Raw genomic sequence first — 70077 nt, 5'->3', positions numbered from 1 at the left:
CCAGGCCATGGAGCCCAAGACAGCCTCTCATCTCATCCTAGGGAGAAAATCAGGAAGGCTTCCTGGAGAAAGAAACCTCAAAGCTGAGATCTGGGATCAATGGCTGTCAGCCAAGGGCAGAGGGTGTTTGCTTTGGGCCAAAGTATGCAGGGAAGGGGTTGGGATGGAGAGGTAGGACCCTGAATCCTCGCCACCCCAGGCCCTAGAAGTCCACGTAGCTTTAAAGGATGGGAATTCCTTCCTGTCCTCTGTTAGGAAAGCAAAGACCCTCCCAGCTTGTATGAATTCATCCTAACCTTGTTAGGTCCAACCTTCTATTAGGGGCGCCAGACAGGCAACCGGAGGGATTGGGGTCTGGAGAGAGGGAGGAGGCAGAGGGCAGGGTGAGGCCTGGCCCTTCTCCTGGTGTGTGGGTGGTGCATATGGGAAGGATTGGAGGGGCCCAAGTCTTGCTGGGGGGAGAGCAGAACAGTCCTCCGTGGCTGGCACAGCATATGCGATTGTGCAATGCCCCAGAGAGCAGCTCAGGGACTGGACGGGACCCCAGCTATGTTTGAGAGCCAGCTGGACCCAGACACAGAGGAACAGCATGCAGGGCCCTGCCCAATCTCTGGGGTTGTGAAAGCCTGGGGAAGCTGTGGAGTGGGGGACTTTGGAAGGGAGGAAAATAAATGCCTCTGAGCTTGAAGCAGCACATAGGAGAGATGGGGACCCTGAGATCACAGGGCGGTGCAGCTTCTGAAACGGTTGGAACTCACGATAATGGACTGCCCACACTTCCCTGCCAGTGCCCAGGCCTGCCTGCACCTGTCTGAAGGGTCTGCCTGGGCTGGGCCACAGGGGTGCCGTGGGAACCCTGGACAGAGTCTTCACACCTTTAGCTGGGCCCGGAAGGAGGTGAGGATACCTTGGGGTGGACAGTCCCAAGCAGGTGGGCTGTGCAGTGTGGAGTCTCCCCCTGAATGAAGCCCCTTGTCAGGAGAAGCCTGGTAAAGTGTACCTTCCCAGCCAGGAGCCCCCACCTCATATTTGCTAGAGAAGGGAAGAGGCAGGGGTCAAAGTCCCGTCCCTTCCCTCAATCTCAGCATCTCCAGGAGGCTTCCCTAAACCGGTTATTAAGTGAATCCATCAGGCTTATCAAAACGGACGTGGGCTGCAGGCTCAACGCAAACACATCAAGACATGTCATTCCCTTCCCAGACCGCCCTGGGAACCTGTGGCTCAGAGACGCCGCCAGTTTCTGGGCTGGAGGGGTGGGGGTGGGGCACACCCCTGAGAAGTCATGCATGAGAAGGAGGCCCCGAAGCCGCCCAGCCACCGCGCAGACAGCAGCGCGGCTGCCAAGGAGGGGGAAAGAAAAGGGGGTGCCTCAGCCTGTGCCCCCATCCACGGACCCGACACTCACCGGTTTTTCTTGCTGAATCTCGGGAGGGCGGGTGGCAGATACCCCCCACCCGCCTCACCGTCTCGCCACTCACCACCCCCCCCTCCCCACCCCCCCCCCCAGCCAGGAGCACCTGCACAATCCCTAAGAAGCGCTAGTGACGCCCCCTCCCCACCCCATCCAGCTCAACTTCCCTTCTCCTGTGAGCCTCTAGACGAAGCCTCCTGGGCCCCCCGTGGCACCCCTGCCTTGGGTGTAGGGCCCTCCCGACACACCATTACCCACCCCCGCGTTGCTTCCCAGTCGCAGGAGAACCTCCAGCCAAGGCGACCCTGCGACACGGAGGTCCCCGGCGCTTCAGTTCCCCGCCCTCTAGGCGCCCAAGCCTGCGCTCCTCGGCTCCTGAAACTTCCCTTCGGTCGCCCCCAGCCCATCGCCATCCCCGCCCTGACAGTGCGGGCCAGCTCTGGGTGTCCCTCCGGAGCCGCGTCCCCGCGCGTCGCGCACTCCCGGCTCAGCCCCCCGGCCCCTGGGCCACGCTGGCGGGCCCCCTGCAGCTTCCCAGGCCAGGCCGTCCCCCCGGCGCCGCGGGAAGTGCTTCCCCGCCCAGGGCTCCCCCCGGCGGCGCCTCCTCACCTCCGGGTCTGCACGGTGGGGCTGTATTTGCCTTTGTTTCTCTTCCTGAAGAGCGAGTTCATGGTGGCGCTCGGGGTGCGCGGGCGCGGGCGGCGGGTCGCGGCGCCGGGCTGGCAGTGGGCGGCGGGCGGGCCCCGCGCGCACGAGGGGCAGGCAACGGACGCAGGTGAGCGCGCGCCGGTGCGGGAGCCCCTAGTGCGGCGCGGCGCGGGCGCGCGGTCACTACTCCCGGGGGGCGGGGCGCCCGCTGGCCTCCGGCTCTCCTGGCCTCACCCCGAGAAGGTGGCGCTTACCTTCCCGGGGGAGGGGCCACCGGGCGGGCGGGGCTTCCAGCCCCCTCCGGCGCGCGCCCTAGGCCTGGTGCGAGCGAGAGGGGCGCCAGGCCAGGGATGCGGGTGGGACACCGCCCACCCTCCCCGGCCCCCGCACTCTTGTGGCTGGCAGGTGGGCAGGGGCGCACAGGCAGCTCTCCCGGGCACACCCAGCCCCACCCTCGCACCCCCTCCCCGGGGCCTGGCGCGCCCCCTGGCTGAGGGCCTCACCTGACTTCCCCGCTGCCCCTTGGCGCAGCGCTCCCTTTTCCTTGGCTCACACCCAGGTGGGCCCCCCTAGACAGGTGTGGCAAAGACCTGCCGGCTCGTGAATGACACTCAGGTGGAGTCAGTGTCGATGACAACTGAGAAAAACACGCACCTGCCTTGCATCAAATCCCCCATGACTTCCGCCACAAATTGTCAGCCGACACCTGGCAAGGCTTCTGACGGCTCCCAGCCTCAGTTTCCTTATTTGTCAAACAGTGACTGCCCTTATTTGTCAAACTGCCCTCAGCCTCAAAGGTTAGTAGGAGAGTCCTGTTGAGAATTCACACAGAGAACTTAACACAATGCCTAGCCCAATTGTGCAGGAAGTGTGTCGGTCATTATCAAGCCATCTAGGGTGGACAAAAAATCCTTTGAAACTTTAATAACTCCAGGCACTGGCATGATGGAACTACTTCACGGCTGGTCATAAAAGCGGCTGGATTCTGGTTCAAAATAGCCATGCTATACAATTCAGCGTGTACCCAGGTTAAATTGTGTGCCACTGTGTGCCTGGGTTAGACACTGGGTGACTGTGCCCCCAGGTTAGGCATGTGCCAGTTGAGAAGGCTGCAGTTGGACAGTGAACGGTCTGGCAGTGAGCCCAAATGGGGCCCAGACAGCTGGGGAGTTTCATTGCCACTTTAGAGGGTGCTGGGGGTGGGGTCTGAGCCCAGCTGGAAAGGAGAAGCAATGAGGTCTGCAGGGGAGGGAGCAGGATCCCCACTGGGCACCTGAGTCCTCAGGCTAGTATCTTCCCCAGATGTTTTTATTTATAAAATAAGGCTGATGGTGGGGAAGATGGTCCCCAAAGGCTTTTACTGCCCCAGACCCCAGAGCATCTGCGAAAGACAGCTTCCTTGAGGACATCACTTGTCCCTGCCATCTAAGGGCTTCAGTTTTGAAGTGTTACAGAGACTCTAGGAAAAACTTATCTTTTTTTGTTGTTGTGAATGTTTATTTATTGGGGGGGAGGGGCAGACAGAGAGGACAGAGGACCTGAAGAGGGCTCTGTGCTGACAGCAGAGAGCCTGACGTTTGGCTCGAACCCATGAACCGTGAGATCATGACCTGAGCCGAAGTTGGATGCTTAACCGCCAGGTGCCCTCAAAAACCTTATTCTTAATGAGGCATCTGTGGATGCACTTAAGGGGGTCAGTGCATCCTCACAGCTTCTTTTTTTTTTAATTTTTTTTTTTAGCATTTATTCAGTTTTGAGAGAGAATGAGTGGGGAAGGGTCAGGAAGAGAGGGAGACACAGAATCTGAAACAGGCTCTGAGCCATCAGCACAGAGCCCGATGTGGGGTTCAAACTCACAAACTGTGAGATCATGACCTGAGCTGAAGTCGGATGCTTAACCAACTGAGCCACCTAGGCGCCCCACACAGCTGCTTTTAAAATGTGTCCATTTGTGCATTTTTCTTGGGGAGGGCTGACTGCTTTCAGTGAGTTCCTTCCTTCACTTGTTCAGCAGATACTCATTAACATGCTTCCAGCTGTGGCTGCCTGGTTCCACTAAGAAGATAAGAAAAGCGAAAAGACAAAATACGGCAAGAGGGCCTTTCTCTTCAGGGATGGGGCCACCAGGCACTAAGGAACTCAGGTCCAGCCAGCTAACATTGGGAACAGGTGTCGGCGAGGAGCCAAGGCTTCAGAAGTACAGATATGTGTGGCGGGGGGTGGGGGGGTGGACCTGGGGCCTGCAGAGCCCTAACTCAGCACAGAGCTTACCCACCCACAGACCCTTCCCTGTGGCCCAAGTGGGCCATAGCCAGGGACTCTGCCTTTGCCCATGTGGCAACTCTGCCTAGAAACCCTTTCCTTACTTTTCTCTCTTGCCTGCCTCTGCAGGGCGGCTCTCACATGGGAGCTCAGCATGCCTTAGGGGGTGTTCATGGCATCATTGCTGCTATGGAGAAAGCTCCTGAGATGACTTGATGGCCATGGGGAGAGAGTGGTTAAATAATCCCAGGTGCATCCACACTAGGAAACTATGCAGCTGGAAAATAATGAAGGCCTGATGTGGACAGACGTTGTCAGGCACCAGAAGCACAGTGAGAGGGAGTGAATATACATGTGTATACGGACAGAAGCCTTCTGGAAGGATCCACAAGGAACTGTCTGCTGTGAGTCCCCTTTGGAAGGATGAGAGAGAAAACTTAATTTTCAGTGAATACCTTTTTACGGTATTTGGATTATATTTTTTCTATTTCTATTTTATTTTATTTTTTTAAATTTTAATATTTTATTTATTTCTGAGAGAGAGAGAGACAGCATGAGCAGGGGAGGGTCAGAAGAGGGAGAGACACAGACTCTGAAACAGGCTCCAGGCTCTGAGCTGGCTGTCAGCACAGAGCCTGAACCGTGAGATCGTGACCTGAGCCGAAGTCGGATGCTTAACCGACTGAGCCACCCAGGTGCCCCTCTATTTTTATTTATAAAAGTCTCTTGATTTTAGGGGTGCCTGGGTGGCTTAGTCGGTTAAGTGTCCGACTTTTGCTTAGGTCACGATCTCGCAGTTCGTGGGTTCGAGCCCCGCGTCGGGCTCTGTGCTGACTGCCAGCTCAGAGCCTGGAGCCTGTTTCAGAGTCTGTATCTCCCTCTCTCTCTGACCCTCCCCTGCTCACACTGTCTCTCTCTCTCTCTCCTAGAAATAAATAAAAAACATTAAAAAAATTTTAAAAAAATAAAATAAAAAAAAGTCTCTTGATTTTATTTTTTTATGTGTGCTTGAATTGCCTTTTCAGTTACTTTTTAAAAGTTGTTTAGGGGACCCTGGGTGGCTCAGTCAGTTGAGTGTCGGACTTCAGCTCAGGTCATGATCTCACTGTTCGTGGGTTAGAGCCCCGCGTCGGGCTCTGTGCTGACAGCTCAGAGCCTGGAGCCTGTTTCAGAGTCTGTGTCTCCCTCTCTCTCTGACCCTCCCCTGCTCACGCTGTCTCTCTCTCAGAAATAAATAAAACATTAAAAAGAAAAAAACTTGTTTAAAAATGACTCAAGTCTGGCATTCCCTCTTCCCAAAGCCTTCCCTGATGCTCCTCCTCCCCTCCCTGCCTGGTACCCCTCTGCCAGGACCCACCACCGCACTCTGTGGAAGTAACCTCTTTCCTTGTCAGACTTTCTTACTGGCCCAGGAGATACTGAGGAGTAAAGATCATGAAAGATATGAAACGTGGGGATAAGAGACCATGTGCTGAAGCAGGAAGCTGCTGTTCCCTCAAGTTGCTGATAGTCTAAGAGCTGAGACAAAGCTCACCTGGATGAGTCTGGGAGGAAGAAGAGCCTTATCAGGGCTCCAAAGATGGGGAGGAGCAGCCTGGGAGGCCTGGTTTGGGGTCCTCCCTCGGTCTCTTTCAGCTGTGTGGACGTGGGCAGGTCATCTTGCCTCTTTCCACCTCAGTGGTCCTCATCTGTGAAATGGCCACACAATGATAGAACCAGCCTTAGAGGGTGAGATCCCATGTGTTAAGCACTAAGCGCGCGCACACACACACACACACACACACACACACCCAGAAAGGGAGGTACATCTGTACCTAGAGGCACGATGCTTGTGAGACTGACAGGTACAGCAGTTATAGGAACTCCAGATGGTGTCAAAATTCCAGACTTCTCCCAGTTTCTGAATCTCCTTTCCCCATTCCTCTTAAAAAGGCGAAGGTCGGCTTTGGGGAGGAAACTGGGCTAGGGATTTCCCGGTTAGCCTGCTTGCAGCTCAACTGCTGAGTAACAGTCATGACACTGATTATATTAATGCCATTTCTCACTTACTGAGGATGGACTGTGTGCTGGGCAACGTGGCATGTGCCCAAAATGCCTCAGCTGATTTGTTCTCCCCCCAGAGCCCCCCACTGGGTGAATCCGGCAGCCCTCCCCACCTGGGGCAGAGCTCTCTTATCTCATGTTCCAGGGAAGAGCATTGAGGCCCTGCAAGGCCCAGCGCGCAGCGGGGGCTGGTGGCTGGGTTAGCCCGCCCCAGCCCTGCGCTCCGACCCCCACCCCACCCACCTCCACCCTCCCAGCCTCCCGCTGACTCAGCTGGGCCAGGCCCAGGAGCTTCGGGAGAATTAACAGATTCAGGGAGGAATTTGGGCTGTGCTTCACTGTCCCTCCCCACTCCGTTCTCTAAAAGCTGGACTCCAAGCCCGTGCGGCTCTGTGCGCGCGCACATGTGTACACACGTGTGCACGACACTCGTCTGTGGGCAGGCCGGATGGGGTGGGAGCTGTGTTCTGGCCCCTGTGCATCCTCCTCTGGGCAGATGGGATTTGTTTGGTTCCGCGGAGCCCTCTTATGCCAAGTGACTCATCCCCCTGCCGACCGGGGGTGGGGGCTCGGGGGAGGGTGTTTGCTTTCCTCGGGTTTGCTTGATGGTTATACCCACGGAGAGGGCACCTGTGCGCCATCCAGTTCCCTGGCAACCAGGCCACCCTCAGCCCCTGAAGCCTGTCCCCTCTCTGCAGCTGGGCTAGGCTGCTGACTCCTAGGAGGCCACCACCTTCTGAAGGGTCACCCACACCCGCCTTGTTTGCTGTCACTGTTTCCCCAGCAGCTGGAGAGGTGCTCACTCACTCGCTCACTGGTTTGGGGTGTTCCTGTGAACCAGTTTGAAACAAGAAGGGCAACATTCCCTCAGCCCCAGAAAGAGGGGTGTGCGGAACCAGCCGCCTGTTCCTGACACCGCACCTTCTCATCTCATCCTCCCATGGACAGCCACCTCCTGTCTCCAACTGGATGACCGCCCCTCGACCCGAGGAGCACTTAAAAATGCAGATTCTAGTGTCCCCTGGTTGGGTGGGTGTGGAAGGGCCCCAGAATCTGCATGTTAACAAACACCTACCCCCAGGTTACTGAAGCAGGTGGTTCCCGGGCAGAAAGATGAGAATCACACTGTGAACAGAAAGATGCACCTCATGCTCAGGCCCTGGTCTACACCCACCTGGAAAGAGTCCACAGGCTGCAGCCTGAAGCCAAACTGGGTTTGAATCCTGGCTCTGCCACATTCACCTGTGTGCCCTTTCAGAGGTGGCGTAACCTTCTGGAATCTTGGCTTCCCCATCTGTAAAATGGGGGAAGAGCCAGTGTGCCCTGATGTGTGCAAAGCACAGGGCACGGAAGCCCCTCTCCTCCCCACTCTTCAAGGGGACAAGAGGGGAATGGCCCCACGTCACCCTGTGTTTTGTAACCATGTATTTACTTTTCTTGCAGAACAATGCAAGGGATGGAAAAATCACGCTGGCTCTCCAGCCCAGATGGGCTGACTCACACTCAGTCCTGGGCTGGGGGCCTGGTGAGCTCCCCACAACACGCCTGGGGCCAGAGGGGAGGCTGGACCCGGGCAGCAGGGGCAGGAAAGGGTCCATGGTGAGTCACCCACTCTGCCTGCCTCTTGAGTCATCCCCCAAGAATGTGCCCCAGGTCCCTACCCGTTGGGGGGCCCCTGGCAGGCTGCCCATCCTGGCCACCTCCCCACTGCCTGCCTGGCAGCCCCACCCTGTTACCCTAGCAGAGAGAGACAACCATCCTGCCTGCCCTCTCTGGATGCAGGAGTGTACCTGTAACAGCCATGGCTGTTGTCCAACTATTGAAACAGCTCCTGACAGTGAGTAGTGGCCGCTCTGAGGCCCTGGTGCCCCCTGGCAGCCCTGGCCCTTCCCCCCCAGGACCCAGCCACTGAGGGGTTAACACTTGGCAATGCAGGGGACCCCCCAGCGTCTGCCTCACCCACAGGCTGGCCCCCACTCTGCCCCAGCTGTACTCCCCGCTCAGTCCATCTTGCAGATCCAGGCCCCGTCCAGAACCCTGGATTGCTTTCCAGTACAACCTGCCGCCTCTCTCCAGACACCTCATTCCCGGCCCAGCCCTGGGCCTCTCAGCCAGGCTGGAAGGGCCTCCCAGCGAGGAAGTCACGCCATCAGGGCAGAGAGCGCAGCTGGGTGGGGCCAGACAGGCTCTGCCAGGCCTGGGATCCCCGCGGGACAGGCTACCCAGCCCTACCCCAAACTCCCGTCCCCCCTAAATGCCCAGCCTTCTTCCTTCCAGCCCGCCTTGCCGGGCCCTGCCAGGGCTCACGCTGCCCAGACAGGTAGGGCTGCATTTCTGGGGCCAGTGTCCAGGGTGTGACAGCCCCTGCGAATGGCCAGGTCAGAAGGTCAGAACCCCACTCCCTCCAGAGCCTGAGGCCCCGAGTGATGGATAAGCTAGGCCACGAGGGGCGGGACACAAAATCCAATCAGGTTTTAGCTTGAAGCCAAGCTGGGTTTGAATCCTGACTCTGCCACGTACCCAGCGATTAGACCCTGGGGAAATGTCTTCACTTCTCTGAACCTCAGTTTCTCCACCTGCAAAATGGGAATATTCTGGCACCTGCTCCATAGGGTCTTGAAAAGAATCAGTGAAGAAAAACATGTAATAATAACAACCCCAACTTTTGCTGAACATTAACTGTATGCTAGGCCCTGTGCTAAGTGCTTGGGTTAGGGGGTTCGCCTATGCATTCCAGCTTATTTGAGGTGTGACAGACATACACCAAAGTATATATACTTAAAGTGTACCATCCAGTGGGTTTTGACATCAGCACCCAAGGAGAAAACCACGGCCACAACAAAGATGATGAACTAGCCCTCCTCCTCTCCCCATTTTCAGATGTGGAAACCAAGGCTTGGAGATGTTAAGCGCCTGCTCAAGGTGGCAGGAAGGGACTCAGGATTTAAACCCTGTAATCTGAGGGGCACATGGGTGGCTCAGTCAGTTAAGTGTCTGACTTCCGCTCAGGTCGTGATCTTGAGGTTCATGAGTTCGAGCTCTGAGTCAGGCTCTGTGCTGACAGCTGGGAGCCTGGACCTGCTTCGGATTCTGTCTCCTCTCTCTGTCCCTCCACCACTCGCACTCAGCCTCTCTCTCTCTCTCTCTCTCTCAAAAATGAACATCAGAAAGTAAATAAATAAACCCTGCGGTCTGAGCCAGCACCTTTGTCCCCCACCTTTACCACCATTCAGCAGGGTGCCTGGCACAGTGTAGGTGCTCAATGTCATTGTTGAATGAAGGAATGAATGAATGAGACAGTCAATGCATGGTAGTGTTCACAGAGAAGGTCCACAGAGGAGGATCAACCAAAGGTGAGTAGTTCCTGAGTCAGAACTATGGTAAAGAGGTGTTTGGATGAACAGAAAGTGTTCATTCATCCAATATTTATTGGGCACCTACTATGTGATAAGGCCTGTTTTAGGCACTCAGGATATGAGGTCAAGTACAACATGTGCAGGTTCCTGTCCTCACAGAGCTCGCTGCAGAGGGGTGGGGATGGGGGATGGCGTAAGTTTAACCTTACCTGTGTGTGGATGGTGTCACCTATCCTGTGTCCCCAGTGATGGGGCACCTCAGACAGACAAAGTAGTGGAGCAGGGGCCTGGAGACACAGTGAGAAAAGCAGTCAGACCCGAAACTGAGGGTGGTCAGAGCCCCCGGCAAGGAAGGGGAGGGACGCTCTTGGTTGCAGGGACCCCGTTCCTTCATCACACTGCCTCCCAAGCATCAATGACATTTCCAGAAATATCAGGCTCCCCCTGACCCCTCAGGGGAGGATCTTGACTTCTTACCTCCACAGTACCTCCTGCACATTCACCTATCCATTTATTCAGCACCTATTGTATACCCAGCCCTGGGGATACAGCAGCTAACAAGATATAATACATACGTTCCTAGCCTGAGAAGGGAAAAAGATAGAGGGTGTGGCTGATAACAGCTGAGATGGACAGGACATTGGGTGGAAGAGGAGAGACACCGGGGTGGGGGGACGTCTGTAAGCCCCACAGGGAGGGAAACGTAAGGTGCATTAAGTGAAAAAAGGAACTGCCCCGCTGTGTGTTCCGTGTTTCCCATTTGTGATGTAAAGTAGAGCGGGCCCCTGTGTCCCTCCTGACTGCCTGCCTAGCCCGAGTCTGCCTGGGCCCTTTGTTTACTCTCTCTTGCTGAGGGCTAACACTCCTGCCCAGAGCTGGGTGGCCTGGCCCCATATGCTGCCCTCCCTGGCCATTCTCTGGTCACTGGCTCAGGCTTAATCCCTTGCCCCGGCCCAGGCCTTGGGGACTGATGAGTCAACACCAGTTGGCTCTGGACAAACACCCCCTCCCTTTACCCCCCCCCTTCTCAGTCCATCCTGTTCTCCGGAAAGGGCCCAGCCTCTGCTGGTCCAGGGGCGACTCTGGAGAAGCCGTGACCAATGGAACTTCCTGAGATGACTGAAATGTTCCGTATCCATTGGAGGCACAAGCCACATGTGGCTATTGGGCACTTAAAATGAGGCTAGTGCGAGTGATTTTTTAAATTTTATTGTTCATATTTATTATCGTTTATATAAATCTATGCTATGTTAATATCCACGCGATTAAGTTAAACAGTTGCATTTAGTTGGTGGCTATTGCTCTGAGTGGCTCCAGAGAGTCAGACTGGGCCCAGGTACAGAGGAAGACTGGCTTTCTCCCCCAGGCAGAGGGAGCTTGGGGAGGCACTGGCTGGGCAGCGGGGGCCTCAGAGACTGAACCGGGTATGGGAGTGAGGAGTCCCTCGGGGTCTGCCCTGTTGATGGGGCCAAGCTAGGCTTTGGGTCCTATGGCTGTCCTTCTACCTGTCGAGCTCCTTGGTGTGACCCCAGCCCGGCAGGCAGAACCGTGACCTGAGCCAACCCCCGCTATTGGGGTGCCCAGCTCCAGCACCACGGTCCAGCCTCTCTGAGATCTGACTGACTGCATCACACCCCACCTCTCCCTCTTCCTGTCCCTGCCCCCCACCTGCGCGCTTCCGGAGGAACCTAGCACGAAGGGTTGGTGTTACACCTAACTTGCTGAAAGGCAATGGGAATGCATCCTTCTTCCAAACCAGAGGAGTCGGAGGCCATAGCTGTCTTGGTCCTGGTCCCTCAACCAGAGCGTGGGTGCAGGGACTTTACTTTTGCAGTGACCTCAGGCCACAGAAGCAGGGGCAAGAGGGAGAATGCACCAGGAGGAGGCAAACCAATTGGAAGTGCAGCCACAAAGTGGGCCCTACCATGGGCTTCCTGGTGGCCCCCCAAAAAAGAGAAGCCCAAGTCCCAACCCCCTGCAGCCTAGAAATGTGACCTTATTTGAAAAAGTTCTTAATAGATGTAATTAAGTTAAAGATCTCAAGTTGAGATTGTCCTGGATTAAGGGTGGGCCCTGCATCCAATGACAGGTGTCCTTCTAAGAGAAAGGCGGAGGGAGATCTGTGACAGGAAGGCACATGAGTCGTGAAGGCCACGAAGTGATGGGTGGAGCCAGAGATGGAGAGACGTGCTTTGATGATACAGGCAGGTATCACAAGCCAAGGGAGAGCAGTGGGCTATAGGAGCTAGAAAAGGCATGGAAATGGATTCTCCCTTCAGAGATTCCAGAAGGAGCGAACCCCGGTGACATCCTGACATTAGCCCAGGGAGACTGTTTCACATTTCTGATCTCCAGAATTGTAGGATAATAAGTTCATGGGTTTCTAATTTATTATTTAAAAAAAATTGTTTGTTTATTTTGAGAGAGACAGAGACAGTGCAAGTGGGGGAGGGGCAGAGACAGAGAGGGAGACACAGAGTCCCACGCAGGCTCCGTGCTGCCAGCACAGAGCCTGACGCAGGGCTCAAACTCACAAACCTGTGAGATCATGACCTGAGCTGAAACCAGAGTCAGTTGCTTAACCGACTCAGCCCCCCAGGCTCCCCAATTTGTGGGTTTTTAAGAGCGTGTGGTAATTTGATAGAACAGTGGTGGGATATTGATGCATTAGTTTCCTTCTTCTCTGTCCCACAGGGGGACTTCAAGGTAACTTGGGGCCTGGGGAAGGTCATGGGTGAAGGCACGAGAGTAGGGGCTGCCGGGTGCCCCCTCCTCTCCCAGGCACGTCCACCCTGGACACCCTCCCATCTTACTAACCTAAAGCGCGGGGCAGCAGACAGGTGGCCGCCCACAGGCCAACGAGGCGCTGCAGCCCCAGGGAGAGTGTCTTACATGAGTCTCCCTGACTGCTTTGTGGTGTATCCAGGTAGTTAGGGTCAGAATCGAGTTGAATTGTAGGACATCCAGTTGGGGTCCAGAGATTTGGAGAACTGGTTGTTCTTGTGCAGAAAACCCCCACACATTTGGTGTCAGAAGTGTTGTGACTAAAAACAGTTCAGCCACACCGACACCTGCCGCAGTGTGGAGGAATCGCGAAGACACCATGATCGGTGAAGGAAGCCAAGCACAGAAGGCCATGTTGTGTATAATTCCATTTATGTGCAATGTGCAGAATAGGTGAATCCAGAGAGACATAAAGCAAATCAGTGGTTGCCAGGGTAGGTTAATGAGGGTGGTGAATGTGGAGTGACTGCTAAAAGTTATGGGATTTCTTTCTGGGGTGATGAAAATATTCTAAAAATGGGTGGTGGTTGTTGCACCATTCTGTGAATATATTAAAAACCACTGACTTGTACACTGTAAGTGGGTGTGCTATATGGTGCAAAAATATGTTTTAATAAAGCAGGGTTATCATTTTCCTATACCCTCTCAAATGCCACCCTCTCAGAGAAATTCTGTGGAAAATGGTTCTTTTCTCCTAATTGACGTGATTTACCGCTAACTTCTAAAACTTTTCCAATGTAATTTCTTTTTTTTAATTTTTTTTTTTTTTGAGAGAGAGACAGAGAGAGAGACAGCATGCATGTGCAAACAGAAAATCCCAAGCAGGCTCTACACTGTCAGCACAGAGCCTGATGTGGGTCTCAAACCCACAAACTGTGAGATCATGATCTGAGCCAAGATCAAGAGTCAGACGCCTAACCGACTGAGCCACCCAGGGGCCCCCTCCAATTTGATTTCTTTAATTATTATGGTCAGATATACATGATATAAAACTTACAGGGGCCCCTGGGTAGCTCAGTCGTTTAGGCGTCTGACTCTTGATCTTGGCTCAGATCATGATCTCATGGTTCATGGGTTCAAGCCTGCTCTGTATGTATCTCTCTCTCTCTCAAAATAAATAAACCTAAAAAAAAAACAAAAAAAAAAAAACTTGAAAAAAAAACCGTACCATTTTAACCATTTTTAAGCATACATTTCAGCGGCATTAAGTACATTCACGATGTGCTGCCCTCACCACTGTCCATCCCCACAACCTTCTTTCTCATCTTGCAAAACTGAACTCTGTCCACATGAAACATTAACTCCCTATGCTCCCTTCTCCACCCCCACACACCCTTCCACTTTCTGTCTCTATGAATTCGAGGACTCTGGGCACTTCATATAATTGGAATCAAACAGTATTTGTTCTTTTGTGACTGGTTTCTTTCACTGAGCATCATGTCTTCAAGGTTCATGGATGTTGTAGCATGTGGCAGAATTCTCTTCCTTTTAAGGCCTAAAAATGTCTGTATTATCCCCACTTTATTATTTTAAGTTTATTTATTTATTTTGAGAAGGAGAAGGGGGCTGGAGAGAGGATCCCAACCAGGCACTGAGCTGTCAGCACAGAGCCCCACACGGGGCTGGATCCTATGAACTGTGAGGTCATGACCTGAGCTGAAATCAAGAGTCGGTTGCTTAACCGACTGAGCCACCCAGGTGCCCCCGTATGATTCCCCACTTTAAAGGAACAGACACTGTTTCAGGGACACTACAAGGTAGCAGAGCCAGAACTCACACCCAGGCCGACCTGACTCACCACTCACCACTCCGCCACCCAGTTCCCTTCCAAGCATCACGCTGACTCCCAGTGCACCCTACTATTGCTCTCTCTCCCTGGCCTCCTCACTGAAAGCTCCTGGGGCTCAGACACCCTTTTACTCACCTTTGGACCTTGACCCTACCTGCAGGGCATGGTGGAGTTCCAAAGCTTGTGTGGAAGTGACTAGACCTGGGGGTGGAGCTGGAGGGTCTAGGTGGGCAGGGCCTGGCTCTGTAGCCTCCAGGATCAGGCCCCCCAGACTCAGCCTCTTGTTCCATCAAAGCTGCCCAATGACAGAGACCCCTGCAAAGAGTTCTGCAGGTTACAACCTGCACATCTGTACATGGCCACCCTGCCAAGGGCCCCTATGGCCCTCAAGATTCCCAAGCCCAGGAGGTTCCTGATCTCCACTCTGAGGAGGGAGAAGGAACTTCGAGGTAGCCTGGGGACTAGTGAGACGTGGTATAGAAAGCAGATTGGGGGTGGCCTGGGGCTGAGGGAGGGAGAAAGGAGGAGTGATAACTTGAGGGGCTGACGAAAATATTCTGAAACTAGATAGTGGTGGATAGTTGCACAACATTGTGAATGTACTAAAAATCACTGAGTTGTACACTTAAAAATGGTTAGGATGGTAACTTTTATGTTATGTATATTTACCACAATTTAAAAAATGGCCCACCTTCTCCAGCTTCAGCGTCGTCCCAGGGCCCTTATGTGTTCCAGGGCCCAGATCAAGGGCCACTTGTGTCCCCATAAGTCTCTGGACCTTGGACCTCCTATTCCCAATCCCCTTCTCACCTCACCTGTTCTTGGTGTCTTACTGAGCTATTCAACGTAGGACATTTCTCCGTAGGATGCATTCTGAGGACATCTAAATTTGTGCCCAGTGTTTTTCACTCAAATAAATGCATTACTAATGGTTGAATTTCCTGTGGCAGTGGCCTGTGGGGGACATATTCAGAGCTGTGGGGTGGTTTCTGGAGTCTTCAAAAATTACCTCACGAAAAGGCAGCTTTGGTAGGAAGCAGCAGATAGAGACATGGGATCAATCCATCCTTCTGGTACCTCCTTAGTCCAGAGCCAGATGCCTGGATATCTTTGTAATTCAGGTTGGAAAATGGTATCTTCTGGGTAATTCAGCTTATAGTTCCAGGCAGAAGGCATGGGAGAACCAGAATCCTGGGTCTGAATTCCTTGGTAGCTGTGTGACCTTGGGCAAGTTACTCAATCTCTCTGTGCCAAAGTTTTCTTAAAAGGAAGATTAAAATAGTTTTGATCTTAAAAGTTCTTTAAAAAAAAAATTTAGGTGGGATGCCTGGCTGGCTCAGAGCATGTGACTCTTGATCTTGTGGTCCTGAGTTCAAGTTCCCCCTTGGGTGTAGAGATTACCTAAATAAATAAAATTTTTAAAAAAGATTAAAAAATTAGGTGATAGTCATCTAACATAACCATTTACCATTTTAACTTAACATCAACCACTTGTACGTGTACAATTCAACGGCATTTAGTGCAACCACCACCTCTATGGAGTTCCAACACATTTTCATCACTACCGGGGTTGTTTTTGAAGATTAAATGTTTGTAAATCCTTAGAAGGGTACCTGGAACAGCCCACACCAAATAAGTGGTCAATAGATGGTAGGAATAATTTGTAATAGAATAGTGTTCACAGCAGGTAACACGTGCTGGGTGGGGCTATTATTAATTCTTAATTCTCTTCCCTTGAGCTGGAGGAGGTGGGAATTGGGTTCTCACTCCACTTTGGGTCGCATTTTTCACTTTGAGCTCTCTGTACCCACCCGGCTGTCTGTCGCCAGCCGCCCCCTCCCCCTGGGTCGAAAGTCCCTTGCTCACCGACTGCAGGCACGGGAGGCTCTCATGGTAGCAAGGAAACCTGGGGTCTCCCCCGCAGTCTCTGGACCTCCCCTCTGCTCCTGTGGCTCTTCCTGGCCCGCTCCCTGCATCTCCCACGCCGCTCCTGCTCCCCCAAGCTGTCACCTTCTGTGGCAAAGGAGACACGTGTGTGGGTGGGTAGCCAAGAAGATTCTGCCGGAGCGGAAGGGAGTGAATTGGAGTGGAAACACGCCCACGACTGGAGGCGCTCCGGCGAGCGGACCTCCCCCGCTTATGAGCGCACCACCTCCCCCTCAGGCTTGGCATTTTAGTCCGAGCCCTTGAGCCCTCGGGATACCCGTGTACTTGGAAGGAGCCCCCACCCCCCGCCACGATCTGCCAGCCAGCACTAGCAGACCTACAGACTTAGAAGACTCCTTGGGGAACTTGTTAAACAGGTAGATTCCAAGACTCCTCTGAGCGATGCCCGGGAATCTGCTTTTTTAACGTGCACTCTGTTGTAAGGAGTCTTAGGAGCTGGAAAGTTTGGAACTGACTGCTTGGCCCTGTTCTTCCAGGTGTAAGCATCCGCTCTCTGAATATTTAAGCCAGCGTAACGCCTTCCGTGCTGTAACAACAACTACGTGTTAATGCTCACTACGCGCCTGTCAGTTACGCCCAGTGCAAGCATGCCAGTTTCCTTGCTGAGCCCGGGGTACATCGAAACATCCCTGGACTCCATCTCCTTCAACCCTTCGGTGTGCAGATCCTGGGGCCGTGGATTGTCGTTTGCTGCCACCTTGTGGCAGAGGTGGCTCCACGTCCATTCTTGGTAATCTTAATTGAGAAAATACACTGAACACTATTGTGTGCCCGGTACTCGGCAAAATCCTGTGCACCTGGGCGCAGGTGAATAAGACAGACACAGTCCCTGCGTCACGGAACTCACAGTCTCTCGGGATATTCAATAACGCACAAACAAATAAAGGCGAATGAATAAATGATTACAGAGTGTGGCTAGAAAGGAAACAAACAAGGGCCAGTTATCACAGGATGCAAAGACCTATGTATTTGCTAAACAGAGCATTGTCTGACTCCCTGCACACCTTTTCCCTGCCCCGAACTGTGGGCCACGCGAGGGCAGGCGCATCTGTTGATTCTCCCTTGTGAACGGGTGAAGTCACCCAGTGCTGACACATAGTAGGTGCTCAGGAATTGTCCGATGAATGAATACACGGGTGATAAGGCTGTCCAGAGCCAGCTTGTTGGCTCCTCCAGGCCGAACAGACGGGGAGCGGGAAGGGACGGCTTTGGAAGAGAGGCTGGTTCTCTAGGGATCTGGGGAGGGCTAGACGCTTTGGGTGTGAGCTAAAAGGATGATGGCCAGAGGTCACCCTCCCGGGGAGGCCCCAGTCCACCCTGTTTTAAATTACACTCTGTTCACTTCTTGGACCCCTTCTCTGCTTATTTTTTCCTCCTTGGTGTTTGTCACCATGTCGCATACTGTGTATTTGCCTTATTTAGCTAATGTCCAGCCCCCAGGAATGTAAACTCTGGGTGGGCAAGGATTTTTGTGTTTTGTTCACTTAGGGCTCTCCGGCGCCTGGAAGAACCTGACACTCAGCAGGTGCTTTGTAAACCTACACAGAGTGAACGAAGGATGCATGGGCGGGGCTTGGGGCCGAGCCAGAAGGGCTCTAGCTGTGGCCCATGGGAGGGGCGAGGCTCAGAGACTAGGCAACCAGGTCTGGATGGGGCTGAAGGTAAACCGTACGGAGAAGGGAGGGACTAGGTGGGGCAAAGGTCCGCGTGGGAGCAGAGCAAGGCGGGGGGTGGGACCTTGGGGCGGGGCCTTCCCAGGGCTGGGCCATTTCCGAGGCTGAGTGCCTTAGGGGCGGGACCAATATGGGGGCGCGGCCTACCTGAGGCGTGGCCAGTCTGGAGAAGGGCCGGGCTGGGGCGGTGTCAAACAGGGAATATATAAGGGAAGGGCGGGCTAATACCGGGGCGTGGCTAGAGAGGGACCAATCAGGGACATGGTAAATCTGGGCGGGGCCGTAGCAGAGAGGCGGGGGCGGGGCCACACCAGGGGCGGGGCCAGCCGGGATTCTCCGCTGTCCCAGGTCCTGGAGCGCTCCCGCCGGGCAGGTCTCGCTCCTGCCCAGCAGGCCCCTCCCTGGCTGGCCCGGCCCCAGGGACCGCTCGGCCGGACGCCCCAGGCTGGGCAGCCGCGGTCGAGCCTCGCCCCAGACGCTGCGCTCCAGGCCAGGCGTCCGCGGGGGACCTCCCACGGGTTTAGCGCCGTCCTGACCCCGGGGCTGCGTCCCGGGAGATTCCAAGGGCGAGGACGAGGGTGAGCAGGGTTGCGGGGGGCCTGCAAGTGCAGACGTGTGTGTGTGTGTGTGTGTGTGTGTGTGTGTGCGCGCGCGCGCTTGTGTGTGTGTGCATGTGCATACCAGTGTATGTACAAGTGTGTGGACGTTTGTGCTCACCAGGGGAATTGTGTGCGTGCGGGGAGTTGGGTGGTGTGAGCTCCAGTAAGCTGAGTGTGTGGGCAAAGTTACATGTGTGTGCAAGGGCGGTCCTGTGTGGGAGGTGGGTCATGCGTGTGTCGTGCATGTGCGTGTGTGTATGTGTGACAGAGACATTGCATGTGAAACGTAATGAAGACTGTATGTCAGGGTATCTTGGAAGAAAATGAGAGAGCAGGTGCAATATACTTGGGGCTGTATAGGGGACGTCTGCGGCAAGCTGTGGGGTGTGTAGGTGGGTGGTAAATTGTGAGAGTGTAAGAGTTGCAAACGTGGACTCCGATATAAGTAGCAGTGAGGGGTACTTCTGGGGACCTCAGTGTGAAGGAGTGGGGACCAAGGAAAGTTTGGGAGTACTGATTGCTCTTGGAGGGATGAGTGTGGCCTGGAGCAGTGGGTAATGGGCTAGACAGGTGTTTGGGAGCCCAGAGAAGTTTGGTGATCACATCAGTCCCTGGCTTTGAGGGCTGAGGAGATGTGTGGGTGGAGCCTGAGAGGGGGGTTCTTGCTTCAGGTGGAGGGAGCTGCTGCCTTACCAGTCACCTGTCACCCAGGTTTTGTGCTCACTCCTGCCTGGGTGGCTTCTGTTGGCTCTCCTGCAAGAACATGGTGCAGAAGTACCAGTCTCCTGTCCGCATCTACAAGTACCCATTTGAGCTGGTCATGGCGGTGAGTGACCCCTGATTCTCCAGCCCCTTGTGTGATAAAGAGACACAGGAGGTCAGCTATGCTATAGAATGAGAGGGAGCCCCTCAGACTGACAGATAAGAAGGAATTATTGAGTTATTCTGCTGACCGGGTGATTCCAGCTTCTCACTAGTGACCCCTCCGCCCTGCCATCCCAGCCTTCTCCACACCTTTTGGAATCCTTGTCCACTGACCAAATCACAAGATCTTTCTTTCTTTCTCCCTGCTGAAGCAGACTTCTCTCATCTCAAGCTCCTCTGACAGAAAACAAGGATATCGTGGGCCAAACTACTGCTGCCGTTTTGTGTAATGCTAATACTAGTAATAGTAAATATACTAATGATGATGAGGGTAGCAGCCATTCACTGAGGGTTTCCAGTACCAAGTCTTTACATATGTTGTATCATTATTCTGATTTTACTTCTACTAAACTGTAGCTCGGACAGGTAAAGCGTGGCCCCAAGTTCTGTGGCTGAGAAGAGGTAGAGCCAGGCCTCAGACCCACACAGGGGGGTACTCTGGAGCCATGATTTTTTTTTTTTTTTTTTTTTACCATACCTCCCCCCTCCTTCCTGCCCAGGGTCCTCCCTCAGCTTTCAGACCCCCTCTCCTTTCCTTCAAGGAAGCTGAGAGGGGATGAATGGGCAACAGGGGTCCAGGAAGCCATTTTCAGGGTAGCTTCATACTGACTGTATGTGAGTCAGTTAGCCACTCAGCTGGGGGACTAGAATTGGCTCCCAAGCTCTTAGCCTTCTGGATCAATAGTCTTTGCACCATGGGGCAGGTGCTGGAAACAAGCAGATGTAACTTTCCTTCTCAGGACCATCCCTCTGCCTCTCAAAGGTCCCCTTCCTTTGGGGAAAAAGGGACAGTGCTATGGGGTTGTGTTAGGAGTGAATGATATAATGTGCCCAATGCCGGGCACACAGTAGGCACTCACTAAATGTGGTTGTCCCCGTTATTACACCACACGGTGTTATAAACAATTGTACTGAAAGTGTAAGAAACACTGGAATCTGCCCCTGCATCCCCCTATCCTAGCCTGGTTATTTAATTTCGGCCTTTGATGCAAGAACTTTCCTATCAATTGGTACCTCCAAGGGTATGTGTCCTGACTGGTCTCATTCTACAAATCTACTTATATATGTGTTTATAGTCATATCATGGATTTTAAAACATCATTCATACATGTTCTGCTGTAATGTGCAGATGGTTCCAGGGCAAGAGTCAGGGGCTTGTTTTGACCAGCTGGGTGACCTTGGGCAAATTATTTAACCTCTCTGAGCCTCCATTTCCCATCTCCAAAACGAGGAGTACATGGTTTCCAAATCCCGGCACTGTGCATGGATTAAATGAGTCAATATAGGTAAAGCTCCCAATGCAAGGTCTGGCACAAACCAAATACTGTTACTGTTATTGTTGCTGCTGCCTGTGGCTATGTGACTTTCCCTTATTTGTAACAAGAGTAGGACCCCAGGAGAGGACAGAAATGCTGAGTCTTTGTGGCTGCTCTGCTGTGCTCTGGCTGTGTGCTGTTGAAAAGTCACTGAATTTATCTGAGCCTTGGTTTCTTCATTTGTGAAATGGGGATGGTTATATGCAATTCACAGGGTTGTCATGAGGATTAAAGGTTTTAGATATATAGGTGATAAATATATATATAATATATAATATATATTATAATGTGGAGGGAGTAGGGGGGGTTGGGGGGCAGGTGTCCCATGCAGGTCTTTGTCCATACCAAATAGACAATAAGTGGCAGCTAAATATAAATACTTATCCTATAAAGTTCCAGACAGCTTACTTATTCTAAGACCCTAGCATTCATTCATTCATTCATTCATTCATTCATTCAAAAGAAGAGAGATACAATCCCAACCCATTTGGGACAGTCCACGATCCAGGGACCTATGGTTCTCTACCATAAAGCTGAGACAAATAACCGTAAAATGGAAGGCTAATACTTTTTAAAAAATAATTACATGAGTTTAATAAATGTACATTTAATTTATTTACAATCATTACATTTTAAATAAAACATGTCCACTAAAGGAACACTTAAGACTGTATTAACAGGGCTAGTAAAAGTATTCACATTGAGTTTACTGGAGTATGTTAAGCATATTTTGTAAGCTTCCTGTTCCATAAAGGGATGTAGGACTCTGCTTACTCCCCTAGCTGTTAACAACCCCTAGGTGTTGACGCCTAGAGGCTTGTGGGTACAGTAGGAAATGAAGGTTTTCAGATATCCATTATCTGTATCTGCATTAATTTAAGTTATTTGGGACAGCCATGCCTATGTTTCCTCATCTTCCATACAATCCTTGTTGGTGAAAGGGCCCCAAGCCTCTGGCGATGTTAGCGACAAAGCCACTTTACCGACTGTTTACAAAACATCATTGTCCCCAAAATAGCTGCATAACTCAACATAACTTGCATGCTGTGTGGGCACAAAAGGGTTTTTCTGCACTTAATGTCTGTCTTTGTTTCTCAGCTAAACACTTGCCCTCATTTTGGGTCAGATGCCAGGGAAGTTTCGGATGAACTCAGCTATTTTCACTGCATCCGAGTGACCAGAAGGGCTGGCCTTTGGTTTTTTTATTTAACAAAACTGACTTGAGAATTAAAACATTGCTTGTTTCAGAAGTCCACCAGCAACAAACACAAATGACTAAAACTGGGCTCAAGGAATCCATTATAAAATAGCACTGAGGCAACCTTTCCAGACCCAGATTAAACAGTTAAAAAATTTTTTTTCCTCTTTAATTTCAAAAATGTAACTAATCCACTGAATGGGCATCTCTCTGCTTGGGCCAAATCCCCTGATGGGAATTCTGTTTCTGAAGGGTGGGATTCCAGGGACCTTTGCTTTATTCTTTCTTGATTGTGTTCTGTATTATTTGGTTCAAAACAGTGAGCTCGTATTATCTTGGTAAACAGAGGGAAACAATTAAGACAATGGAGGCAGTTCGTATAAGGTTGGAGAGGGTCTTTGTTCCCTTTGTATGTGGGGTCCCTGAAGGTGGTGGTGGGTCTTTACGCATGGAACACAAAGGCCGCGTCTTGGGCTTCAGACTGTGGTCATTTGAACATCAAAGGTCACTCTCTGGTCAGCCTACAGCCTGTTGTGAATGGATTCTGGGTTCTGGCCTCTTCTCCCACATGGGTGGCTGCTAAGAGTCAGATCCATCAGCTGGGTCTCTGCTCCTGCTTCTCATCTGGAAAATGGAGATAATAAATAAAGGCAGAATTCTGCTCCTCATAGAGTTGAAGTGAGGATTGACTGAAGGGACAGTGGTTCCTGGACAGGGCCTGGCACACTGTTAATGCTGATGAAATATTGTTTAGGTTTATTGTTATTATTTATTGTTTTCATAGCTTTATTGAGCCATAACTCACAGACCCATTTGAGAGGTACAAGTCAGTGGTTTTTAGGATTCATAGAATTGTGTACCCATGACCACTGTCAGTTTTAAAACATTTTCATCGACCCAAAAAGAAACCCTGTACCCATCAGCAATCCTCTTTAGTCCCCACACTCCAGCCTCTGACGACCACTAGTCTAGTTTCTGTCTGTGGATTTGCCTGCTTGAGACATTTTATAGGTGGAATCATAAACACATGGCCCTTTGTGACAGGCTCACTGAGCATCATGTTTTCAAGGCTCATCCATGTTGTATCATATCAGCGTTGGTGGTATAGTGGTGAGCATAGCTGCCTTCCATGTTGTATCATGTCAGTACTTCATCCTTTTTATGGCTGAATATTATTCCATCGCCTGGATAGACCACATTGGTTTATTCATTCATCGTTGTTTCCAGTGTTGGTCTGTTGTGAATAACACCGTTACGAACACAGATGCACAAGTTTTTGTGTAGACGGACGTATTCCTCCAAAGAAATCCCTGACATGAATCATAGTGATTATTGGGTGGGTTTAAGCAAATTTTATTTTTAAAATTTTATCTTTCAAGTGTGTTTACAGTGCTTATGAGGCCCCAGACACTGTTCTGAGCCCATTCAGATATTAAGTCATGTACCTCTCCTAAGCATCCCATGAGATAAGTTCTGTGGGTGGCACCATTCTACAGAGGAAGAAACTGAGGCATGGAAAGGATGAATGGATTACCCAAGGCCACATAGCAAACATGAGGCCAGTGGGGATTTCACTGCAGGCAGTTTAGCTCCAGAATTCACATTCCCAAACATGAGCTTTGCCATTTGTCAGATCTGAGGACCTCAACTTACTGGGATAGATCTGGGTCCAGGGAGCAGTCTCGTGGGGGTGGTTACCACTGAGACTCTGCCCTGGGAATGCCTGTACTCCAACAGCACCCCACAAAGGGGAGCACAGCCAGAACCCACACACCCTAGCCTCCTGGGGGGCGACCAATGCTGACAGAGCCTGGAAGCCGTTACTTGCAAATGCTCTGTGTGCCTAGCCCTGTGATCTGCTCAGAGTCAGCTAGTTTCATAGCAGCCTTAGCTTCCGGGGAAGGGAAAACGAAGGCTTACAGAGGGTAAGGAGACTGTCCCCTGGTCAGTCTATTCATACACCAGGGCTGCGTAACAGAGCACCACAACAGAAATCTAGAGGCCTGACATCCAAGGTCAAGGTGTCAGCAGGACTGTGCGTCCTCTGAAGTTGCTTGGGAGGGATCTGTTCCGGGATTCTCTCCTGGCTTCTGGTAGTTCTTTGGCTTGTGGGAGCATAACTACAAACTTCACCTCACATATTTCCTGGGTAGGTCCCTCTGGGTCCAAATTTCCGTTTCTATAACAGTAAGACACCAGTCATACTGGGTTTATATAAGTACACTTTAGTGACCTCAATTTTAACTTGATTGACCTCTGTAAAGACTCTCTTTCCAAATAAGGTTACATCCTGAGGTACCCGGGCCTAGAACTCCAACCATACCTTTTATAGGGGGACATAATTCAGCCCATTATGCTCAGTAGCTCAGTAAATGGCATCATCAGTAAATGGCAGAGATTTTAATTTAAGGAAATCTGACCCCCTAGCTTGCAGTCACAGCCAGATATTCCAGATTCTGGTTCTGATGTTCAGTAAACACCTGTACACCCGTGGCCGCAGTAGATTCAGGAATGACCTGGCTGCCTCTTGTCTGGGCACTGCCCTGGGATCCCAGTGGGGCTCCAAAGCCCGGTGACTTCAGCTGCTCATCTCAGATTCTGTAAATCTAAAGAAGGAAGATGGCTCAGAGTAGAATTTCCTCAGCAATAGGCTTTTCACACAGAAGAAGGGTTATGGAGGTGAGGGCTGTCGTCAGCAATTAAGTGTTAAAATATTTAAAGACCTGGCCTTTTGTATTGATAAACAGCTTGTAATTTAGCAAATGGGTTATTAATAAGGAGCAGCCTCTGGAGGTAAATCCTTGCAGTTCAGGCCAAGGGTAGTTACAGTTGGACTGGTTGTTATGGACGTAGTTTTCACAAAGCAGCAGGGGCCTCATTTAAATGAGTTTAAATTAGTTCCCCGGAGCCCATCATCTGATCCTGTTGCTAACAGATTAAGGGAAGTGACATTTTCCACCTTGGATTGCTTACAGGGCCTGGGAGAACAGAGGTGATCCTCTGTTCAGCAAAGTGAGCTTCTGATTTCAGAAGTAAATTTTAGGCCCTTACTCATTTGTTAATGCAAATATTAATTCATGCACATGTTTGTGTATGTATCCTACAAATATTTTTTTAATGTTTATTTATTTTTGTGGGAGGAAGAGACAGAGTGCAAGCAGGGGAGGGGCAGAGAGAGGGAGATACAGAATCTAAAACAGGCTCCAAGCTCTGAGCTGTCAGCACAGAGCTCAACTTGCAGGGCTTGAACCCACAAACTGTGAGATCAACTGAGCCGAAGTTGGACACTTAACCGACTGAGCCACCCAGGCACCCTGGCATCTTACAAATGTTTATTGAGTTTCACTGTGTGCCAAGCAGCATGCTGAGTGTAGGGGCTACAACATAGTTGATTCCTAGCACTTCTTGAAATGCATCATGATTCTGTTAGTTGGCTTCCTTGCTTATTTATATGGGCCTTTCTCATAAAAGTAAGCTTCAGGAAGGTGGAAGCTTGTTCTGGTTCACAATCCCTTCCTGTCCTCAGAGAGCTTGCAGTGGTGTGTGCGTGTATGCGTGTGTGTGTGTGAGTGTGTGTGTGTGTGTGTGTGTGTGTGAGAGAGAGAGAGAGAGAGAGAGAGAGGAACCAGGCAAATGCTGTGTAGAATAATTCATAAGAGGGAGTGAAGAGGGTGTTGTAAGTATCAAAGGGAAGGGGCTGTTGATCACCAGTCAGGGGTCTTTTAAGTCATAAAGGCTGAGCCTTGCCAAGGGGAGGAGGGCCACTGTGGGCAGAGAAGGAACAGACCTTCTCTCTGAAGAGAGAGATGTGGCTCATTTGGGTTCCAGTGTGAGTTAGAAAGTGATTGGCGGGGTCAATTCAAGTCTCTTCAAGGACCTTGGGAGCTTTGGAAGGATTTAAGCATGAGTGACATGATCAGATTTAGCGTTTAAGTAGATTGGAGGGGGTTTTCCATCCCAGGGGCCAGGGGAACGTGGACAGGCAGAGGTGACAGAGGCTGGGCACATTCCTGAGACACTTGAAAAATCTAAAATAGCGTTTCCCTCCCATCAAGATCCTGACATACTGCTAAATGTCAGGAGGCTCTGGCGTCTGCCTCCCTGTCCCTCCCTGAACCACCAAGGGCACCAGCTGATCCTAGAAATTAGTAGGCATAGAGTGTGTTCTGGGGAGGAGAGTTTCCCCCACCCTGCTCCCCCATACGTGGGTGAGAAACCACGGCAGGTTCTGTGCCGTTGCCAGGCGGAGCGGCCAGGCTGTGCGTTCCCCTCAGTGCTGGAGAGACTGGGCGTTCTGATGGTGTGAGCTCACGACAGAGGGACACAGTCCTGGCTGGGGCAAAGTGACATCCAAATCCAATTCTTTTTTTTTTTTTTTTTTTACAAATAGTTTATTGTCAAGTTGGTTTCCATATAACACCCAGTGCTCATCCCCACAAGTTCCCTCCTCCATGCCCATCTCCCCCCACCCAACACACACCCATCAGTCCTCAGTTTGTTCTCAGCATTCAAGAGTCTCTCATGGTTTGCCTCTCCCCCTCTCCCCCACCATTGCCCCCCATCCAAATCTAATTCTTGAGAAGAAGGGATAGCATAGAACCAGATAATACCTAGGCGCTACTAACTGCACCCCATGCCGCAGCCTCGGGACCAGGAAACTGAAATACAGGCAGAAGTGTTCCCTAGAACCTGGTTCAGGGCTAATTCTTGGGCCAAGAGCAGTGGCTGCACCAGCTCTCCGTGACGGCAGAGGGGATCAACTCCGGCGTTTATGCACCTGGGCCAGAGGCACCTTTCAGGACTCAGCTCTCTGCAGCTGGAGCATACAGAGCAATCCACAGGCACAGGTTATCCCCTGGGCCTGCGGCAGTGCTCTGGCAGCTGGAGACGGTACTCACTCAGGGGAGGTGGGGGTCCTGCACCGCTCCACCTACTCTTCAAGATGTATGTCCACGGCTCCAACTTCCCGCTTTCATTCTCCAACACTTGCCAGCCTCCTTTCCTTCCTTCCTTCCTTCCTTCCTTCCTTCCTTCCTTCCTTCCTTCCTTCCTTCCTTCCTTCCTTTGGCAAATATTGGCTGGGTGTTGACAGCATCCCATGTGTTGTACGAGGGCACTGGGGAATCAAGTGGTGAAGAAAACAGACACAGAGACAGAGGTGTTAACTATAAACAAACACAACATGCACACACGATATCCTATTTCAAATCATAATTTATGCTCCTGCCAGGGCTGATAAACCACCCAAGATGACTTACTCTTATTTTTTTAAATGTATTCATATTTGAAAGACAGAAAATGAACGGAGGAGAGGCAGAGACACACACACACACAGAATCAGAAGCAGGCTCCAGGCTCTGAGCTGGCAGCACAGAGCCTGACGTGGGGTTCAAACTCACGAACTGTGAGATCATGACCTGAGCTGGAGTCGAACGCTTAACTGACTGGGTCACTCAGGCACCCCTCTTTTTTTTTAATTTGTGGTAAGATATACATAATGCAAAATTTTCCACTTTAACCATTTTTTTAAAGTTTAACCTTTTAGGTGTACACCTCAGTTCAGCACGAAGCACATACACACTGCTGTGCGAGCCCTCACCACTGCCCATCCCCAGAACTCTTTCATCTTCTGAAAGTAATACTGTGCCCCCATTAACCATTAATTCCCCATCCCTCCTGCCCTCCAGCCCCTGGTGCCCAGTCGTCTACTCTCTGTCAGTGAGTCTGACTGTTCCACGGAACTGATACAGGTAGAGCATACAGTATTTGTCCTTTTGGGTCTGACTTCTTTCACTGAGTGATATTTTTGAAATTCACCCATGTTGTAGCGTGAAGCAGTGCGTCCTTCCTTTTTTTTGGCTGAATAATATTCCACTGTATGGATGAACCACATTTTGTTGATCCATACATCTGTCAAGTGGACATTTGGGATGTTTCTTTTTCTTCTTTTTTTTTTTTTTATTTGTAGGAGAGAGAGAGAGAGACAGCGTGAGCAGGGGAGGGTCAGAGAGAGAGGGAGATATAGACTCTGAAACAGGCTCCAGGGTCTGAGCTGGCTGTCAGCACAGAGCCCGACGTGGGGCCCGAACCCACAAACCACGAGATCATGACCTGAGCGAAAGTCGGACGCTTAACTGACTAAGCCACCCAGGCGCCCCACATTTGGGATGTTTCTATTATTTGGCTATTGTGAATGATTCTGTACAACTATCTGTTCAAATGCCAGTTGGTTGACTCTTGCCCATTTAAAAAAATCTACGATGTGGGGCACCCGGTGGTTCACTCGGTTAAGCATCCAACTCGTGATTTTGTGGGTTTGAGCCCCAACTTAGACCCTGCACTGACAGCATGGAGCCTGCTTGGGATTCCCTCTCTCCCTCTCTCTCTGCCCCTCCCCCACCCCTCTAAATAAATAAATAAACAAAATGAACTTAAAAAAAAACTATGATGTGATTTCTGGCACTGCTAAGTGCCTTGAACATATTACCTCCCTTTAATCTTTACTGTAGTCCTTACAAAGTAGGAATCATCATCATTCTCATTATTTTCTCTCTCTTTTCTTCTTCTTTTTTTAAAAAAATTTTTTGAGGGAACTGAGTCTCAGAGAGGGTAAGTGAAGTTTGCTCAGGTCGCAAGGGGCAGAAATGGCTTGCAGACCCTGCTCTCACTCTGCTGTCCCCCCCACACCGGAGCTTGTACCCTTGCTATGTCAACGTGTCCTGGCTGCAGGGTCTTTGTGACCCTTTGTCTGCATCTTTTGTGTCTCCAGAGCTGGCTTTGACTAGAACAGCAGCAGCTTGTTCAGCTGCAGGACCTTGCAGGTAAACCTGTTTCTATAGATTGTATACAGCAGTCATTTCAAAAGGCTCCAGAGTAACGTTGCCCTGGCCCTGCCATGCCTGCTGCCCCTCATCAGCTGGCATGACTCCGCTGCAGTAGGATATCTCATTCACCAAGCTCTAGCTCAACAACTTGGCCAAAGTTGGGGGAATCAGTACAGTGGAACGTTAGTCAACCATGCAAAGGAAGGAAACACTGCCACACGCTAAGCGTGGTGAACCTCGTAGACATGACACCAAGTGAAAGAAGCCAGATACCAAAGGCCACGTACATGATTCCACGTACATGAAATGTCCAGAAAAAGCAAATCTACAGAGATCGAAAGTGGAGTAGTGGTTGCCTAGGGCTCGGGTGGGGGCAAAGGGGACTGACTGTAATGGGTAGTGACTTTCTTTCCGGGGTGAGGACAATGTTCTGGAACTAGATAGTGGTGATGGTTTTGCACAACTTTGTGAATGTGCTAAAACCCGCTGAAGTGAACACTTCAAAAGGGTGCATTTTATGGTATGAGAATGATATCTCAGGTTTTAAAAAAAAAGTTGGGGGAGCTGAGAGGGTAGCTTCTTGTCTGTCATGGGGTCTCCCAGGCTTGAAGAGGGCAGGTTGGGGTCGTCAAGGAAGGCTCCTGGGGAGTGATGGGGGAGGCGGGTGTCTCGCGTGAGGTCACGCAGTGGTCAGTGCCCCGAATCCAGCCTGCAGCCTGGAAAGGGAAGACGAAGTTAATGTGGTTTGGATCTTCTTTCCCGACTCTTGGTGGAAGGTTTGGGATAATCGGCTTCCAGCCTTTTTCGAATTTGCATGAGGAAGAGCAGGAAGGAAGGGGGAGGAGGCAGCAGCTGTCAAGTGATTAGCAGAAATAGCTTTTCTGTACTTTATAGAATCTCACTCTTTTTTAAAATTTAAATTTATTTAACAAATGCTTATGTAGAATGAACCATGTGCCAGGCACTGTTCTCAGCACTTTACAAAAACGGACTCCTTCATTCCCCCCCTACACACACATCCCACAACCCAGCAAGGTAGCTACTTTTCTTATTCTCCTCTAACAAACGAATGCATTAAGGCGCTGAGAGCTTGAGGACTCCTTCAAGTCCACACAGCTGGTAAGAGGCAGAGATTTGGAGCCAAGCCCCAGAGTCCGTGTTCTTAATGGGTATGCAATGCTGTCATTCACTCATTCATCATGTAAATGTCTACTGAGTGTTGACTATGTCACTTTGACAAGCACTGGGGTTGGTGGGAGGGGAAAAAACTCGCTGCCAGGGGCCAGTGACTTCTGATGTCAGAAACGGGTACAACCAAGTGCTCATGGGGAGTGGATGGCTCCACTTGACAGATGAGGCTGAAGGGAGAGGGATGACATGCCATGCTCAAGGGGTAGGCTCGTGGGGGTAGGCAAGCTAGGAGGCCAGCAGCCCATCTCCGCTTGCTAAGTGTGTCACTGTGGATTTCTGCAGGACAGAGGCCCATGGGAGGCAGTCAACGGAAGTTTCCACTGGTCTCTGCCTACCCCAGCTGCAGCCCTGCACGGGCGGGTTCTGGGCCTTGGACCAGCTTCCTTTCTGAGGGAGGAGGCTTGGGTGTCCCTCTCCAGCCACCTGGCAAAAGGGCTGTAACTGAATCCCTTCTGCTACCTTGTATCCCCGAGGAAGGCAAACCATGTGTTTGTTCGGCACAGAGAAGCTCAGGCCCGATTTGTGGGAACAGGAGCCCCCAGGGAGGATCCTGTGGACTGTTTGGTCCTCTGAGACCCTGTGATGTGTCAAAGGCAAAGGTGCCCCTGACTCACAGGTGTTAGGCCAGCAGGACTCAGCAGTTCCAGATTATTGACACGTGTGATGTAGCTAAAGTCCCCTGAGAGGCAGGACAGGGTGGTTCAGGGCTGAGGTCTGGGTCAGATGGGCTTGCACTCCAACCCCACCACTTACTGACTATGTGATGCCTTCTGAAGCCTCAACTTGCTTATCTGTACAATGGGGAAATTCTAGTTCCCATCTCGAAGCTCTGTGCAAGGAAACACAATTAATGCCCTAGAAATCTCATAGCAACAATGTCTGACACTGGACCTCACAACCCCAGGGACTCTCTGGCTGGAGATTTGGAGCCGGACAGACTCTTTCTTTTGGGGTCCTGCCCTCTAGATGGTGCCTGAGACAGAAGGCCGTTCCCCTTCCCAATGCCTGGCACGTCTCCATTGATGGGGCAGCCGTTAGTTACTTGAGGAAGGTAGCACCTTCCTTTGCAGGGTCAGGGACAGTTGTGCCCTAGCACCCATCTGCTGCTGGCCAGCCCTCTGCCCTTCACTGTTATCTGGGGGCTCCAGACGGAGCTCTTCTAACAAAGCATTTGTTGCAACAGGAAGTCAGCCTGGTGAGCTCACTTGGATGCATGTGTTGAATCCACGGCCCATCATTCCCCTCCCAGGACACCTTTCTTAGGGCTTTTTGGATCACCAACAAGTTAGTTATTTTTTTCTTTGCTTGTGGGCATTTATTAGCCCTAGTGTGTGCCAAGAACTGAGACAGGCATGTGTGAGGTCAGTGCTGTGGAAAAGCATGTAGCCTGGGCCTTCGGCACACAACATGCAAGCTAGTATATAGCTAAAGGGTGTGATAAACGGTATTGAAGAAATGAATGGGCTAAATGGACAGAATAGGGAAGAGACAGCCTTGCAGGGGAGAGGGTGGGGGTAGATGTCCCAGGAAGAGGGACCAGCACAGATGAGTCCCTGAGTCCAGCATCTCCTCAGCCCTCCGTCCAGATCTCCTACCCCTCTGCAAGCCCCAGTTACTCAGTACCCTTCCTCCTCCTTCACTGTCAAGTAAATTGAATAGTGGCCCAAGCAGATGGAATGGCCTGTGCAAAGGCTCTGTGGCAGGAACAGGTGGTGGGTGCATTAGTGTCCTGGGGCTGACTTTAAAAAGTACCAGAAACTGGGTGGCTTAAACAGCAGAAACTTTTTACTTCACAGTCTGAAGGCTAAACGCCTGAGATGAAGGTGTTGGTAGAGTAGGTTTCCTCTGAAGGCTCGAGGGAGAACCCATTCCATGTCTTTCTCTTAGCTTCTGGTGTCGCTGGTAGTCTTTGGAGTTCCTTGGTCTGTAGAGGAATCACCCAAACCTGTGCCTTCATCTTCACATGGTGATCTCCCTCTATGAGTGTCTGTGATCAAATGTCCCTCAGTCATATTGGATTAGCAGTCTTCCCCTCACTCAAGTATGACCTCATCTTAACTAATTACATTTGCAACGACCTATTTCCAGACAAGGTCACATTCAGAGGTTCTGGGTAGGACACCTGAATTTTGTTGGTGCGAGGGAGGGAGCACCAGTGAACCCATAAAAAATGTGTTTTAGAAAGAACAAGGCTGGGGGCATCTGAGTGGCTCAGTCGGTTAAGGGTCTGACTTCTCCTCAGGTCATGATCTCATGGTTCATGAGTTCAAGCCCCGTATTAGGCTCTGTGCTGACAGCTCAGTCTGGAGCCTGCTTCGGATTCTGTATGTCTATGTCTCTCTCTCTCTCTCTCTCTCTGCTCCTCCCCTGCTCATGCTTTCTCTCTCTTTCTCTCTCTCTCTCTCAAAAATAAATAAACATTAAAAAAAAAGAAACAGCAAGTCTGGGGTGGCTGGAGCAGAGTGAAGGTGGCTGGTGGGCGAGAATGCCTGGAGCGTGGTGACCACGGCAACGAGTGTAGGACACGTTCTGGGCATCCAGGCCTGTTCTGAGTACATCATTTCATCTGGGTGCAGGAGAGACTGTAGAATAGTCAGAGGAAGTGCAGAAACTCAGGGGCAGTGTGGCCACCAGCCAGCAGGAGTTGAGGTACTAAGTATGGAGAAGGGGGAAATAGTGACCGCAGGGCTCCAGGGACAATGCCTGGCTGTTTCCCAGCTGCCCAGGAGAACACGCCTGCTGCTGAGCAAGGTTCCTGAAGGAATGGGGACTGGGCCACAGTGGGATTCAATCCAGATACACCAGTTTTCACTGTGTGACCTTGGGTTAGTTACTTAGCCTCTCTGGGTTGCAATGTTTTCATTTGTCAAATGGGGATGCCATTCAGAGGATTAAATGGAAGAAAATGCACAGCTGGAGGAGTAGTCAAGGCTCCCTGAGTGCCAACTGCTCTGAGACACCATCTGGTGACCACCTCTTTTACAGATGAGGAAACAGAGGCTCAGAGAGGGCAAGTGCCTTGCCCAAGGTCACTTAGTGAGAAAGTAGAAGAGACGTGAACTGAGCCTGTCCAATTCTGAAACATGCACCCCTTTCCCTCCACATACTTTCACAGAATGTCAGCACCCCTCTGCCTGTCATGGAGGTGGGCCCAGGCCAGCTCCTCTGGCTCCCTCTTGCATCTGATGCCAAGGAAGTACTCATACAGGGCTGGATGGGAGCAGTTCTTACAGACCTGTGTTCTGCTGCCGTTTGAGCCTTGTTGCCTGGAGAGTGAAAATTCTGGTTGCCTTCAATGAGCCGGGCTCTGCAGAGCCCGGAAAGCTTGGGTTTCATACTCGGGGAGGCAGGCTTGGGATATACCCATTTCCCAGATGGTAAAAGAGGCTTACAGAAGGAAAGGATGTGCCTCTGTTGGGAGGAGGTAGAACTGTGGCCACCACCACAGGATTTACCCACCTCACTATGCAGTCTTCTGATAAATGCTGGCCTGCCTACCGAGCACTCTCCCCTGGGGTCCCCTGGGGAACAAGGGCTCCTTATTCTAACCCTGGTGTGTCTGCCGTGTCTGTACTAGGCAAGCAGCTCCAACATATGGCAGGAAGACTCACTGGGCTGGCCTTGTGGGGCCTGGGGTGACACCAAGGGCACCAGGCACAGTTCCATCTCTTCGTCGCCCCTCCCCCGCCTCTGTCCTTCTGAGCTGGGAGGAGCCCGCAGGGATGGGGGAGGAGGTGCGTGTCCTCAGATGCCAGCACTATTTTTGGAGCTGCTTTGATCTTGATTCCCGGGCACGTGGGCTGTGACAGGCGCTTGGAGCAGACCCCACTTGGATACAGTCAGCCACGGATGTGGGCTTACCCCATGATGGCTCCTACCTTGGCACTTCTGGCACCGGGCAGACTCTCGTCCTCCAAACTGGATGCCTTGTATTTCTCTTCCCTTCCTAACTGCCGGGGCTGGAATGCCCAGGACACTGCTGAACAGACGTGGCCACAGCGGACACCCTTGCCTTGTCCCTGATCTTAGGGGAAAGCATTCCATCTTTCAGCATTGAGTATGATGTTATCTGATTTATCAGGTTGAAGAGATTCCTTTCTATTCTTCTTTTCTTGAGTGTTTTTTTCTTAAATAGTTTATTGTCATGTTGGTTTCCATATAACACCCAGTGCTCGTCCCCACAACTGCCCTCCTCCATGCCCATCACCACCCTTCCCCCCCACCCCCATCAGCCCTCAGTTTGTTCTAGGCATTCAAGAGTCTCTCATGGTTTGCCTCCCTCCCCCTCCCCCACTATTTTCCCCCTTCTCCTTCCCCATGGTCCAACGTTAAGTTCCTCCTAATCCCCCTCTTTCTTGAGTGTTTTTTGTCACGAAGAGGTGTTAGATTATGTCCAATGTGTTTTTTTTCTCAAAGAAGTTGTCTTTTAAAATGCCCCAGGCAAGCCCACTTTTCCTTCTGAGGGTGAAATCTCAAAGGCGAAGCCAAAGAGTGAGTTGCAAATCATGGCCCAGCCCTAAACAGGTGTCTGCAGCCCAGCAGGCGGGAGAGGCCAGCTCTCCCGACAGGCCCCGGCTCCCTTGGCACTCCCTCCCGTTCTGCCCCCAGGCCTACGAGAAGCGCTTCCCCACCTGCCCGCAGATCCCCGTCTTCCTGGGCAGCGAGGTCCTGCGCGAGTCCCGCAGCGCGGACGGGGCGGTGCACGTGGTGGAGCGGAGCTGCAGGCTGCGCGTGGAGGCCCCGCGGCTGCTGCGCAAGGTGGGGGGGCGGGGCGACAGGGGCGGCGGGGGCGGGGCGGGCGCGGAGCGGGGACTCGATAGGGTGATGGGGGGACCTGGGGACCTGCGGGCGGGTTCAAGCGGTGGAGACAGTGAGTGTGCGTGTGAGCGCAGGTGCTGATGCGCCGCCCTGGGGATTGGGGTCCAGGTCGGAGGGCGGATCTGGGAAGGACCAAGGCCTAGGAGCTGGGGACAAGGTTCTGGGGCTGCTGGGCAGGCTCTGGGCGGAGCGCCAGGGGTCTTGGGGTTTGCGGATGGAGGGCTGGTAGGCAAGCACGGGGTCTTGGGGTCTTGGGGAGTCCCCGTGTCCAGCAGCCTGCCCCCGCCTTGCAGATTGCCGGCGTTGAGCACGTGGTCTTTGTGCAGAGAAACGTGTTGAACTGGAGGGAGAGGACCCTCCTCATCGAAGCCCACAATGAGACCTTCGCCAACCGCGTGGTGGTCAACGAGAGCTGCAGCTATACCGTGAGCCTGCCTGGGCCTTCCCTCTCCGTCCCCCCCCCCCCCCCCGTGTCCTGCAGTCGCCATCAGTGCCCCTCCCCCGCCCTCCCCCGCCCCCAGGGCCGTGTGGGTACCTTGCAGGACACTCACTTACATCTGCAATTCAGATACACAGCTGATCCTTTTCTGTTAGTTTAAGTAGTCTGAAATACTGCTTGGGACATACTTACCAAAACATTATTCGTCGTTTATCTGAAATTCAAATATGACATCCTGTATTTTACTGGGGAAACCTGGCAACCTGCCCCCCCCTTCTCTCTCTCCTTTCCTTCCTCCTTGAAAGGGAGCCTCATTTACAGTTTCTTTCTTTCTTTTTAAATTTTGAAATGTTTATTTTTGAGAGACAGAGAGACAGAGCATGAGTAGGGGAGGGGCAGAGAGAGAGAGAGAAGATACAGAGAATCCGAAGTAGGCTCCAGGCTCTGACCTGTCAGCACGTAGCCAAACTCAGGGTTGAACCCGCGAACTGTGAGATCATGACCTGAGCCAAAGTCAAACGTTTACCAGACTGAGCCACCCAGACGCCCCTATAGTTTCTTCATCTGTAAAATGGGGTTAATGATGACAGCTCCCACGTGGGTTGTGGTGAGGAGTGGAGGAAGTACAGTATCCGAAACCCCTTAGAAGCGGGCCTGGCACTTACTAAGCCCTGTATGTGTGTTACTTTTTCGTATCATTAATGGTAATTGTTATTATTCTCCAGTGCGCACTGACTGACACCTACTCTGTGTCGGGCACCCAGCTAGGGCATGGGCTAGTCTGCCTGACTCTTGTGCTCATAAGAACTTCCATTCCAGCGGGAGATACAGACAAGGAAAAAAAGTCAACGTATTCTTACAACTTTGTCACAGATACTAAGAAGGGATCCAGAAGACAGCAGTTGGGAAAATAAGAGCAGAGGCACTCTGTTAGGTAACAGTGTCCCTCTGAAGCCACGAAGCTGAGAGCTGGCGCATGAGAGGGCTGGGAACAGAGTTCTAAGGCAGGAACAGCATGTGTGAAGAGCCAGAGGCGGATGCGTGAAGTCTGAGAATGGAGGCTGCAGAGGCAGGGTCCTGCGGCCCGGGGGCTGGACTGAGGGAGGATTCTGGAGGCGCTTACTGGGATGGAGCCTAGCCCTGGCACCTTCTTGCTGAGTGATGCTGGGCAAGTTGCTGCCCCTCCCTAGGCTACCCCTTGCATATCTGTCAGCCCAACTGGCCTGATCTGGTGCTGCGAGGAGCCTGTGAGACAGTGTAGATAGAGCTTCGCCTGTGCTAGATCCCAAATGCTAGTTTTCATAATGATAACTCCAGTGTCACAACTATGGTGCATCAGAGTCTCCCCTACGCGGGGGAGGGGGGTTGCCTTGTTCAACGGGCGCTGTCCCATCCCCAGCACTTGGCGTGGTGCCTCGTATACAGCAGGTGTCCAGTAAATGCCCATTGCTTTTTCTTTCCACACCTCCAGCTCCTCTGGAAACTGGACCCAGAATGTTCTGATGCTTACCTCTAGGGAGTTGTGTGGGTGGCAGTTTTTTATAAATAAAAACTTTTAGTGCAGTATTTCTCAGAGTGAGTTCTACCAACAGTTGAGTCAGTCTCACTGAGGCTTCTTGAGGAATGCAGGTTTCCAGTCCCTGCCCTGGACCTATTTGACCCAGGCATCTGCATATTTAAAAAATTTTTTTTTAATTTTTTTTTTTTGAGAAAGAGAGAGAAAATATGGGGAAGGGGCAGAGAGAGGGAGACACAGAATCCAAATTAGGCTCCAGGCTCTGAGCTGTCAGCACAGAGCCCAATGTGGGGCTCGAACCCATGAACCTTGAGATCATGACCTGGGCAGAAGTCAGAAGCTTAACCGACTGAACCACCCAGGCGCCCCCTGGTAATAGTCCTGCCAGACTCCCTGGTAACACTTCTGCCCAGGAAAGATTGAGAAGTACTGAGGGAGAGAGAGAGTGAAAGATAGTAGGGGAGGGACAGAGAGAGGGAGAGAGAGAATCTCAAGCAGGCTCTGCACGGTCAGCGAAGGGCCGACGTGAGGCTCAAACCCAAAGACTGTCGGATCATGACCTGAGCCGAAACCAAGAGCCAGTCGCCCAGCTGACTAAGCTACTCAGGTGCCCCTAAATATATTACTCATTTAAATATATCATTGTAGAACTGATTTAAGGGACAGGCTAGAAGATACCAAATCCACTTTCTTCCAGCCCCTCACGAGAAGGCTCTTTGTTCTCTAACACTTTGCATTGTTCTCCGGGGGGGGGGGGACTGCTGCCCCCCCACTCCGGTGTTGCCATGTTGTCCACTGCATGGCTGGGCCCAGATCACCAAGAGAGCCCTAGGGGAGGGCCTGGTCCCCCACACTGAGACCTGTCATTGCCCCTGCCTGGCTTTCAGGTCCACCCTGAGAACGAAGAGTGGACTTGCTTTGAGCAGTCGGCCTCGCTTGACATCCGGTCCTTCTTTGGCTTCGAAAGTGCCTTGGAGAAGATCGCCATGAAGCAGTACACAGCGAATGTCAAGAGGGTAAGGAGAGGGCTCCCTCAGCCACAGGGAGGAAGGTACACAGGCCTCAGAGCCTGGTTCAAAACCTGCTCTGCCACCTGATAACCCTAGTGACATGGGCAGGATCGATCCTTAACCTTCCTTGGTCTCAGTCTTCTCATCCATAGAATTGGTATCTTAACAATGACCATAACACACAAGAGAATGAGTAGAAACCACCTGGCCTGTAATGGGGGCACCACAATCACTCTCCGTATGCTCCCCGATGTTTGCGGCTTGTATAGTCAACTCTGGACAGAGGAAGGGCATTCTGTGGTGCTTTTTTCTGGTTAAAACTGGTGACTGTGCAAAACTCTCAGACCTGTTCCTGAGCACAGAGGCTTTTCATGTAATGAAACAGGGGAAATTCATTTCAACAATGTATTTCAACCCACATGTTACCCATAGAAAACCTATTAATGAGCTATTTTAGATTCTTCATTCTGTCCTAAGTCTTGGAAATCCGGTTCATTCTTGACACTCACAGAACATCTCCATTTGGACTGGCCACATTTCAGCTGCTCCATAGCCACGCGTCAGGGCTGGGACTGCGGCCAGGTGGGGGTGACTCCCAGGCTGATGCGGTTACCCCCGCTCTCCGGCCCTGCTGTCATGTGCCTCTGGGCTCTCTGGCTTCCAGGGGAAGGAGGTGATTGAGCATTACCTGAACGAGCTCATCTCCCAAGGCACCTCTCACGTTCCCCGGTGGACGCCTGCCCCCGTCAGAGAGGAAGACGCCCGCTCCCAGGCTGGGCTGAGGGATCCGGGCTCCCTGGAGGCCGACGGGCCCAGCGGCCCTCCTGCCCCTGCTCCTGAGATGATGGTTACAGACGGTAGGTCCCTGCGGCTGCGGCCAGCTGGCCAGGCCTGCACCCTTGTCCCCCCCACAACCGCCCCGGTCCCTGGAAGCCTGCTTCGTGTTTGCTCACTCTGTAGGGAAGAGCTGCTGCTGGTCCCCTTGGGAATGGGTCTAGACCCAGAATGACTCAGCCTCCGCCCTTTCCTGCTGCTTTCCCCTTTCTTCCTTCCGGCTCAAGAGCCAGAACCGGTTTATTTCTAAATCAGGAATTGACCTGATCTGCTGCCTCAGGGCTGCCCTTTTGTCTGATTTTATTGCTATTTTTAATTATATGAGTAATGCATGAAGATGGTAGAAAGAAACATTCAAACTTCTTGGAAGATGTAAATGAGGGAGTAAGACTCTTTTCCTCTCCCTGGAGGAAATGCTAGTTTTGTGTTTGCATTTCCTGAAACTATCTAAGCGCATATATATATGTATATACACACATGCATACCTGTATAACTTCTGCTGAGTGAATGGTACACATGCTACTTGATGTTTTGCTTTTTTTCACTTATTAATGTTGCTTGAACAGCTTTCTAGATCAGTGCATCTGTTTTACCACTTTGCCGTATTTCATGGTGTGGCTGCACCGTAACTTATTTATTAATAAACATTTATTATTGTGGCACCTGGGTGGCTCAGCATCTGACTCATGAGTTTGGCTCAGGTCAAGATCTCACAGTTTGTGGGTTCAAGCCCCATGTTGGGCTCTGCCCTGACCGCATAGAGCCTGCTTGAGATTCTCTCTCTCACTCTCTCTCTCTGCCCCTCTCCTGCTTGCTCTTGCTCTTTTTCTTTCTCAAAATAAATAAATAAACATAAGAAACATTTATTATTGCTTATTTTTGTTAGTTTACTTATCTAGGCTTCTATTGATGGACATTTAGGTTTCCAGTTTTTAAAACATAGAGGTAGGGGCGCCTGGGTGGCTTAGTCGGTTGGGCGTCCGACTTTCGCTTAGGTCATGATCTCGCGGTTCGTGGGTTTGGGCCCCGTGTCGGGCTCTGTGCTGACTGCCAGCTCAGAGCCTGGAGCCTGTTTCAGTCTATATCTCCCTCTCTCTGACCCTCCCCTGCTCACTCTGTCTCTCTCCTAGAAATAAATAAAACATAAAAAAAAAAACAAAACATAGAGATAATATAGTGTATCTTTGTACTTAAGGTTGTGGAGGGGCAGAGAGAGAGAGAGAGAGAGACAGAGAATCCCAAGCAGGCTCTGCATGTTAGTACAGAGCCCAATGTGGAGCTTGAACTCATGAAATGTGAGATCATGACCTGAGCAGAAGTCAGACGCTTAACTGGCTGAGCCACTCAGGCACCCCTATTTTTTATATTTTTTTAATATTTTATTTTTAAATAATCTCTACCCCCAATATGGGGCTCCAGCTCACAACCCTGAGATGAAGAGTCACATGTTCTACCCACTGAGCCAGCCAAGCAACCCTGTAGCATACAATTAAAAAAATTTTTTTTTAACATTTATTCATTTTTGAGAGACAGAGCACAAGTCGGGGAGGAGCAGAGAGAGAGGGAGACCCAGAATCTGAAGCAGGCTCCAGGCTCTGAGCTGTCAGCACAGAACCTGACGTGGGGCTTGAACTCACTGACTGTGAGATCAGGACCTGAGTTGAAGTTGGATGCTTAACCAACTGAGCCACCCAGGCGGCCTGAAATTTTTAAAGTTGAATTTCTGGGTCAAAGGTTATCTGCAGCTAAAATTTTGACAGATTTACTAATTAGGGCTTCAAAGATTGGTTATACTAGTCAATGTTCTGCCCAAAGTGTATAGCTTTGTCTGTTCCTGATTTCACTCTGGCTTCCCTATGAGACTGTTATTAAATGTTTTGAACCCCTGAAAGCAAAAAGTGACCACTAGTAAATTAGTGATCAGGTGTTTCCTCAGGAGTGAAGCCAAATATTATTTTCTCGTGATTAGTGACTCTGTATTGCTTTTTTTGGTGAGTCTCTCTGTTCTTGTACTTTGTCTGTTTTCCTGTTTGCCCATTCATTTTTTTTTTAATTTTTAAAAATGTTTATTTATTTATTTGTTATTTTTGAGAGAAAATGAGACAGAGCATGAGCATGGGACAGGCAAAGAGAGAGGGAGACACAGAATCTGAAGCAGGCTCCGAGCTGTCAGCAGAGAGCCCGATGTGGGGCTTGAACTCACAAACTATGAGATCATGACCTGAGCTAAAGTCGGAGGCTTAACCGACTGAACCATTCAGGTGCCCCTGCCCATCGGCTTATTGCTTTGTAAGAACTCTTTGTATTTAAGGCAATTAGCCCTCTGTCATATTATAGACTTTTGTTGACAATGGGAAATGTTCACATTATAATTTTAAATAAATTAAAAAAAAACTCTAGGACACAAAAACTACACATACTCCATGAGTTCAGTTTTAACCATGTGCATTTGTGCTCATGATGATTCAGTCTTTCTTTTGCGGTCACTGAAGTGTAGGGCTTGGCTTTCTTGGAGATGTGCCAAGTAACTTACATCTGGGGCAGTGTTCAGGGAGAACAAAATTCATTTATTCAACAAATGTTTGTTCTGCACCAACTCTGTGCTAGCTGGCTGCTGTTGTATGCAAACTTTTAAAATATTTAAGGGGCACCCGGGTAGCTCAGTCAGTTAAGCGCCCGACTTTGGCTCAAGTCATGATCTCACGGTTTCTGGGTTTGAGCCCTGCGTCAGGCTCTGTGCTGAAAGCTCAGAGCCTGGAGCCTGCTTTGGATTCTGTGTCTCCTTCTCTCTCTGCCCCTCTCCTGCTTGTGCTCTGTCTCTCTCTGTCTCTCAAAAGTGAATAAATGTTAAAAGAATTTTTTTTAAATATAAAAAAAATTAAAACTTCTGCCTCTTCTTGTGGACACTGTCTGGTGGTCATGCCCTTTGCCCTCATTTGCACCAGACTTTTCCTTCCTTATCCATCTGTGCTGTGCTTAGGATGGCCAGTGAGAGGCAGAGTCATGCCCCTCCCCGCTGCTCTGAATCACTGAGCCTTTGTGCTCTTGAGAAAGGGGCCTTCACAGCTGCACAGAGGCCGGAAGGATGCTGGTATCTCTTGTCTCCCTTGTGTTCTGTCTCTCATCCTGTCCACTCCCCCTTCCCGTCGCCAGCATGTCCACTTCTGACCATTGTGAGGCATCTGGGGTTCTGGATGCTGCCTGTCCCCATACACCACCAGCATCTCTCCTTCCTCTGTTTACCCAGATGCCTACTGACCTCCAGCCTTGGGCTTTTTTTTTTTTTTTTTTTAAATGTTTTTTATTTATTTCTAGGAGAGAGGCAGAGAGAGAGACAGCGTGATCAGGGGAGGGTCAGAGAGAGAGGGAGTCACAGACTGAAACAGGCTCCAGGCTCTGAGCTGGCAGTTAGCACAGAGCCCGACGTGGGGCTCGAACCCACGAACTGCGGGATCATGACCTAAGCGAAAGTTGGACGCTTAACCAACTAAGCCACCCAGGCGCCCCCAGACTTGGGCTTTTTTTGCTTTAGAGGGAACCATTGGATCCTGCTGCTGGACGTACACTCATTTCATTTGTTTTCTTATTCTGCCACCTGAACACAAAGAACGGGCTACACTGTGGGGGCTGCTCTTGGTGACGCGTCTACCCCCTGCTGAGATATTAACATGTCCATGTGTCTCACCATGCCAGCCCCTGCCACCTCAACAGTTAAGAGTGGGCAATGGGTGGGGCGCCTGGCTGGCTCAGTCAGTTAAGTGTCTGACCTAGACTCAGTCATGATCTCACGGTTTGTGAGCTGAAGCCCCATGTCAGGCTCTGTGCTGACCGCTCAGAGCCTGGAGCCTGCTTCAGATTCTGTGTCTCCCTCTCTCTCTCTGCCCCTTCCCCACTTACACTCTGTCTCTTCTCTGAAAAATAAATAAATGTTGAAAAAAAATTTTAAAGAGTGGGAAATGGGACCTCAGGTTGGAACCTAGGCTCTAAGTGCCCGCACATGCTGACCCCCAAACAGCCCCATTGTGCAAGACAGGACTGAACAGTGGGAATGATCTGTTCAGGTCCCGGGCTGAATTTTGGGGTCATGGCTCTGTCTACAAAAAGCCTCGAACCTACAAGGGGCCTGGGAGGTGGGAACGCAAAAGGAACTGTAATAATGACCATCTCTCTCTCTCTCTCTCTTTTTAATGTTTTTTATTTATTTCTGAGAGGGAGAGAGAGCATGTGCAGGGGAGGGTCAGAGAGAGAGGGAGACACAGAATCTGAAGCAGGCTCCAGGCTCTGAGCTGGCTCTCAGCACAGAGCCTGACACGGGGCTCAAACCCACGAACCGTGAGATCATGACCTGAGCCGAAGTTGGATGCTTAACCGACTGAGCCACCCAGGTGCCCCTGACCATCTCTTTTATGCTCAGTGCACCACACGCATTTATTTGCTACTTAACCTCCCTTGGCCTCAGTTTAAAAAAAAATTTTTTTTTTAATGTTTTTTTATTTTTGAGAGACAGAGTGCGAGTGGAGGAGGGGCAGAGAGAGAGAGGGAGACACAGAATCAGAAGCAGCTCCAGGCTCCAAGCTATTAGCACAGAGCCCGACTCAGGGCTGGAACCCACAAGCTGTGAGATCCTGACCTGAGCCAAATTCAGAGGCTCAACTGATTGAGCCAGCCAGGTGCCCCTGTCTTCTGTGAAATGGGGACAGTAGTGTGCCTGCCTCACAGGGCTGTTGGGACAGCTCACTGAGATGATGCATGTCTAGAAACATAAGCGCGTGTCGTTACTCATCTTCAGAGATGGGACAGCTCCAGGGAGTGGGAATTACCTTGATTTCCGAGGGTCAGTGGAGACAAATCACTTGCCACAGCGAGATCCAGGCTGGTCCCACCATGAGTTTTCAGAAACACCTTGGAAATGGGTTGAAGACCAGAGGATGTGGAACCCACATGGCTGTTCTTGGGTGAAAGGGCCACTGTATGGCTTGGAACTGCATTTCAGATCTGAGGTGACCAATAAGTCGAGGTTTCCAGAAAGGGCAGACCACGTGGTGAAGAGGGTGGCATCACCCTCTGGTCCTGAACGCCTCCCCATTCTCCTGCAGGGGACAAACTAGATGCAGACTACATCGAACAGTGCCTGGGCCATCTCACGCCCATGCAGGAGAGCTGCCTCATCCAGCTTCGACACTGGCTGCAGGATACCCACAAAGGCAAGGTGGGTGCAGAGCTGGGGCCTTCCAGAGCAGGTTCAATGCCAGCCACTCATCCCAGGCACTCGGGGAGGAGGCCCAGGTCAACAAGCTGATGTCATCAGCAACACTGAAAACCTGTATTCTGCCTTCTTTCTATCATGGATTGTCTCCTGTATCTATAATGCATGTCGTGCACACCACTGATTGCAGGGTTGCTCATCCTTTGCACTCTTGACACTGGAGGCCTTTATGGGGTGGGGTGTGCCCTGTTGGGTGTTGCAGCACCCCGGCCTCCACCACTGGACGCCAGGGGCTCCTCTCTCCCAGTCGTGACAACCAAAAATGTCTCCAGCCTCTAAGCCCCATAACATGAATGTCCATCATGCATGTAGGTCCCAACATGGACTTGACCTTCAGCTCTGTTGAGTAAGAAATTCGAGCTTGCCCTTCCTCCCTCTCCCCTCCCCATGCTGGGTGTGTGTGTGGGGGTGGGGGGTGCCAACAAGGAAGTTGCTTTCATGTTGGGCTGTGATTGAACCTGTTTGCCCCTGTTTTCTCCTCTGTAAAAGGAGGATGATGCTAGCATACACCGCCTAGACTGAATTAACAAGGGACGATCCACATAAAATGCCTAGAGTCGTGTCTGGATGGGATGAGCACTCAGGGCAGGGGATACTTTATTGGGGCTGGATTTCCCCTTGCCTGTCAATATTTGCCCGAGGGAAGGAGGAAGAGCTGGCAGGCTCTTAGCTTGTCACTCGGCCTACGAATTCGACTCTGGGTTATATGCGAGAGGACTGCAGTTTGAGTAGAGGCAAAAAAAAAAAAAAAAAAAAAGAGGGGAGGCTATGTATTGGCTCCTATAACAAACCATTGAGAGGGATGTATTAACTTCTTCGGACTGCTGAAAGAAAATGCTACAAACAACAGAAACTTATCCTCACATTTCTGGAGGCCAGAAGTCTCAAATGAAGGCATGGGCAGGGTTCTGGAGCCTGCGTTCTCTCCAGCCTTCTGGAGGGTCTGAGAGACAATCTGTGCCACGCCTCCCCCCTCCTGGCTTCTGGTGGCTGCCACAGTCCTTGGCTTGTGGATACGTCATTCCAGTGTCTGCCTTCACCCTCACGTGGCCTTCTTCCCTCCACGTGTCCGGTGTCTGTGTCCAAACAGAGTAGGGCCCACCTACTCCAGTATGACCTCACTTTATCTAATTATATCCGTAGAGACTCATTTCCAAATAAGGTCCCATTCTGAGGTTCTGGGTAGACGCGAATTTGGAAGGGACATCGTTCAGCCCAGGGGGCCATGCAGCCTGTGTCAGAGATGTCCTGAATCAGGACTCCCATGTGGTCAGAGCCCCTGAGCTCTTGTATCTGTTTACTTCTGCTTCATCCCCGTCAGACTTATTTCCTTGTTGAGCTTGGAGCTGGGGCTCCCCATAATCTGCAGGCTCACCTTTACCAGCAGAGAAAGGGCTCGTGTCCTGTTCTTCTGATTTAAATAGTCTAAATGCTCTGATTGGATCGTGCCATCCCTGAGGCCAGGGGAATGGAGTGCTGATCGGCAACACCAGCCAAAACCAGCGTTGGTGCTGGGGTGCAGGAAGGACACGCAGCTCCCCAAAAGCAAATGATGCCTGAGGAGGAAGAAACGTCCGGCAGCCCAAGCTCACAGGTTTTCACTACAGTCCACCCCTTGACTGTGTCGTTTGTGGTGGAGTGTGTGGTCCTTTTCCCAGCTACGTATTTTGCAGAGAAGACGGGAGAACTCATTTTCTGCAATCTTCTCTACTGGGTTAGGGAATTCCTTTCTACAGGCTCTATCCTTCTTCTGTCAGATTCCGAAAGATGAGCACATCCTCCGGTTCCTTCGGGCCCGTGACTTCCACCTGGACAAGGCCCGGGAGATGCTGCGCCAGTCCCTGAGCTGGCGGAAGCAGCACCAGGTGGATCTCCTCCTTCAGACCTGGCGGCCCCCTGCTCTCCTGGAGGAATTCTACGCGGGGGGCTGGCATTACCAGGACATAGGTGCGTCCCTTTACCTACCTAATGCACAGAGGGCCACTTTCACGTTGGCATCTTATTATTTTTTCTTTGGAGTCTTCTGGCGTCTGGAGATGCCCTTGGGGCTCACCCAGCCATGAGGAGCGTAGGGCTGGAATAGACATTTGGGCTCGAGGCAACATTTCTCCATGCAGAGGCAGCGTTAGCCCACCCTAACTTTTGATGGTGGGGACCCCCACACATAATGGCTGCACGGGCATGCGTTAGTGCCCCGGGTATGCCATAGCAAATTACTGCAAACTGGGTGCCTTAAGGCAAGAGAGACCTATCTTCCCACAGTTCTGAAGGCAGAAACCCCAAATCAAGGTGGGCAGGGCTGTGCTCCCTGCGGTGAATCTCGTCCAGCACTTGGTGACCCCAGGCGTCTGCCTGTCTCATGTGGCTTTTTTCTGGATGTCTCTGTGTCCTCTCCTCTTCTTATAAAGATCCCAGGTCACTGAATTTAGGGCCCACTCTGGTCCAGTAGGATTTCATCTCCAGGTCCTTAACTAATTTGACCTGCAGACTGTTTCCAAATAAGATCACATTCAAAGGTTCTGGGTGGACGTGAATGTTTGGGGGACACTATTCAACCTGCTACAAATAACTTCCCTCTCGGTTTTTTATTAAACTGCCCTTGATGCCAGTGCCTAGAATGCTCTTCAATGCCCTTTATGTAAAGATTTATATATATTGATTAGGGTGAGTGGGTTACTCTCCTGAAGGACTGGTTCGAACACTTTATTTTAATATACGGTCAATTCTCATTATTCATGGATTCCTTATTTGAGAATTTGCCTGCTTACCACAATTTATTTGTAACCCTCAAGTCAGTACTCACCGTGCTTTTGCGGTCAATTACGATCATGTGCGGAGTGGCTGAAAGTAGGAGTCATCTGCTCTGTGTCCCCTACTGAGGTTGACCAAGATGTCCTTCTAACATTTTTCTTTCAGTTCTTATACTGTTAACAAGAGCCCTTTTTAAAATCTACTTAGTGCTACTTTTTTTTTTTTTTTTGCATTTTTTTGGATGATTTTGCTGCTTAAAATGGCCCCCAGGCATAATGCAGGAGTGCTGGCTAGTATTCCGAGGCACAAGAAGGCTGTGACTCATGGAGAAAATGTTAGATAAGCTTCCTTCAGGCTTAGTGTGGTGCTGCTGGCCATGAGTTCAATGTTAATGAATCAACAGTATATACTCAATAAGGTGTCCTTAAAAGTAACACACAGAGAATAAAGTTATGTATTGATCAGTTGACAAAAATGTTCTGTCTAGAGGCTTGCAAGGACCTTACCCCATATTTTTCCTGGAAGTGATGCTTCAGCGTTTCTGGATTCAGCGTTCAAGGTGACTTTAGAAAACATCACAACCATGAATAACAAGAGTGGATTGTATCGTATATAATTTCTTATTTTTCCTATTTGCTTTGACTGATAGAAGGCGAAGGGAACCAATGTTATCCACTCTCTCCATATTCCTTCATAACATGGTTCATATATATTTTTTTAAAAAGCTTTAGGGGTGCCTGGGTGGCTCAGTTGGTCCAGTGTCTGATTTTTTAATGTTCATTTATTCATTTTGAGAGAGAGAGAGAGAGTGAGCTCAAGGGAGGGAGGAGCAGAGAGAGAGGGAGAGAGAGAGAGAATCTCAACCAGGCTCCACACTGTCAACATAAAGCCCGACAAGATAAACATAAAGATCAAGAGTCAGTTGCTTAACTGACTGAGCCATCTAGATGCCCCAAGTGTCTGACTCTTGATTTCAGCTCAGGTCATGATCTCATGATTTTTGGGATCAAGCCCAGCGTTGGGCTCTGTGCTGACAGTATGAGCCTTTTGGGGATTCTCTCTCTCTCTGCCCCTTCCTCACTTGGGCGCTCTCTCAAAATAAATAAATGAACATTAAGAATAATTAAAAAAAATAAAAGGCTTTAAGGTAAACATTTAATTTTAGGGCAGGTTTTCAGAAATGTTTCCAAGGTCATACAGAGTTCCCTCAAGCCCCTCACCCAATTTCCTCATGATGTCAGTCTGTCTCTTTGACACCTGGACACTTTGCTTCTATCACCATAACTGGTGTCAACCCCTCTTGGGAGCAGGCAGAGCATTTGCAAATAAATGGACGGGAGGGGGCAGGCTGAGCCACAGCCTGGCACTGCCTTCTCCCAAGAGAAGTTTGGGCCTCCCCTCCCACCAGCACCCCTGAAATAACGTCCCTTCTGTTTACTGGGCCTCCCTACAAAGACGGCCGCCCTCTCTATATCCTGCGCCTGGGCCACATGGACACCAAGGGTTTGATGAAGGCTGTGGGGGAGGAGGCGCTGCTGAAGCACGTGAGTAGGGGTCCCCTCTCCCCGGACCCCAGGGCTGCCTGTAGGGGAGGGGGAGCCAAGTGAATGTTTGCCAGTACAATCTCTACTTTCCAGGTTCTTTCCGTCAACGAGGAAGGACAGAAGAGATGCGAAGGGAACACAAAGCAGTTTGGCCATCCCATCAGGTAAGAACCCCAGCCAGGATTCCCCCGAAAGAGTAAAAACAGCCAAGTTCACTGGGCACAGACCCTGGGCCAGGTGGCGTGCTCTGCCCTTTATAGGAATGTCCTCACTTAATCTGTTCAGTGGTCCTGTGAGACAGGACCTGCTATTGTCCCTGTTCTTTATGGAGAGGGACACTGAGGTTCAGAGTGGTGGTGCTCATCCAAGGCTGTTGCTAAGTGGGTAAGTTCCTGTCTGCCTCGGGCTCAAGGACATTACCCCGGGGGCCTTTTGAGGCCGGCTCTGCCACCCCAGGTGACACTTTGACTCTGCCTCCCGGGCAGGTGGACTCACAGGTGTCATGGCACATCCAGTAATCCTCGTCCGACTTCCCCAGACTCCTCAGTTTCCCACATGAGTACTTACAGTGGCATAAACCTTTCTGAGCTATAGCTTGCTCATCTGTGATGTGCGAATAACATCGCGAGTCCCAAGGTATCTTCGTGGATTATCAGAAGCCACGTCCATGGAGATAACACAATGTGTGTGTAATGCTTGCTCTGCATCAGGTGAACTGGGAAATCGTACCTGATTCACGTCTGGGAGGGAGGGGCCGGGGGGACCTGCCGCTGCAACTTTTTACCCCGAAATGGCCTGATCTTTGTGAAATCAAGTTCCCTTGCCCTTTGGAGCCTTTCCTAAGGGGATGTACTTTGGCTGGGGTGGAAAATTGATCATTAACATCAGGGTCCTGATCTGAAGTGGAATTCACCAGGGACGGCTTGCGGCGGCGTGGATGAAAGGAACGTCAGTATGGAGGGGCTCCTGGGCCACTGCAGTAGAACAGTCATTTTCCTAATGAATTAGTTCTGATGAAATGGAAGCACAGAGAGGTTAAGTAACTTGGCCAAGTTGCAGGCGGCAGTGCTGGGATTTGAGTCCAGGCTGTCTGGCTCTGGAGTGAGTGCTCTTCGCGTTCGCACTACTTAGCAGTCAGCGCCTTTTCAACAATTGGTACCAATGCTCGCTTTGATCGAGCGCGTGCTATGGCCGGTCCTTGCAGAGAGCTTCACGTACATTATCTCATTTAATCGTAACAATTGCTTGAGATGGGGACTGTTACTGTCACTGCCACTGTCCTGATGAGGAGGCTGCCCGTGTCACACGGCTCTCAGGGGATGGAAGTGACACTTGAATTCAGGTGCTAGCCTCAGAGGCCGTGCACTGACCCTCCTCACCACATGGCCTTCCCAGCCTAGGGCTGGGGCGGGGGTAGGATCCACAAGTGTGTCCTGTGGCCCTACCCCTCTACTCCTAGCCCTGGCTTCCTGAGCCTTCTGTGTCCTGTCTGCCAGCCCCCCAGCCCTGCCCCCAGGCTGTGTGGGGTGGGGGGGTGCCTGGGATGTGCAGAGAGGCTGCAGTGAGGGGACCATCTGCTACAGCTCCTGGACCTGCCTGGTGGACCTGGAGGGTCTCAACATGCGGCACCTTTGGCGGCCGGGGGTGAAGGCCCTGCTGCGGATGATTGAGGTGGTCGAGGACAACTACCCTGAGACCCTGGGCCGGCTGCTCATCGTGCGAGCCCCCCGCGTCTTCCCCGTGCTCTGGACGCTGGTGAGAGCAGGCGGCCCGGCCAGACCCCTCCCCCGTCCAGGCCCAGATGGGAAGGGGGTTCCCTCTGCCTGTTTGTTCTGTGTCATTTCTTCTAACTAACAGCTTTACTGAGATGCAACTCATTTACTCTAAGGTTCACTCTTTCCAAGTTCACTCTTTCCAGTGGTTTTTCGTATATTCCCAGAGCTGTGCAACCATCCCACCTTTTAGTTCCAGAACATTATCAGCACCCCCAAAGGAAACCCTGTGTCCATCAGCATTCCTTCCTCTCCCTGCGCCCCCAGTGCCCCCGCGCCCCCGTGCCCCCGTGCCCCCATGTCCCCTGTGCCCCCCACGCCCCCATGCCCCCAGTGCCCCCATGCCCCCTGTGCCCCCCGCAGCCCCGTGCCCCCATGTCCCCGGTGTCCCCAGCACCCCCGCATCCCCATGGCCCCCCTGCGCCCCCAGCGCCCACAGTGCCCCCAGCGCCCCCCGTGTCCCCAGCAGCTCCCGCGCCCCCGCGCCCCAGCTCCCAGCAGCCGTCAGTCAGCTTTGTGTCTCTATGGATTTGCCTGTTCTAAGTATGTCACAGAAGTGAAATCACACAAGGCGTTTTGCATCTGATTTCTCTCCCTAGGCATAATGATTTCAGATTCATCCAGGGTGTAACATATCAGAACTTCATGCCTTTTCATGGCCTAGTACTAGTCCACTGTGTGGACACACCAGGATTTATGTATCTGTTGTCCTGCTTTGTAGACGCTGGAGTCACATTCAGAACTGTATAGTGTTCCCGGGGCTCCCGTGACCTGGCTCTGAGGGGGGTTGGGATCCTCTGCTGCAGGGGCTTTAAAACTTTTAGCTCAAGACCCACAGTAAGAAATACATGTTAGGTTACAACCCAACTCACACACGCACCTGGAACAGGTCTGCAAGAGAAGTTCACCTTAACGATGTGCAACATCCTCTTTGCTATTTTTTCAATGTTTTATTTTTGAGAGAGAGACAGAGCACGAGGCAGGGGTGGGCAGCAGAGAGAGAGAGGGAGACACAGAATCCGAAGCAGCTCCAGGCTCTGAGCTGTCAGCACGGAGCCTGACGTGGGGCTCGAACTCATGAACCGCAAGATCATGAACTGAACTTAAGTTGGATGCTTAACCAGCTGAGCTGCCCAGCTGCCCCTCTCTTTGCTCTTTTATTCCATTCCATGAAAAATAAGCTAGTCACGGGGGCGCTTGGGTGGCTCAGTTGGTTGAGTCTCCAACTTTTCATTGCAGCTCAGGTCATGATCCCAGGACTGGGCTCTGCATGGAGTGTTGAGCCTGCCTAAGATTCTCTCTCTCTCTCTCTCTCTCTCTCTCTCTCTCTTTCTCTCTCTCCCTCCCTCCTCCACTCTGCCCCTATCTCCTGCTTGCACACACATGCTCTCGCTCTCTTAAAAAAAAAATAAATTAAAAAAGATAAAAACAATAGTCTAGCCACAATGTGCTAAATTGACCTCACACCCATTAGCAGGTTGTCACTGACAGTTGAAAACCACTGGTGGTCCACAGGCCAGTGCAGAGTGCCAGTCCCCCCCACCCCCCCGTCCTGCAGACCCTGAGCATCTTACCCAGTGCCCCGAGGATTCAGTGCCCAAGAAAGCCTGGAAAGAGCTGTTATGAGTTGAGGTTCAATCAGGGTAGAGATTTGGGAGTTACGTGGATGTAGTGTTTCACTAAGCACCTACTATGTGCCAGACACCTTTCCAGGCCCTGGAATTTGGGGTAAACAAGACATCCACTGTATCTCTCCCCAACTGTGACAGGACGGGGAGAGATAAAGCAGATAATGTCACACAAGGAAACGTCTCATAGTTCCCTGTGACAAGGGCATGGGGACGTTCAGTGTTCTTGGAGAGGCCGAGTCAGGCAGGGGTAGTGCAGTGTGGGTGATTTAGATTGAGGAACTGAGGAAGGTCCCTCAGAGGTAACAAGTGGCTGAGCCCCAAGGAAGAAGCAGGAGTCATGCAGGGAAGGGTGGGGGAGACAGGTGGGGCAGGCAACCCACACAGGAAGGGCAAAAGCCTGGATGACTGTATGTGACGCTTTTGAGAAACTGAGAAACCAGTGTCGGGTGACTGGAACACAAAGTAGCAGAAAGGCCAGTGGCCCTGGCAGAAGCCAGGAAAATGCTCAGGGACCAGTGGCTGCCGAGTCCAGGCTGTGGCGAAGGTGGGTCTTCATCCTGGGGCAGTAGGGAGCCACGGAGGGTTGTCAGCAGGAGAGGATGTGAGCAGATTTCTGGGGCAGAATGTTCTTTGGCTCCTGTGGCTACTTCAGGGCTCTGGTGGGGCTGGGCTGAGGAGCAGAGCTGTAGGAGGGACAGGCAGGGCCTGCTACTGAAGCTTTTTATCTTGAAATATCCTGAACTTTGTGAAAATGAAATTCTTACTGTTTGGAGACTTCTAAGACGTGTATTGGGTAGGGGTGGGAGCCAGTCACCCAGGGTTCTGGCCAGAAGTGGGATTCACTCTAGTGGATTAATGGGGATATAGCATGAAAGAACTCCTTGCAGAGATATGGGCAGGAGGGAAAAGCCCCAGGGGCTAGACCGTGCAGTGACCCCTGACCACCGGGGGCCGGAGGCACAAAGGGAGGGGATGGCTTTGTTACCTAGGGAGCCTGAGCCTCGAGCTGGAATGGGGTAGGGGGTGGGTGTGTCCAGGGGCACTGAGGCGGGTGGAGTGGGCGAAGAAGCACCCTGGCCTCTCTCTTTGTTCCTACCTCCCATCTCTGGCTGCTGCCATCTCCCCCCCACCCAGTGGCCACACCGGATGGAAGCCAATGGCATGGAACCGGGTTGCGAGGCTGGCAGGTGACTGCTTCCCGGGGTGGAGGCTGAAGGAGGGCGACCACCCAGGTGGGCTCCCCAGTTCCTGTGGTACTCCTCGCTGAATTGGCTTGTGCCCTGCCAATGCTGAGTCCTTCCTTCCTTCCGCAGACACCACACCATCATCATGGGTGGGGGTGGGGGGATGGACTGCGCTGAAAAAGAAAATGGATCCACATGCAGCTTAGAGTTGGGTGTTGAAATATTTTCCACGTGTGGTAAACAAAAAAGGATCATCCATACAGCAGAATGTTATTCAGCCATAAAAAGGAACGGAATAGTGATCTGTGCTACAACGTGGATGAACCTAGAAAAAACATCATACTGAGGGAGAGAAGCCAGTCACAGAAGGCCACATACCAGATGATTCCATTTCTGTGAAATGTCCGGAACAAGCAAATCCATAGAGACAGAAAGCTGCCTGGTGGTTGCCAGGAGCTGGAGGGAGAGGGCTGGGGCGTGACTGCTAATGTGTATTAATGTCTAAAAGGAACTGGGTTTCAGGGCGCCTGGGTGGCTCAATTGGTTGGGCGTCCGACTTTAGCTCAGGTCATGATTTTGCAGTCCGTGAGTTCGAGCCCTGCTTCGGGCTCTGTGCTGACAGCTCAGAGCCTGGAGCCTGCTTCAGATTTTGTTTCCCTCTCTCTGCTCTCCCACACTTGAACTCTGTCTCTCAAAAATTAATAAACATTAAAAAAATTTTTTAAAAAGGAATGGAGTTTCCATTTGGGGTGAAGAAAAGTCTTGGAATTACAGGAAAGTGGTAGTTGTACAACATAGTGAATGAACTAAAAGCCACTGAATTGTTGATTTTAAAATGGTTAATTCTGGGGTACCTGGCTGGCTCAGTTGGAAGAGCATGTGATGTCTGATCTCAGCGTCCTGAGTTTGAGCCCCAGCCATGTTGGGTGTAGGGATTACTTAAATAAAAACTTAAAAAAGAGAGAGAGAAAATGGTTAATTCTTTGTCATGTGAATTACGTCTCAGTAACACACAAAAAACGAAAATCACCTTTCCCTCTGGTCTCCTCTTTCTCACTTCAGATCAGCCCCTTCATCAATGAGAACACGAGGCAGAAGTTCCTGATCTACAGTGGCAGCAATTACCAGGGCCCAGGAGGCCTCGTGGACTACTTAGATAGAGAAGTGATCCCCGACTTCCTAGGGGGAGAGTGTGTGGTGAGTGTGCGGCTGCAGGCCCTGGGCCGTGGCCTCGGGGAGGGGGGCAGGGATTGCTGGGGCAGGGCTGCAGAGGTCCATGGAGGCTGGAGGGGGGACTCTGTCCTGTGTGGGTGCTGGTACCTGGAGAGGCCATGCTTTCTTTTTTGGGGGGGCAAGGCTTGTTTTAGAAGCTTCCCCAAAGAGAGTTGAATCCTGTCCAAAGGAGGGGCCTTTCTTTGGGTTTTCAATCATAGTGATCAGATGGAAGTTTCTAGAAGACCAGAGACCAGGCCAGTCAAAAGTTTACCCCAGTATTCCCCATGCAGTTCATTGCTAGGCAGCAGTCAGAGTTTACCTGCTGACTTTGCGCCCTCTGCTGTTGAGAGAGGTGACTCAAACATCCCAGTGGCCTGGACCCAGGAGCCTGTGTACCCAAAGGGATTTATTCCCAACCCACATCCTCATGGAGTGTTTAGATGGGCCAACTGCTTCAAGGGTAAGCAGCAACAGACCCCTTTTACTGCCTCCCCCTGGGACTGAGATGACACAGGCAGGGGTGACCCTGGGTCACAACTGTCTTATCTCATCTGGCTGTGGGAGGGCAGGCCCCTCTCCCTCTACTAACAATACCAAACTCGAAGCGCACATGATTTCCGAGTAAAAAAAGGCATTTCCTAGGAATTCTGCCAAGCGTGTCCATTTTCTCCACCTGTTGAGATACCTATACATGATTTATGTTTAGCAAATGGGCCTGTAAGGCCAGCATGGCAATAAGAGATATGAGCCTAGGGGCCCTGATAAATGTGTGTTTGTGTCCAGGCTCAGCCACTTTCTGCTGTGTGATCTCAGGCAAGTGGCTTGACCTCTCTGGGCTTCCATTTTCCTCCTCTGTGACAGGAAAAAATAAGAGTTCCTACTGCATTGTGGTTTTGGAGATTAAATGAGATCACGAGAGCCCCTGTACCCTACTCGCTGTGGGGCCACCGTTGTAAGTGCAGTTTCAGGGGTCACAAAGTACCCTCCTGTGGGTCAGCCAGGCCGGCTGGGTCCTGACCTGCCACTTTTGTCTCTATCCCCCAGTGCAATGTCCCCGAAGGAGGGCTGGTCCCCAAATCCCTCTACCTTACAGAAGAGGAGCAGGAGCACACGGACCAGCTGCGGCAGTGGAGGGAGACCTACCAGTCGGCCAGCGTGCTCCGAGGGGCCCCCCATGAGGTGCTGGGAACTGGCCGGGGGGGCCCACTGGGCTGCTGTGTGGTTTTAGGTCAGGGTCCCCTGAAGCAGAGCCTGAGATAAGGGTTCTTGTGCTAGGGTGAGCTCTCAGGAGAAACCTGTAAGGTAGCCCAGGCCGGGTGTAAGCAAAGGGGTGGTGTAGCCAAGTCTTGCCCAGCCTGATCCCAGGGGGGTGCTGGGCTGTGCAGGGCGTGGCCCGTGGGCAGATGAAGGCCCAGGTGGGCACCCACAGCACCTATTGCAGCTGACCCCCCATCCCCGCTCCCCACTCCTGGTGGGGTTCCAGGTCGGACTCTCAGACCATGCCCTTCCCCATGCAGGTTGCCGTGGAGATTCTGGAGGGCGAGTCAGTCATCACCTGGGACTTTGACATCCTGAGAGGGGACGTGGTGTTCAGCCTGTACCACAGCAAGCAGGTGCCCAGGCCTGGACCCCAGGAGCCTGGGGCCAGGGCCGGCGGGCAGCTGACAGACAAAGGCTGGGTCCTAGGTGTGGATTACAGCCGCGTGGAGGCCCCCCTTGTCTGCCGGGAAGGGGAGAGCATCCAGGTACGAATTCCTTTGTTCATTTGTTCATTCATCACTCAGGACTGAGTGTCCACGGTGTGCCAGGGTTCTGGGAGCACCGAAGTAGATGAACTGCATCTGGCCTTTGGCCTTCGAGACCCTGTGGGATGATCGGGGAGAAAGACAGAACCAGGCAGATCTGGGACTCTGGGGACCTCCCAGGACCCCCGCCTCAGAATCCCCTGGGACTCTTGTCAAAGATGCAGGTCGCCAGGCCCCATGCCAGGGTTGGGGGGTAACTCAGAACCTCTGGGCGTGAGGCCTGGACTCTGCATCCCTCACCTTCTCTCAGTGGTTTCTGACGTGTGAGCTTCAGAAACTATGCAACAGAGATGCACTAAGTCTGGAAACAGAACTCATATGCGCTGTGGAACATGAACATGAGCCCCCCGCATTCTCCACTCTCCAGTGCTTGTCTCACATCACTGGCCTCGCTCGCTCTCTCGCTCAGCCATACTGCACACACAAGCTCTGGGGAGCACTGCAGATCTCTCCGAAGGTTCCCTGAGCCTCAGGCTGTCTTGCACCTCACGCACCAGCACTGCCAGCCCTCATTCTCACCGTTCAGGCCCTCAACTAACTCTAACCAACCTGCCAGCTCTCTGCCCCAGTCCCTGCCTGGATCTCATCTGCAAACCACACTCAGCAGAACAAAAGCCCAGCAAAGTCCAGGCATTTAATTCAACTGCACCTGTTGCCGTGCAACCATAATCCTCCACTCCAGGCCTGCACTCCCGCCACATTCAGAGGGAGGCTCTCTGTGCCCAGGGATATGGGGGTAACAGCAGAGGGGTCAACGATGACTTCGGGAGGCCCCTGACTGAGAGGAAGACCCGCTGGTGGATTGGTTCAGTAAGGGGCTCCCGTCCGCAGGAGGACCAGAGCCTCAGGCGCGGCTGCTGTGTTTCAGGGCTCCCATGTGACCCGCTGGCCTGGCACCTACTTGCTCCAGTGGCAAATGCACAGCCCCCCGGGCAATGTGGCCTGCAGCCTCCCAGGCGTGGAGGACGTCCTCACGGCCCTGCACAGCCCTGGCCCCAAGTGCAAACTCCTCTACTACTATGAGGTGCTGGCGTCTGAGGACTTCAGGTAGGAGGGGCTGGGGAGGGAAGCCTGGGCAGGAAGGGCCCTCCCTGACTCCCCTCTAGGCCAGGCGCCCAGCACTCATGAGGCCCCTTCCTTCTGGGCTGGGGCCACTAGATTCACCTCCACTTACCTTTGAGCTTGTCCAGGGGCAGGGCCCCAGCACTGGCATTGTTAAAATTCTCCTGTGTTTCAGCACCTGTGTGAGCAACCAGACTGAACACAATGTCCAAACTCTGCCTCAGCTGCAGGATCTCCCCTTTAAATGAAACCCTGGACAGAAGTCCAACATACCAGATTGATTGGTGGGGGAAGGGAAGCCCAAGACCCTCATATTTGGACGTCCCCAGACTCCTAGAAATCCATAAAACAGGGTTTAGACTGTTCTAGAGTGTTCACAGACACCTCTCTCCAAGTGTTGCTTTCAGAGAGTCAGGGAAGTGTAGTGGTTAAGGCCTCCAGCACTTCCTGGTTGCTCTGTGACCTCAGGCAAACTCACTGAAGCTGTCTGAGCCTCAGGCTCCCCATCTGTTAAATGGGGACGGTTGAAATCCTATGTCATGGGGTTGTCATAAAGCTGAAAGAGTGGGGGGAAGCCGACCCTTCACTGAGGCATACAGTAAGCACTTGGTAGCAAAAATGAAACAGGGTCAGGAGATGGAGAGTTTAAGGCCTTACATTTTATCTTTTAAAAACAAATGTGATCTTGCATCTTGCTTCATGACTTGTCTATCTTAGTGTCCTTCTACCAATAATGCTTGATATTCTTTACCACGGAGTCAAATTGAGGCTCCAGGAGGGTGTCACGTCCTAGGTGGCACTCCAAGTATTCTAGGGGCACATGCAGCCCCGCGCGGGAAACACTGAGCCAGCGTCTTTACTCCAAAGAGACCCCCACAGCCTGGGAGGGCTGGTGATTTCCTCCTTGGGAAATGGCCTGTTTTGGCTGCTGGGCAGCAATGCAGGGGAGAGACATGTAAACTCCAGCCTTGGGGGCTGCTGGCCTCCTGGATGGCAGGTGGAGGCCTAGAGGGGGCAGCCTGGGCCAGCCTGTCTGGTCTCATCAGTGTGGGGTAGCCTTGCTGTCCTGCTTCAACAGCCTCACAAGAAAACCAGTTCAAGGGCTAGTTCCTGGGTGTCCTCAGAGGCAGGCGTTGGGCCAGGCCCCGAGGGACCAGACAGACAGAGCAGGAGACCACACGATCACACCTGTGTGTAATTATAAGCAGCAGTGGGTGCCATGAAGGCATTCCAGCCTGGGGTCCTTGTCCAAGGTCACACAGCTAGGGGGTGCCAGAAGCCTCAATACAGGGTATTGTCAGCACCAGACTAGGGCCCTGGCATGAGGTGGGCAGGGGATGTGGGGGAGGTACCTGCGAAGTTACATTGGAGTTGAGACCTAGGTGGCATGCACACACATCGGGGGGCGGGGGGGGGAGGGCGTGGCAAGGGGCTTGTCAAAATGCAGATTCTGCAGCTCTGGGGTGGCTGGGAGTCTGCAGCTCTAACGCTCCAGGAGGGGCTGGTGGTGCTGGTCCCTACACCACACTCGGAGTAGCCAGACCCTAAGTCTGCACTGGCCAAATCGGGAGCTACTAGCCACAGGTTAGCAATGTAAACTTAGCCATTACAGCTCAATAAAATTAAAAAATCAGTTCCTCAGCCACACGAGCCACATTCTGAGTGCCTGGGGGCCCCGTGTGGCTGACGGCTGCTGCACTGGACAGCACGGCATCATCTCACAGGTTCTCCTGGAGAGCGCTGCTCTGAAGTCTGGAGTAGGAGTGAGCTAAACGAAGCAGGCGGGAGAGAAAGTGCTTCTGGCAGCAGGTGGACACCTGCACAGTTTCCCTGACATGGGAGGCGAGTGTCAGAGAAGCTGAAAGGAGGCTGCAGAGGTGGGGTGGGGTGAGGCTAGAGATAGGGTCAGGAACTGCCCGGGCTATGCTAGATCCCCAGGTCAGAGAAGCCCCTGGATGGTACTGGTAGGCTGGGCTCTGTGGGGGGGGTGGGGGGGGGTGGGGGAGGGCAGACAGGAAAATGGGTGGAGCCTCGTTTCTCACCATAACTCCACTTGCATTTTGCTCTACACTTGCCCTCTGTGCCTGGGGTGGTTACCAGCCTTGTAGAAAGAGCCCTGGGGCCTCATTTGCAGCATCACCAGCTTTTCCACTGCTGTGTGTGAGCCCCAGGGCTGTGTCACGCCAGAAGGTAATGTGCATACAACGCCCTTCCTCCCCAGGGGCTCCATGTCCAGCCTGGAATCCTGTACCAGCGGCTTCTCCCAGCTCAGCGCCACCACCTCCTCCTCTTCTGGCCAATCCCACAGCAGCTCCCTGGTCTCCAGATAGCTAGGACTGAGCCCTGTGGAGCAGCCCGCTCGCCTCCCACATTTCAAGTGCCCGTGAGGTCTGGGACCATGTGGGCTGCAGCCCTGGGTCTGGACACTAAGTTGGGGCATCTGGAGCCAGAGGCAGTGATCCAGCTCATGCCCTCTTCAGGATGCAAGGACAGAACCATCTCCTTTGAGCTTTATGTAAGAAAAAGCCAAGGAGTGGGTCAGCCAGCTTTGGGTCTGCCTGGTCTGGGAGCTCAGGGATGTCATCAAGCTCAGCACCTCCTTCCACCTCTGGCTCTGCTTTCCCTGGGGCAGCCTCCTCCTCAGGTGCCCTCCCCACTCGGAGGGCCCCATCACCATTAGGCTCCCTCCCTTCCCCCAGCTCAGTTGTGGAAGAGAACCTCTCTCCCCCAAAGTTCCATCCAACCTCCCAGAATTGAGTCAAATCGGCCCGCCTGGGCCCCACACTGGTCCCTGAACCAGTCACAGTTGCAAGGGGAACAGAGAACACAGACTGGTCAGCAGGGTCCTGTGTCCCATCTGGACCAATCATGATACAGGGATGGGGTTTCAGTGATTGGCCTGCCTGGACTACATGCCTGCTCCTGAAGCCAGACCACCTGGCTTGAAAATCACAAGGGGGTTGCCTCTAGGAACACTAGGGTACCCGACGAGAACAGGGAAAGAATTCTGGGTAGGCAGAAATGATCGGCTTTCACCTCTGATTCCATAGCGATGCCCTGTGTCCCAAGACATGCATGGTGAGCAGTTATATGAGTTACAGGCTCCACTTTCTGTGGGGAGCAGCTCACCCTGGATCTGAAATCCATTTTCCCGGAGCTTGGCTAGGAAGGAAACCTGAGCACCGCTGAACTGAGGACGGTGGAGAGGCCCAGGCAGTGATGAAGCGGCTCTGGCTGCCATTAAACTCTCCTGGAGGCCCTTTTCTTTCCTTGAAGCAGTTTAATTATGACTTTTTTGGTTGTAAGTCACAGCGAGCCCCACAAAAGGGTAACCAGTCATGAGCACACGTAACTGGCCAGACCAGAATCTCTTGCTTCAGGTAAGGCTGGATCCAGGATCTCAACATTGCATCAGAGTCCCCTATGGGGAGGAGGACATTGTGACTTTGTTGTGTCTGCCCTAGGGCAAGTCTGACCCCTGGCACCAGCAGCTCTTGATAGACTTTCCCTGAGTTCATGTATGGGAGAGTTTTGGGTATCCTTGGGGCTTGAGGACACTTCTCCTTTCTTTTCCTGGGCTCCAAAAAAAGGTAACGAGCCAGAGGTTACCAGTCAGCAGACTGTAGTCAGAGAGGGCTTTTGTTTTTGCCTAAAGAGAGACTGGAAAGTTGTAGCATTTCACACAGAAATCAGGGTGTCCAGCTTCCCTTAGGTATTTGGTAGTGTTGGCAAAATGGGGCCACTGCTGCCATGTAAAGCAAAACAACTGTGTCCCCTGGGTGGGGGCCACCCCAGTCCTCACCCTCTATCAACCTGGTCCCCAACACTCATTCACATTATCAGCCTAGGAGGGACCACACTGGCATGGCTCCCTCAGCAGCTGGGTGGCCAATCTGGGGCTGACTGACTCCGTGTTACTCTTCTCATGGAGCCTTGCTTACAGCTGGGGATCATCTGTGGGCAACACCTGGCCTAGGGGGTGGGCTTACAACCATGGGGTCCATGCCTCCATGCAGTCTCAGCGTGACAGGGCAAAGAGCAAGGACTGAGACACCCTCCTCCCTGCAGGGAGGGGGTCTCACCCACCTCCGTTCGCTCCTCAGGTATAGGAACAACTCCCAGAACTGCATCCTGCATCCAGGTGCATGTGCACGTGAGGGAAAGAGGCAGGGGGAGATTGGAGACATTCTCAAAGCTAATTGCTCCCATGCCACCAGGCATTTATCACTGAGGAATCTGTGATTTTCACCTGTCTGATGAATTCCTAGCTTGCCTCTAAAACCCAGGTGCACCCTAGAAGCATTTTCAGGTAGGCTACCCTGTCACTCCCCGCACATTAACTGTCTAGGGATAGCACCAGGGAAGGATGGAGAAGCCTTTCCTTGACTTGGGGTTATACGTGGCTTGACAACTGTTATTTGGATCTGCTGTGAGCAGTCCAGCCCTGACAAAAGGGATGGGACTCAGACCCTCTCATTTCTCCCCCTGAGAGCTCTTTCTTTCTCCCTTGGGAAAGCTGCAGCTCAAACTTCTTAAGCCAACAAAGGGAATTTTCCCTGGGTCCTGTAACTGGGATGGCTAAGGGTGGTCTTGCTGCAGGTATGGCTGGATCCAGGAGCCCAGTGTCCTCAGGCGCACATGTTCATCCTCTCGACCTCACCCAGGCCTCCTGGCTCTCTATCTCTTCTCACATTGGCCCCATCCTCTCTTCCACCTGGTGGGAAAGGTGGCTGCAGCAGCCGCAGCCTACAACCACAGGGCTCGCAATCTCTAAGGCTGAGAGAGACATTCTTTTTCCGACCCATCCCACAGAAGGCTCTGACTGGCCCTGTTCCAGCCTAGTACTTGCTCCTGTGGATGTACCAGCCATGGGGCTGGGGGTCCTGTGATTGACATTTCCTCCAGAAGCAACAACAGGATAGGGGAGGGGAGGGCACCCCAGGAAAAGGGGAGCTGGGCCACAGAAGCAGCACACGGCCACGGCAGCATCTGCTGCAGTCCCCTTCACTTGCTGGAGGTCTCTGGGGTCCATGCCAGAGCGACATCAATCACCGGGTTTCTCCTACATTTGGGAGGCTTGAAATTAAAAATCTAAGGAAGGGCTGCTGAGTTCCTGACCTCTGTGTTTCCCTAGACCCCAGGGCTAGAAGCTCCTTGGCTCGCTTCTTTCTCTATCTTGTTCATTAACCCATGGTGAGCAGGACAGAAACAACCCACTAGCAATAGGACCCTGCTCACGCACTGTGTTTAGAAGCCTGGGTCTTAAAATTTAGACGTGGTGGGGTTCAAGCCCCAGCCTTCTTTTCAGTAGCTGTGTAACCTCCAGCAGGTGACTTAACTCCCCTGTGCCTCAGTTTCCTCATCTGTAAAATGGGGGACACGCCTACCTCATTCACTGGGTTGTAGTAGGGCGAATAAGAGCAGCTGTGGAGTCCGCAACCCAGTGCCCAGCACACAGGAAGCACATGACAAACATCAGAGGTTATCCTGATGATTAAAGGCTTCTCATTCAAACACTCCAGATTCCTTCTTGAGGATGCCTGCTTGGGACTGTTCTTCACAGGACAGAAGGCTCAGCACCATGAGCATCCGGAGGAAAGTGGGTGTCAGGATATTATTTTCCTCTTACTTTCCCGTTTAGAAACTACTTGCGTTTTCTGGGCAAATCCACTAATCTGGAAGAGCATCATTTGGAGTAACATTCCTCCAACTAGCTGGAGAATGTTCTCTCTACAGGCTGAAAGAAGGGGATTCTGAGACCTTTTTTCCCCCTCCCTGCACTCTGGAATTGCTTCTCCTGTGAAACAAATCATTCGATGAGACTACTTTAATTCTGTTCCACACACTCTGTTTCAGCCAGGAAAACATGATGTTCCTTGTTTGCCTGATCATTTGCTCCACACAAAGGCATTAAACGTTTTGGATTTGGGTATACCTCAGTTGTCCACTTCCTGAAACCCTAGAGGTCTCCCTGGGTTTGTTCAAGAATTACTCCGCTGTTGTTTATAAGACCCAAAAGCATTTTCAACATGGGCGATATCACCCTCCAGGGATCGCGAGTTGGTTCTTGGGGGTGCAGTGATGCACACAAAGTATCACATTTTTATATATAAAGCACAGATATACAGTAGTAGTTTTCTAAGGCTGCTGTAACAAATTGCCACAAACTTGGTCGCTTAAAACAACAGAAATCGATTCCGTCACAGTTCCAGAGGCCAGAAGTCTAAACCAAGATGCTGACAGGTGTTCCCTGCTGACACTAAGGGAGGATACTGCCTCGTGGCTGCAGTGTTCCCATCCCTGCCTCTGTCTTCACATGGCTTCTTTCCTGTGTGCCTCCCTTCTTATAAGGACACCAGTCACTAGATTTAGGGTTCACTCTAAATCCAGGATGATTTCACCTTGAGATCCTTAACCGATTACATTTGCAAAGACTACTGTCAAAGAAAGTCACCTTGTGAGGTTCTGCGTGGACATTAATGATGGGGGGGGACACTAACAAACCAATGCATATGCATAGGATGCATAAGCAGATATATGTGCAGTTTATCAGTGGTATGAAATGCAGATCTCTGGGCCCACTCAGCATTGGCGACTTGGAATCTTGAGGGTGGGTTGCTGGATTCAACATGCCAGGTATCCAGGTGTCCATCTTTCTGGGCCACTATCCCCTGTTCCTGGGGTTTGACCCAAGTCCTAGCGTTATTTACAAAGACAGCCAGAGTCCTGAGGTTGGGCATGGGGTTGGGGTCCTGTCCAGGGCACCACCTGTTCTTCCTGTGAGCTTCCTTGGGACACGGAGCTGGGGTGCTGGCTGCCACACACATCATGGGATTCTGAAAAGGCTCTCTTGTTTTGGAGCAAGAGGCCAAAGACTATCACTTGGGTGAGCAGAGGAGGTGTGGCTCTTTTGTGTGACTGCACAGGGGCCACCTGTCTACACCAGCTTCGGTTACCCAGCCCCACCCAACACATCCAATTGAGGGAGAGGAAGCAGCCCTTGCCTGCTTTGATACAGTGCATGCATTCATTCTCTGGGACTTTTCCATGAATTTCTCTTTCTATGGGCGAGAGCTCTCAAAGGACCAGCCAGCTGACTCCTACATGTGCCGGGTGTTGAGAAAGACAGAGATCCCTGGGGCAAACCAGCTGGGATCAGATCTGAGCCCTGACTCACTGCTGACGTCTGTCCTGGGCAGAATCGCCTCCCAGGAAGCCTCCTGGGACTTGGCGGGGGGTGGGGGGAGACCCATAGAGGGCAGAACACACCAGGGCTCCCTTGTGGCTCAGAAGCTGCGTCTGGGACGAGTTCTTCCTCTGAGGCCAGGGGCCACGTCCAAAGGAGACCTTGGGGTCTCCATGGAGGCAGGTCTCGGGGCACCAGAGGCTGTTGGGAGTTTGGGCAGGGCTTGGAAAGAGCCGGAAGGAAAAGCGCCAGGTACTCAGGGACATCAGAGTGGCTGTGGCTTTTAAACTTCTCTCCCCAGCCCATTTTACACTCCTCCTTTCAGTGCCTCCCTCTCCCACCAAGGCATTCCTGAGGAACGTGGGTAACCAAAAATCAGAATTTGAAAACTCTGACTTAAGAGTTCCCTGGAGCCCAAAGTTTTCTGGGACAGAAATCCCCTTTGCAAATACAATGAAAGCTGTGGGCATCACACTTGAATCGTTTCCATTTCAGGGTTCCTAAGAGCCCTTGAAAGCCCACCCACTGAACCCAGGATTGGAACCTTTTTCTGGAGTCTTTCCCATGCTAAAGTTTTATACAGAGTATCCCAGTAGCCATGTGTCACCATGGCAACTTGCTCAACACACAGGACCCTGGGGGTTCCAAGTCAGGCCACCATGATATCTGGTCCATGTTCTGTGCCCAGGGGTCTTCCATCACTACCATGGAGGTAGATGGAGAAGAGATCCTTGCACTGCCATAACTAGTCCATGTTAACCCCCAACCAGCAATCCCCAAGCTTGATTACTTGAGCTCTTGTATATTTGTGTCAACACATGACTCTACCCACTGCCAGAGGCAGCTATCAGAACCTCAAACACTTTTCTACTTCTGGTCCATGTCCTAAGCTCTGCAAATGCCTGAGTCCAAAATGTGCCTCTCCCAGAACAGTGCATTATGGGTGTCAGACTCTTTGGGTTCCCAAAGACCCTCAATTCCAACACAAAGTGCCTCAAGCAAAAATAGGGATTTACTGGTCCATGTAATTGGCCCCAAAATGATACTAGCTTCAGGTATAGCTGGATCCAGGGTAAATCATGTCCCCTCTCTTGATTCTGTTCTTCTCCATGTTGGCTTCACTCTCCTTCTCCATGTGGCCCACACTCTGGCAGGTAGGCAATCCCAGCAAAAGTGTTTTCTTCCCCAAATTCTAGAAGTTCCAGGGTGGGCTTTCACGAGTTGACTGGAATAGATGCCGATCTCTGACCCACTGATGCCATCTGGGACTTGAACGGAGTGGATGGTACTAGCCAGACCAGAATGATGGAGAATGGGAGAGAAGTAACACTCTAAAGGCACTGGGAAGGAGGTTCACAGCCATGGCTCTGTGTCCTGCCCACCTTCCCTGGGTATTCTCATTACCACCGCGAGGCATCTGGATGGAAGGAACTGCGAGTTTCTCAAGGCTACCTCTGGTTGCTGAAGCATACTCAGCCCCCGTGTAGGGCAGGCTGGAAGTGCCAGGGACTTACCTCCCAGGAGGAGCCCCGAACCCAAGATGAGTGTGTTGGCTGACAAACACCCCACAGGAAGCCCAACTCCAAGATGCTCTCTGCATCCTCCCAGAATCCCCAGGCAATCAAGCCTGGCTGCCCACAGCGGGGAACCACTCACTAATGCATTGTGTACTGGTTGCCTTTCCTTCCCCACCTCATATCCCTGTCCCCCAAAAAGGCTTTTTGGGGTCACCTCCCAAGTAGACTATTTCCCCTCACATCCTCGTCTCAGGTTCTGGTGGTGGGAAGGATCCAGCTGAAGACAGGGCATTTACTAAAAGGACAGGGACTAGACGTTGGACAGGCATGATCAATACCCCTATACAAAAAGGGAGGGTGAATGCATCCTAGTCACTGAGCCAGGGACCCCTCTGGCTCACCACGACATACCCTCTTAAGCTCCCTCTGGGCTGAAAGCCACCAAGCCCATGCACAGTCCTGTACCTTCCCAACTCAGCTGCCGGCACAGCCAAGGACAGAGATGCCCTCTGCAGAGGTCAGAGCTTTCCGGATAAGGCTTTCTACTGCCTGTTGCCTCAGAACCTCTGGAGTTGCTCCCTATAGATTCCCAGGCCCTCTGCCGTGGAGATTTTGATGCAATGGGTCTGGGACAGGATCTGCAATCATAGAACATTCCTGGAGAATACCCTCTGACCCGCATCCACGCTTGGGAATACGTCGCTGTGATTCACAGCTGCTGGGAATTCCTCCAAGCGCCCGTCACTACTTCCTACCCTTGAACACAGGGAGCCAAACATCCAAGCGGCCCAGGGGCCAGCTGTGGGCTAAAACAGAGTAAAACATACAGTGAGACTTTTGGGTGAAGCTGAAACACAAGGTCCCTGGAGGAACATGTGAAGTTGGTTGTTTCCATTTCCGGAAGGAGGAGTTAAAACGTGAAGCCTTTGCCTGCTTCCTTGAATAAGCAGCTGCCCTCGAATGCCAGCACATGCTGTGAATGCCACCCCTCCCTTCCCTCCAACCTGGGTCCCAAACCCAGAAGAGGGGCTGAGGTAGGAAGTAGAAATGACAGCAGCCTGGCCGGGGGTCAACCGTGGCCTTTGGGTGACGGTTCACTAGGTGCGGGATCAGCTGTGCCTATGGACACCGACAACTTGGTCTGTGGCTCCCACTGTAGAACCAAAATATAGCATCTTGGAGGGAGTAGGAGAGGCTGACACAGCGGCTCTCAACTCGTCTATCCCTCCATCTTTGGGGGAGAGGCAGAAAGAGACATACAGACCCACAGATACATCCCTGCAGGAACTTGAGGTCTAGCCTGTGATATTTCACTTCTCTGAACCAAATTCTTCCTTTCTGAAGTGAAACTAGACCAGCAGTACAGTAGATGGACCGCAGGATGGGCTCGATTAGCCTCCTGGACTCACGTCCCTTTGCATCTCCTCTCACTAAGGGGTGGAGTCTGTCTCTTTTCACCTTGAATCTGGGGACTAGCTGACAGAATGTGGTGGAAACGAGGTCACACCAGTTCCGAGGTTCACTTCTCTTGCAGGATCACAGTCCCCACCTGGACCCCAAGCCTGACCAGCTTCCTGGAGGATGAGGCACCAGGTGGAGCCAGCCCATCTGCCGTGGCCACCCCAGGCCAGCCCCCAGTGGGCCCATGAGCTGACTGCAGGCCAACCCATAAGCCCAGCTGAAATCACTGATCCCCGCCCACATCAAGAGAATCCCCTAGCTGGCCCAAGAATCATGAAAAATAATTATTCTTCCACAAGAAGCAATAACTGCAATAACTGGTTGCTGTTTTCAGCTGCCAAGTTTTGCCCTGGTTATGCAGCAGTGGGTAACTACTAGGTTATACCATGTCTCAGTCTGCTCAAGCTGCTATGACAAATACCGTACACTGTGCGGCTTAAAAGCAACACACATCTATTTCTCACTGTTCTGGAGGGTGGAAGTCCAAGGCCAAGGCGCCGGCAAATCCAATTCTCGGTGAGGTCTCACTTCTTGGCTTGTAGACAGCTGCCAGATTGCTGTGTGTTTACAGGGAGACTGTGCGAAGAGGGTGCTCTTCTTTCCATGTAAAGCGCTAATCCCATCACGAGGGAACTACCCACATGACCACATTGAAACCTAATCAAACCAAATGCCCTACCTCCTAATACCATCACATGGCTGGCGGGGCCCGGGGGTTTTAGGACTTCAGTACAGGAATCTTGGGGAGACATATTCAGTTCATAATGTGCATGAATCCATCTGAGGACCTGCTGAGAGCGCATCCCCCATCCTAAAATATCTGCTAAACACAGTGTAATATACATCCATGGGGCAGGATGGGGAGGGGGCTGCCAGGCACTTCCTGGAGACCCTCTGGGGCCACGGGTTACAAACTCGGATACTGACAGGGCTGGCAGGCCACAGGAGGGGGTGATGAGCTGGTGAAGGCAGGCCCAGACGGGGACTGTGGATTCTCAGCTCTGGAAAGATGTTGCCCTGGAAAGGCGCTGGCGGGGGCTGCTGGCTTGGCCTCTTTTAAAAAGAAACCAGGGGCACCTGGGTGACTCAAGCAGTTAAGCATCTGACTTCGGCTCAGGTCATGATCTCACTGTTTGTGGGTTTGAGCCCTGCATTAGGCTCTGTGCTGACAGCGTGGAGCCTGCTTTGAATTCTGTCTTCCTCTCTCTGTTCCTCCCCTGCGTGCACACTGTCTTTTTCTCTCTCTCTCAAAACTAAATAAACAGATTAATAAAAAGAAACCAGAAATCTGAAGTTGTTAATCTCTTGACTTTTATATGCTGGTAACTATTAAAACACAGTGTGGACCAAACCTTTTCCTTTCAAAATGTGGTCCAGACACCCACAGCCTCCACAGGGCTTCACCCGAGCTCGTTAGAGATTCAGACTCCCGTCTCCCACCTTGGGCCAGAATCGGCGCTTGGACATCTCCGGGTGACTCGTGTGCACCATTAAGTGAGAAGCCCTGGATTAAGCAAATAGATCAGGGAACTCGAAGTACTTGGGGAAGCCTTTTCATAACCCGATTCAGGTGAAATAGCCCCACGTGACAAGACCTAGGAACAACCAGAAGTCCACAATTCAGGATTCAGACGTCACCCGGGCGCTTCTTTTATTACATCAATTTATTCAAGTGATAGAAAAACTCTCTTGGTGGCTGGATGCCAAAATAGAAAGCTTGTAAACATGATTTCATCCCCTGTCCCCTCCAAGGAGCTTCCTATGATAGGAAATAGAATTCTAATTGGCAAATTCCACAATGAGGTCTGTGGAAAAGGATCCCGTGATGTGGCCATCGTCTCTTTAATCCACCCCTGCCCAGCGGGACTGGCTGGACCCTGACACTCGGTCATGGTGCGGTCACGGTGAGTTCCATCGCTAGCGGCTCCTGCTTCAGGAGGCCGGAGGCCCTTTGGCAGCGGAGCAGGCCTCACGGGCAGCAGACGGAGGCAGGCAGGGCAGGAGGCAGTTTCTCTGGGCAGCACTGTATTGCTAGGGTTGCATGGGTCACGGCAGGTGACCCAGTGAGGGCCCAGGGTCAGGTGAGGGGCTGAGACACAGGTGCTATCAGAAGCTTGGCTTGGCACCAGGGCTGAGATCTCCCAGATGGTCAGAGGCCTTGGAACTTCCCTTGCGGAAGCCAGACCGTATCGAAATGAGCCTTCAGAGCAGGCCGCGACGGGCAGCTGGCGGCTTCAGTCCTTGAAGGGGTTGTGGGCATCACCGTGCTGCTCCTTCTCCCCGGCCAGGAGCTCCCCATTCATCTCCTGCAGTGGGTGGTAAACGTAGGCCCCATCCAGATGCCGGCTCCGCTCTGCTCTTGAACCAAGGAGCAAGGACACGTTCACCACCGTGCTGATCAGCAGGAGGAAAACTAGGGCCAGGGTGAGGGCCAGCCAGGTGGTCCTGGGTGCAGAAGAGAAAGCCAGAACGGGCGGTTGCTGGGGGAGTGCGTGAGGGGTTTCCCTCCTCCTCCACCAGAAGACAGGCACAGAGTCGGGGCCCTCCAGGGACTGTCTAGGAGCCAAATGGGCCTGGCAGAGCCAGGGGCACATTCCAAACACAGGCTCCAGCAGTGACAGTCACCACATGGGACGCAGGCCAGCACTGCCACATCCTGATATTGAAAAATAATTTTTTAACATCAATGTTACTGATTTTCAGACGATGCTAATAAATCTTAAAAATTTTAAATTATGCAGGCCGAACAAAATACAGTTGGGGACCTAATTGATGCAACTACCAAGTCTGGTCTCGTCCCAGAAACCTCACAGCAGACAGGGTGGGGAGAAAAGCACCCTCGTGTGGAGCTGGCAAGGTCTTCTAATGGTCCCTGCATCCCTTCATGTGACCTCTGGCAAAGCCCTCCATGCAAACAGACACCAGCAAGCTGCTGGGAGTCATGGTCGTCAGACCCCTATGACTCCCCTTCCCTAGCCGGCAGGTGCCAATGGATTCGATGTCTACACTGGGGAGGAAGAGCTCAGTCTCACATCTGAGGAGCCTGAACTTAAGACGGAGGCCTAAGTTTTTTTTTTCAGGTGCGGCTCTGGCCTTTCAGA

The 70077-nt window shown here is 51.8% G+C and overlaps 3 protein-coding genes across 3 annotated transcripts in view; 1 reads left to right on the top strand and 2 right to left on the bottom strand.

Annotated features, from left to right (window-relative positions):
- The window catches only part of PPL (periplakin), a 46957-nt gene extending 44839 nt beyond the window's left edge, over positions 1-2118 (bottom strand). The window contains exon 1 of the mRNA XM_039239301.1: positions 2021-2118. Within this exon, the coding sequence (XP_039095232.1) occupies positions 2021-2082 (62 nt within the window). The 5' untranslated portion in view covers positions 2083-2118. The remainder of the gene's footprint in view (positions 1-2020) is intronic.
- Positions 2119-19261: 17143 nt separating this feature from the next.
- On the top strand, positions 19262-62723 carry SEC14L5 (SEC14 like lipid binding 5). The gene is made up of 15 exons (XM_039239229.1): positions 19262-19338; positions 34574-34723; positions 35077-35208; positions 37626-37754; positions 38413-38605; positions 43679-43791; positions 45606-45795; positions 48055-48143; positions 48237-48307; positions 49727-49898; positions 53793-53927; positions 54990-55124; positions 55463-55690; positions 56619-56797; positions 59034-62723. The coding sequence occupies exons 1-15, from the start codon at positions 19276-19278 to the stop codon at positions 59140-59142; spliced, it is 2088 nt and encodes a 695-aa protein (XP_039095160.1). The 5' UTR covers positions 19262-19275; the 3' UTR covers positions 59143-62723.
- A 5897-nt stretch (positions 62724-68620) lies between these two features.
- The window catches only part of NAGPA (N-acetylglucosamine-1-phosphodiester alpha-N-acetylglucosaminidase), an 8969-nt gene continuing 7512 nt past the window's right edge, over positions 68621-70077 (bottom strand). The window contains exon 11 of the mRNA XM_039239343.1: positions 68621-69421. Within this exon, the coding sequence (XP_039095274.1) occupies positions 69211-69421 (211 nt within the window). The 3' untranslated portion in view covers positions 68621-69210. The remainder of the gene's footprint in view (positions 69422-70077) is intronic.

Source organism: Hyaena hyaena, unplaced genomic scaffold (genome assembly GCF_003009895.1).
Source record: "Hyaena hyaena isolate Hyena2069 unplaced genomic scaffold, ASM300989v1 scaffold_155, whole genome shotgun sequence".
Taxonomy (NCBI): domain Eukaryota; kingdom Metazoa; phylum Chordata; class Mammalia; order Carnivora; family Hyaenidae; genus Hyaena; species Hyaena hyaena.
This window is presented reverse-complemented; position numbering and strand designations above follow the sequence as displayed.

Coding starts and splice junctions, on each gene's coding strand:
- SEC14L5 (XM_039239229.1), top strand. CDS start 19,276: ATGGTGCAGAAGTACCAGTCTCCTGTCCGCATCTACAAGTACCCATTT. Junction 35,209..37,625: donor ACGAGAGCTGCAGCTATACC/GTGAGCCTGCCT, acceptor CCTGGCTTTCAG/GTCCACCCTGAGAACGAAGA. Junction 48,144..48,236: donor AGGAGGCGCTGCTGAAGCAC/GTGAGTAGGGGT, acceptor TCTACTTTCCAG/GTTCTTTCCGTCAACGAGGA.